The sequence below is a fragment of the Brassica napus genome, chromosome C9, assembly GCF_020379485.1.
Source record: "Brassica napus cultivar Da-Ae chromosome C9, Da-Ae, whole genome shotgun sequence".
In the NCBI taxonomy this organism is placed as follows: domain Eukaryota; kingdom Viridiplantae; phylum Streptophyta; class Magnoliopsida; order Brassicales; family Brassicaceae; genus Brassica; species Brassica napus.
The window spans coordinates 32,056,275-32,128,363 of NC_063452.1; the positions used below are offsets into that span (position 1 = coordinate 32,056,275).

At 35.8% G+C, this 72,089-nt stretch overlaps 5 protein-coding genes across 6 annotated transcripts; 2 read left to right on the top strand and 3 right to left on the bottom strand.

Moving 5' to 3' along the window:
• Positions 1 to 17,457: 17,457 nt before the first annotated feature.
• LOC106422101 lies at positions 17,458 to 18,954 on the top strand. Its single transcript, XM_013862930.1, has 6 exons — positions 17,458 to 17,742; positions 17,794 to 18,012; positions 18,090 to 18,260; positions 18,326 to 18,603; positions 18,688 to 18,769; positions 18,847 to 18,954. The coding sequence occupies exons 1-6, from the start codon at positions 17,458 to 17,460 to the stop codon at positions 18,952 to 18,954; spliced, it is 1,143 nt and encodes a 380-aa protein (XP_013718384.1).
• A 2,046-nt stretch (positions 18,955 to 21,000) lies between these two features.
• On the bottom strand, positions 21,001 to 21,407 carry LOC106422100. Its single transcript, XM_013862929.1, has 2 exons — positions 21,159 to 21,407; positions 21,001 to 21,081 (listed from the first exon to the last, which is right to left on the bottom strand). The coding sequence occupies exons 1-2, from the start codon at positions 21,405 to 21,407 to the stop codon at positions 21,001 to 21,003; spliced, it is 330 nt and encodes a 109-aa protein (XP_013718383.1).
• Positions 21,408 to 42,447: 21,040 nt separating this feature from the next.
• On the top strand, positions 42,448 to 45,694 carry LOC106422141 (deaminated glutathione amidase, chloroplastic/cytosolic). Of its 2 annotated transcripts, XR_007329136.1 has the most exons (10): positions 42,448 to 42,672; positions 43,115 to 43,251; positions 43,338 to 43,463; positions 43,563 to 43,621; positions 43,746 to 43,858; positions 44,053 to 44,145; positions 44,224 to 44,326; positions 44,407 to 44,489; positions 44,609 to 44,750; positions 45,456 to 45,694. XR_007329136.1 is itself a non-coding variant. In XM_013862969.3 (9 exons), the coding sequence occupies exons 1-9, from the start codon at positions 42,514 to 42,516 to the stop codon at positions 44,630 to 44,632; spliced, it is 897 nt and encodes a 298-aa protein (XP_013718423.1). In that variant the 5' UTR covers positions 42,448 to 42,513; the 3' UTR covers positions 44,633 to 44,871. The 2 variants fall into 2 exon arrangements, 1 of the variants encoding a protein (XP_013718423.1); XM_013862969.3 differs by lacking the exon at positions 45,456 to 45,694 and having other exon boundaries at positions 44,609 to 44,871.
• LOC125593190 (peroxidase 37) lies at positions 45,237 to 48,571 on the bottom strand. The gene is made up of 4 exons (XM_048769443.1): positions 48,279 to 48,571; positions 46,199 to 46,390; positions 45,906 to 46,074; positions 45,237 to 45,818 (listed from the first exon to the last, which is right to left on the bottom strand). The coding sequence occupies exons 1-4, from the start codon at positions 48,504 to 48,506 to the stop codon at positions 45,349 to 45,351; spliced, it is 1,059 nt and encodes a 352-aa protein (XP_048625400.1). The 5' UTR covers positions 48,507 to 48,571; the 3' UTR covers positions 45,237 to 45,348.
• A 13,611-nt stretch (positions 48,572 to 62,182) lies between these two features.
• LOC106422099 lies at positions 62,183 to 65,477 on the bottom strand. The gene is made up of 3 exons (XM_013862928.2): positions 64,073 to 65,477; positions 62,849 to 63,868; positions 62,183 to 62,280 (listed from the first exon to the last, which is right to left on the bottom strand). The coding sequence occupies exons 1-3, from the start codon at positions 65,475 to 65,477 to the stop codon at positions 62,183 to 62,185; spliced, it is 2,523 nt and encodes an 840-aa protein (XP_013718382.2).
• Between the last annotated feature and the right edge of the window lie 6,612 nt (positions 65,478 to 72,089).

Consider the following 72,089-nt stretch of genomic DNA (forward strand, 5'->3'; position numbering starts at 1 on the left):
TTTGCATTTCTAGGAGAGTCTAGAGCATATAGGTTGCATTCACTTGCATTGGGAGCAATGATTTTAAATGCCTTGTAAAGAACACTACTTTGCACCTGAGTAGCTTATGCACCTCTCGAAAAGACTTGTATGCTTCGAGCCTTGAAAACTCTTCCTGAAACTTGTTGATTGTTGAAACTCAGTCTTTGAAGCCAACTACAACCTTATTTGAACTGAACGAACTTAATGCATCTTGCTCATGGTCCCTTGTGTACTGAATCATGGATATACACACTTGAGTTGTCACATCCTTTATGCCAATCTTTTTGACAACCTCTAGTGGTAGACCTCTCCCTAAAATCCTTTCCTCCGTTTAAGCCTTCATTGATTGATGAGTGAGGCCTTTTTCGGAAAGTCTTACATGCACATAATGTTGAGAGTATCGGGAACGACAATGCTTGATCTTCATTCTTGCTAGATTAGGCACATTATTGTCTAGCCATAGGATGGGGGTGAGTGTTGTAAAGTTTGATTTTGGAGTATGAGAAAGTTGAAGGAAAAGAGTGAACTCTTGTGCTTAATTGACTAGTCTTTATGGGATAAGTAGAGAAACTTCTAGCTCAATTTGTGAAAAGTCTTGGCCCCCAAACAAAACAAAAAAAAAAAAAAAGGGCTAGCAAAGTTGTTTAGAGCTAAGATTTGTTTAGAAGTTGAGAAAATCCTTTACAGATTTCAAAGAAAAGGAGTTTTATGTGCAAAGTGTTCTTGGGATCTTTTGGTGAGAGATGGGAGTTGGGTTTGACATTGGGAAGTGATTGTGTAACTTGTATGTTTGGGAAAAGGGTAGAACAATGGAGATTGAGCATTGTATGCATGAGTTGGTCCATTTCTTAGATATATTATGTGCAATGTCAAGGCTACTTGTTTTGAGAGTAAACCACTTTAAAAGATCATGGATTTTGAACCTCTTGACCCACTTGAATAAAAGCTTTCCCTTACTCAACCAAATGATTTGGACCAATTGACCATTTGCAAGAATTCACCTAATGTTTTACGCTTAATGAATGTGAGAGTTGGTTGATTTGAATGTTTGGATGCTTGATGATGAGTGTAAGGGCAAAAGGAGTTGAGATAGGCCTAGAGAAGCTAGAGTGTGCTCACGTTGGATTAGATGTTGAATTTGTGTGCTAGTTGTGTTTATTTTGGCTATGAGCTCCCACCTTCAACCCTCTCTCCCTATGAGTTCTAGAAAGTTCACTTGTGGACAAGTAAAAGAACTAGTTTGGGGGAGTTGATATCTCGCATATTTCCACTGTTTTATCCATTCACCCATATGCATTTTGATCATATAGACTAGGATTTAGCCATGTTTAGGTTGCATTTTGCATACATGAGTCTTTATCAGGTATTGGAGTACCACATGGAGTTCTTGGAGACATTTGGGTGCATTTGGAGCTCAAAAGAGGTGATAAAGGTGATCATTGGACGAGCAGTGCATGGGAGCGACTTCACCGGAGCGACACCGTGAAGTCGCTGTGACACCCTTTCAGAGCGACTTGGCCAGAGCGACACCCCGATGTCGCTCGCGTCTCCATCGCTCGGAGGCACGAGAGCGACCTTACAGAGACTTTCCGGAGTGACACCATAAGGTCGCTCCAGCTGGGAGCGACGTGACCGGAGCGACACAGCGAGGTCGCTCGCGAAGAGCGACGTCTCGCAGCGACCCCTCCAGGTCACTCCCGAAGCCTGGAGCGACCTCTCGGAGCGACAACTGGAGGTCGCTGCGCGCCTTATGTTTGCTCGAATTCATTTCTACTCAAGGGCTTTTTGGTCATTTCATTATGCACGTTTTTACTTTTGAAAACCTATGTTTTAAGTACCTTTAGCAGCCACCAGACAGATTATCTTTTGTTCTTAAGAAAAACCTTTGGAAAGTTCATCTCTTGAATCATCTTTGTTCATCTAGTTATTGCAATTCTGTGTTTCTAATTCATTGTTGTATCCCTTTGTATGATTAATCTGAAATCCGAAATGGGTTTAAGAGGAATCGTGAAGAGTAGTGAGTAATCACCATTTGAATTCATGGGTTAGGAAGATTAAGGGTGATTAGGTTAGAGGTAGGATGTTTTAGTGTAGATCATTCCAAAACCTTGCTAGTAGAGTAATCATAATGCATCTTCTGAGTTAGCTTCTCAAAAGTTGATCTTTATGCATTTCCCACCCAAAAGGTGTTCGATGAAATGCCTGAAACAACTCTTCTAAGCTTTTAGCACATTTTGCCAAAGACATTTGTTGTTAGAAGTGCTAAGATAGCTTTAGACCTATTAGTAATGATTGCTTCCATATTATTCAGCCAAAGACATTTGTTGTTTGAAATGTGTTAGTAAATGAACATTCATCTAGACATAGAGTTTGTTTAGGATCGTGTCTAAGCTTAAGGTTGATAGTTTGATTGTTCGTCTGCCATCCTTAGTTCGAAACTTGATCACCCAAGGTCTAATTCCTATGCCCATGAGTTCTCATTTTCCTTAGTTAAGAAAGTCAACTCATTTACCGCTTTTATTATTCTGAAACTGCATTAGTATTAATCATTAGTTTAGAAAACCCTTTAAATCATCGGTTGCACTTAGATTAAGTAAGTACTTGCATTCTCAGTGCTTGAAATCACTTAGAATTGGTTCGACAATCATTTATACTACAACATTTGTCTTATGAGCCTTGAAAACTCCTAACATCAAGTATTACATGCAGCAGAACTGATTCGCATCAGGCCATCTAGTGAGAATAGATATTCACCATCCCAATTACTTACGGGTCATGAGCCAGACGTGTCCCACATCAAAACATTTGGATGTGCCGTTTACGTTCCAATTGCTCCACCACAGAGAACTAAAATGGGACCACAGAGAAGGATGAGAATATATGTTGGATATGACTCCCCAACCATTATAAATTATCTTGAGCCAACCACGGGTGATTTGCTTAAGGCCAGATACGCAGACTCACACTTTGATGAGTCTGCATATCCGACCTTAGGGGGAGAGAACAGCCGGTTGATAAAAGAAATAGAATGGTCTCGACCATCAATATCTTGGCAAGATCCTCGGATTAAAGAATGTGATATGGAAGTCCAAAAGATTATACATCTACAAAAGCTAGCTAATCAGTTGCCAGATTCATTTGCTGACCCGAATAGAGTGACTAAGTCATACATACCGGCTTGTAATGCACCTATAAGAATATAAGTCCAGAAGGGACAAGGACAAGTTGCTACAGAGTCTAAACAACGTTTAAAACATGGTAGACCTATTGGTTCCAAAGATAAACAGCCTCGGAAGTCCAAGAGAGGTGCTGGACCTGAGAGCATTAAAGAAACCGTCCATGACATTGATGGACCGGCCGTGCCGACCAAACTGGTCGAGCCAAGTGGGCCGGCCATACCGAATGAACCGGTTCGACCAATGGTACCATACAATGAGGTTCGGGACGCTGAACTTCAGGGTACACCAAGTTCGGATAATCAAGAGATCTCGATCAATTATATAATGTCTGGAACACAAAGGAAAAAAAAGATATCGACGTCGATGATATATTTGCATACAAGGTAGCACTTGAGATCATGGATATAGATGAGGATCTAGAACCCACGTCCATATATGAATGCATGCAAAGATCAAATTGGATCAAATGGAAAGAAGCTATAAACGTGGAGTTAGAATCATTAAAGAAAAGAGGCATTTTTGGCCTTATAATTGTGACACCAAGAGATGTCAAACCAGTGGGATACAAATGGGTCTTTGTGAGGAAAAGAAATGAGAAAGGAGAAGTAGTGAGATATAAAGCACTTCTTGTTGCACAAGGATTCTCACAGAGACCAGGAATAGACTATGAGGAGACGTACTCCCCTGTGGTGGATGCAACTACATTACGAATTCTAATCAGTCTGGCCATAAAAGAAAACTTAGATTTACGTCTAATGGATGTAGTGACTGCATACTTGTACGGACCACTGGATAATGAAATCTATATGAAAGTTCCAGAGGGTATTGAACTCAAAGATAAGAAAGGTTCTCGAGAACAACATTGTATTAAGCTGAATAAAGCCTTGTACGGTTTGAAACAATCAGGTCGAATGTGGTACAATAGATTATCAGAGTACCTAGTGAAAGAGGGTTATAAGAATGATTCAATAAGTCCATGTATTTTTATCAAGAAATTCGACAACAAGGGTTTTGTAATCATGTCGGTATATGTGGACGACCTGAATATAATAGGAAACCCTGGAGAGATTTTCCAAACAGTTGAATGTCTAAAGAAAGAATTCGAAATGAAAGACTTAGGAAAAACTAAGTTCTATTTGGGACTGCAACTTGAGTATGTGAACAATGGAATCCTTGTGCATCAGTTGGCATATACAAAAAAGATACTCAAGAAGTTTAATATGGACCATGCTCATCCGTTGTCGAGTCCTATGGTCGTGAGGTCTCTCGACCTAGAGACAGATCCGTTTGGACCAAAGAAACCGGACGAGAAAGTGCTCGGTCCAGAAATGCTTTACTTAAGTTCCATTGGAGCTTTAATGTACTTGGCTAGCCACACTAGACCAGACATTTGTTTTGCCGTGAATCTATTATCTAGATTTAGCTCTTGCCAAACTCAGAGGCACTGGAATGGAATAAAACATTTGTTCAGATACCTGCAAGGAACAAAAGATCTCGGTTTGTTCTATACCAACCGGCCAAGAGAGAGTTTGGTTGGATATGCTGATGCAGGATACTTATCTGATCCACATAATGCTAGATCTCAGACTGGATATGTTTTTATACATGGTGGAGCAGCAATATGCTGGCGTTCTACAAAACAATCCTTAGTGGCCACATCTTCTAATCATGTCGAGATCATAGCAATGTATGAAGCAAGCCGTGAGCTTGTGTGGTTGAGGAACATGACCGGCCACGTCCGTGTAGAGAGTGGTTTGGCCGTGGGAAAAGAAGAGCCAACAATCATCTATGAGGACAATGCAGCTTGCATATCTCAGCTCAAAGATGGATACATCAAAGGAGATAGGACAAAGCATATCTTACCCAAATTCTTCTTCACCCACGACCTGCAGAAGGCTAAAGAAGTTCAAGTGGTTCAAGTTCGGTCCAGTGACAATTGAGCCGATCTTTTCACCAAGTCTTTGTCAACCTCAACGTTCAAGAAGCTCATTTATCAGATAGGAATGCGCCAACTGAAGGATCTTCAGTGATGCATTCATAAGGGGGGAGTTTCATGCGTTGTACTCTTTTTCCTATATATGGTTTCCATTTTTTCCCACATTGGGTTTTTGGTTATCCTAGAAATGTTTTAACGAGGCAACATTAAGCATGTTACAAACTCATATGGTTATGGCATCCAAGGGGGAGTGTTATAAATCATTAAGAGGATGGCCCATAACCAAGACCAGAAGAGAAAGCCCATCGGCCATGGCAAGGCCCAACCGCAGGATGAGAGGCGGCCACGACTTTCCTTTTCTATGTTTTAGTAGTTTTCCTATTTCCAGTTGAATTAGGTTTTAGATACGTTTCTTTTATCTATTCTTTGTAATCCCTATATAAAGAACCTTATGATTCATTAATAATACACAGAAGAATTCCCCATTCTTTTACAACAGAAGACTTATTTATACTACTTATTCTTGGCTCTAACAACTGTTGTGGGACTTTCCCCATTTTCTTCATTAAAACCAAAATATTTTTTATTAATTCGTAGGCTCATTTCTCTTCAACTCTTGTCTTATATTATTTTACCCACTTGGGTTAATTTTGGCCCAACATGACCTTGCTGCCTACCCGGTTAATCTCATAAGATCTTTTACTCTATTTTATGTTGACAAAACTTGGATTGATGATAAGAGAATCACATCAAAGTTGGGACATATTCCGTTTTGGAATTTTTCATCTCCTCCGGGATTAAAATGTTACCGTGCTTTTTTATAGAAAGATTGCATATTTCGGTAGTGATAAAGATTTAAATGTTACTGTGCTTTTTTATAGAAAGATTCCCCCATTTGTTACACTCATTTATAATAACTTTCTCCAATGTAATGTACAGATTTTGTCTTTAACATTATACTAGACTTTGACTCGCACGCTTCTGCGGATGTCATTTTTAAAAACAAAAATAAATAATTTATAAATATTTTAATACTATAAATATATAATATTTACTATATTGCATTTCTGTTTTAAATGACATGTCTAAACATGACATTCTTATTGTTTACACATTGTAATTTTTTGTTTAATAAATTGAATTCCTTTAATTATTTAATACATTTAGGGCATGAGTGGTTTTCCCACTATCATCCGCAAACTCAGCTTTTGCGGTTAGTATCGGTTGTTGGCATTTTGTAACAATCACTTAAACCGTTTTAAACCGCTTCAAACTGCTCTAAACCTTTTAAATTTAAAAGCTAGTTTCAGCTAGCATTTGCGGTTGAAGGAAAGTAAATTTTTTTCTTCTTTTTTTAAAAACAATATAAATACAAAAATAAAAATAAAAAATTTAAATTGAAATAATAGAAATACTAAAATATATGTATTATATTTTAATTTATATTATAAATTTTTAAAATAAAAAATAGTTTCTATAATTTTAAATATTTCAAAATATAATTTTTTTAATGTAATTTTTATATTTATTATAATATTATGATGTTCAATGTTTTATAATTATATAAAATGTAAATATTGTTAATTTATTATTTAACTGCTGTTGTATTTAGTGGCTAACCAGTCATAAGTATTCCGCAAATGCACCAATTTCTAACGCAATATCAGTCATACAAATCCCTTAAAACCGCAACCACCCGCATCCGTAAACTCCCGCAACCGCAACCGCAACCGCTACGGTTATACCAATCAGACCCTTAATTCCTTTAGTTAAAAATTCATTTAGTTGTGTGTTTATATGAATGTACTTTTACATTGTAAAAATTGGAATATAAATTAAATCAATATATATAAACATATATATAGAATATATTATAGACAATAGATATATAGAATATATTATATATTATTTTTAGAATGGTGAAGCTCTTATTTTATTTTTCATATAGTTTCATTATATAAATCCATTTTGGTATATATATTAATCTAATGCACCGAAAGTCAATTTACATACTAATAGATCATATTAGTAAGATAATTTATAAGTAAATAAATGGACCAATGTATACATTAGAATAGGCCTATTAACATAAGCTTCCATATTAAATGGTTAAGATATAGATAGTATATTGCAGCGAGAGTTGGATAATTAATATTTGAATTTGAGTTTTAGAACTGAACTTAATAAACCTTTAGCAACTATTTATCCAATTTTTGATTGCATGTTTGATATCCTGGATCTAGCAGCCTTTTTACAAACTGATTTATTGTTTTATCTTGATTTATTGCTTTCTATTATTGATTTAGCTCTTTTGAGATTTGATTCCCAAGTTCTATATCGATCTCTTATTTGAGAGAGTGCTCTTGGGATTAATTGAGCATATCAAAGGTCGAACAGGAAGCCGTAAACTTTGATTTCCAAGGGTTGAAGTCCAGCCTTAAAGAGAAACCTAATTCAAAGAGAAAAAAAAAGACAGAAGCATCAGAACTCTTATACACACATGCCATGGAACTTTTTTCTGTACTGAAAAAGGACTCATACCCATGGAATTCATACCGGTTTATAACGATTTATAATTTATTTATGAATTCAGCTTGTCTAGATTTCATGGAAATACCAAACAAATCTAGATCTTACGGTTTCGAATATACCTAGTTGTTCTGCAGCGAAAAGATGAATAAACCAAGTCGAGATTTCTAGCACTCCAAACATCGTGCCTCTACCGATATCCACACGCACACAAACTGGATCAGTACGAAATGATAGTGCCGTCGAGATCAAATCTCAAAACCTTGACAAACTCATTTGTCTTTGTTTATTAATATTAGGGTTTCGTTTCACGCCGTAAAGTTATTATTATTTTTTAGCTTGCAAAACCCTTAGTCACGTCTTCATTTATAATCAATATTATAAACCTAATTAGGTTATCGTGGGCCAAGCCCAAAACCTTATTAATAAAAAGAGTGCTCAAAGGAACGTGATGTTACGTACGTTATCGTATATTTATATTTTATACATTATATAATATTAAATATAAAACCCCAATGTATTTGTAATTATGATCCAGATTGCTTAGGTGTGTGACCATGATCATATAATATTAGTAATTAATTCTCAATTCAAAAACTATAAGCAGTTTCTAGCAAAACATTCTAATCACTAAATATTATATGACGGTTGAATCTACTAGAGTAAGTACAACAGATATCAGGACATTCCCAACAATCTCCCACTTATACTGGAATCATCTATTCCCATAATCATTTTGTCTCTATATCTCGATCCAGGGCCGGCCCTGAGATTTAGGGGGCCGTAGGCGGTTTTTAAAAAATTCCAGCTAAAACGTTTTTTTGTAAATTTGGGGGCCTAAAAAAAAATTTTGGAAGTTTTTTTCTATGTAATTTTTTCCAAAATTTTTGGGGGCCCAAAGCCAATGTTTCGTTAGGTTTTTCCCAAGACCGGCCCTATCTCGATCTTAGCATAAGGCAAGAACTAGTGTCATCCTTACTAAGCTAAATCATTTTTATCGAACTCTGATTTATACTGATAAAACAAATGACTGACATTCACCTCGTTTGAGCACGGCCATGCATTTCTCAGTATCAAATCTTCGATAGGCCCAAAGATATTTATCTCCCGTTATATGGGAGAGACAAATCTCATCTTGTTCCATCCATGTTCCTTACAAACTTCACCTAATCAATGTCTTTATAATCACCAGTTACGGCTGACGTTTGACAAGGTCAAAGTGAACTAATCCACATGTAAAGAATCATGATGAATTCAGGTCTAAGGACCATACTCTATAGTCGTAATGAGAAACTCTTATGACACTCATATAACAATCTTGTAGAGTTCTCTTAGCGGGTCAGTCCGATCATGTGTTCTCTAACACATATCCATGTGATTGACTTCAATACCACATATTGAATGATTCCATGAAACTCTTTCTCGGTTAATTATTAATGTCCAACGTTAACAACCTTGACTAGGGACCTCAATAATCTATAGCATCTTTCACTTATAGAGTTTCATGATCAAATCACATACTTGATGACCTATCAGAATGATATAAATTATTTTGAGACATTTATTTAATTATCCAATAATCAAATAAATCTGAAACAATTTCATTTGTTTGAATACATAATCAAATGTATGTCAATATGAACATCATATCATAAACATAAAGCCTCCCACTAAAATCAGGATCACATCTTAAGTTAATACCCATGGCTGCAGTATGACTCTCATACTTAGGCCATGGAAGAGGCTTGGTCAATGGATCAACAACATTTGCATCCATTGAGACTAAACTATGGTGCTTTGCTTGGAACTCTTCCAACCCACCACTCTCCATTAAGACAAAAGATGAAACCGACTCGTGATCGAAAATCACCTTTGTTATTTTTGAAAAATTGGCATCGCTGTAACCACTTACAACAAGCTCATAAATTTCTCCATGGACCAATAATTTATCCTTAGTATTTCTCAAATACTTGAGGATATTCTTGACAGTTGTCCAGTGACTTTCACCTGGATCAGATTGGTATCGACTCGTCATGCTCAAAGCACATGCAACATCTGGACGAGTACAGATCATGGCATACATGATAGATCCTTTAGCAGAAGCATATGGGATTTTACTCATGCGCTCTCGCTCATCCTGTGTCGAAGGATACTGAGTCCTGCTAAGAGTAATGCCGTGAGACATTGGCAAAAAGCCTTTCTCGGAATCATGCATCTTGAATCTATGTAAGACCTTATCGATATAAGTATCTTGACATAATCCAATAGTCTTATTTAATCTATCTCTATAGATTCTTATTTCAAGGATATATGTAGCTTTTTCTATGTCTTTCATTAAGAAACAACCTCAAAGTATGTCATCTACATACAACACCAAGGAAAACTGCGCTCCCACTAGTCTTCTTTATTTCTAATGAAATCAAAACTCTTTGATTGCCTCATTAAAACGAAGATTCCAACTCCGAGTCAGGGCCCATCATAGCTTCCTCAAAGGAAGTTGGTTCACCACTCTCTATTATCAATAGATCATGATGATCCGTCACTTAAACCTCATATCTATCAGGTTCGTGACGTGTCCTTTCGGACCTACACACTTCAGGTTCCACAGGTGTAGATTCTACGACTCTTCGAAAATCTAATTGATCATCTTCCTAAGATGATGAAACCATCTCCTATGTTTCTCGAACTTCTTCGAGTTGTACTTTACTCCCACTGTTCTTCTCAGAAAGAAAATTTCTCTCAAGAAAAACACCACTATGAGCAACAAACACTTTGTTCTCGGTGGGGTAGTAAAAGTAATAACCTTTGGTTTCTTTAGGACAACCAATGAAGTAGCATTCATCAGATTTAGGCCCAAGCTTATCAGTAAACATACGTTTGACATAAGCATTAAAACCTCAAATTTCAGAAAAGATAGATTTGGAACATTTCCATTCCACATCTCATATGATGTCTTCTCAACTGATTTTTATGGACATCTATTTAGCGTAAACGCAGACGTTTCTAGTGCGTATCTCCAAAAAGATGGTGGAAGATCTGTATGACTCATCATAGACCGAACCATATCTAATAAAGTTTGATTTCTCCTTTGGGACACACCATTCCATTGTGATGTTCCTGGAGGAGTGAGTTGTGAAACAATTCCACATTCCCTTAGATGATCATTAATCGCTTGACTCAAATATTCTCCACCTCGATCAAATCAAAGAGCTTTTATTTTCTTGTCAAGCTGATTTTGTACTTCATTCTGAAATTTTTTGAACTTTTCAAATGATTCAGACTTATGTTTCATTAGATAAACATAACCATATCAACTGAAGTCGTCAGTAAATGTAATGAAGTACTGATAGTTTCCTCTAGCATTTATACTCATTGGTCTGCATACATCAGTATGTATAAGTTCCAACAAGTCTTTGGCTCATTCACCTTGTCCAGTAAAAGGAGCCTTAGTCATTTTACCCAACAAACAAGATTCACATTTTTCATATGATTCATAATCAAATGAGCTCAAAAGTCCATCACTATGAAGTTTTTTTTAAATGTGTTTCTCACTTATGTATCCCAAACGACAATGTCAAAGAAAAGTCTGATTCGTGTCGTTAGACTTGAATCTTTTGATACTGATATTATAGACATGCACGCTTTGGTCTAGAATATAAAGTTCATTCTCTGATGGACCACTACCATAAAAGATATAATTACGATCAAAAGAACAACACTTGTTTTTGACTGAAAGCTGAAATCCTTCCAAATCCAAAAAAGGAATGGAAATAATATTTCTACTTATAGCAGGTACATAGTAGCAATTCTTAAGTTCTAAAACCAAGTCTGAAGGTAAAGACAAGTGAAATGTTCCCACAGCTAATGCAGCAACCCTTGCTCCATTTCCCAAGCGTAGGTCCACTTTGTCCTTTCTCCAAAATTCTACTGTTGCTTTGGCCATTCATATTCGTACAAATATGAGCACCACAGCTGGTATCCAATACCCCAGAAGTAAACCAGAAGTAGTAACATTTACTTATATAACATAAATACCCCTAGACGATGTTTCAAAAGTCTTTTTATTTTTCAGATCTTCCAAGTAGGGTTTAAACTTAGGAAAAAGATCAAGCTGGCTAGGATTCGCAATCCAGCTTGGTTTATCCTTTCCTTTAAAGTTTTACACTCTTGTTTGAGAACAATTCTCGGGTTTCGATACCGTTGGAGAAAATTTTTATCCATTCAATGTGTCATTCTCAAGGGCATATCGCAATGAAAGTGGATTGTGAGGAGTTAACTTTTCAAGAGTAGAAGAATAGCAAATATTAATATGATGTTCATGAATTAGAGGAATCTCAACAATTAAAAGAACTCATATTATATTCAAAACATTTTTTTCAAATGAATATAATAATCCAAGATCCATATTTCGCTAAAATTCGAGTGAGCTTTGGCTCATCGCCCGAACGTCTAGCTATTTAGGTAAGCAACACTTTGCTAATCATATCCAATATAATTATTGGTTGTCAGATGACATCTTATGTCTTATCCAACCTATGTCTCTAAGCCCGAAACCGTTTTGATAACTTAGTCAAGTGAACCAATCTTATATTCATATGGTAACCGTTACCATCTACTTCACTCATGTAATTGCAGACACCTTGCTTTGGCAAGCCCATCTTACAACAAAACGAGCCTTGATAGTTGATAAGATTGGGTGGACATCAAAATATTTGAAATTTTATTGAGGAATAAATTTTAATCCAATTTAATTTTATATTTAAGTTTCATATCTTATATAAAATATAAATATAACTAATACATATCTTATATAAAATATAAATATAACTAATACATATCTTATATGTATTCTAATTGGATTATAAATAATTAAATTAATTTTAATCTAATTAAAACTATTAATTAATATACATTTAATTTCAGAATCTAATCTTATTAGTTCTAAACAAAAGATTAATACTATTGAACCTGGTTAATCATATTAACCAATCAAACCAAAATTGGTTTAGCCGGTTTAATAGCTCGCACTGTCGCACATGCAAATTAATTATAGAATCACTTTATGTATTACAATAACACACGATTACCTTATTAATTAATTAGTAGATTTTTCACCCGCACATCCGTGCGGTTAGATTTTCATTTTATAAATATATAATGGATACCATCGCAAAACTTTAAAAGATATTTCCATTTTAGTGTTATATATTGTGTAAATCTATAATGTTATTGGTTATGTTTCTTATTCGATATTATTAATGTATAATTATTTGTTTTATATATTTTACTTTATTATTAATTGCTATTGTATATTAATATATTTTCGAGTTTGGTAAAATAAATTCATAGTATGAAATAAAAAAAATTGAGAATCTCCTTCATTTTTTCTAATTTTTACAGATTGAATACAATACATTTTAAAATTTTATTTAGTTATGCTATAAAACTGATATTTTCTTAGCATAACTTATATTTCTATGTTATTTATTTTAGAATATTGTGGGATTTTATAAGTAAATATATTATAATAATAATATATTATTAATTATGAAATCAATCGCTGCATTAATTTAAAAATATTTTAAAATTTTGTTAGGCTTTTTTAACATATTTTGTTATAAGTAAAAATAAAATTTAAATTTACAGTTAAAATTTATTTATTAATATTTATATAATTTATAAAAAAAATTTAGAAATGTTATATATCCCATGTTCTATAACTCAGCCAGATTGACAGATTCCACGGCGAGAAATCGCTCCGCAGGAAGGCTCCGTTTCGATTTTACTATAATCGGACAAGAACTCTGGAAAGATAAAACTCTACCTTTTTAAAGATCAAAATCGATATTTTTTTATCATAGATCTATCATATATCTTTAACAAAATAGAAGAAAGAAAGCACAAACGAAGGAAATCACCACAAAAAAAAGAACTTTGTTGAAAAAAAATAGAGAGGCGGCTATAGATTAGAGTTTTAGGTCGAGGAAGACAAAGAGTATATTACACTTTTGCCCTTTTTAACGAAAATTATAAAACACACACAAAATGTGCAAGCAGGAGCTTCAAACCCGGGTCTTTTATGCGAAAGGAGTACAACAAAACCCACTGGACCAATTCATCTTGTTTGCTACCTTATCAAAATATATTATATATGACCTGAAATTTAATGATAGCCCTAAAATAAATCCCCGAGTACTCCCCGATTTATTTCCGATTTTCCGATAACTCGTTAGGCCAGGATCGCCGAACGGATAGCGCGTAGCGAGTTTCCGAACATGGCATATATCATATAGATTAACTTAAATAGTCAAATAGATGTAATTGGTGAAATAGACATATTATGATTTTTATGGTATTTCTTTTAATAAAGAAGATATAAAATATAATTATAAAATTTGAAAAATAGCGTACACTTTTATTTTATAATAAAATTTTATTTAAATTAATGTATAATAGTATATATTATTAATTACGAAATTAATCAATGGTATTAATTTAAATAAAATATTTTAAATTTTTAGTAAGATTTTGTTAGATTTTTCTCAACATTTTGTTATAACTAAAAATAAAATTTAAATTTACTGTTAAAATTAGTTTATTATTAATATCTTTTTATATTGAATAGATTAATATAAATAATTAAATAAATGTAATTAATGAAATGAACCTTATAAGGTTAGCATGACTTTTTTATGGTAGATAAAAATGGTAGAGAAGACAAGACGCATTCAATAATGGAGTGTTTTGATATGCATATGGTATGCAAGAAAAGAGAGTTTCAAATTTCTTTTCGTGACCGATAGGCCCAAATCAAAAGTCATACATATCTTTATATTTGATTCCATTATACGAATATTTAACAGATTAAATATATGTAATAGGTTTAGACAGTAGTTACGAGATATTTGCGATCAAATCATAAATCGACTATGAACACAAACGCATTGACGTTTCAAAGTTACAAGAACTGAAACCATATATTCATATGTTAACACGATTGCTAGAAATCCTTTAAATACTAATTTGACATCAACGTATGTATCTAATACATACACAAATTATATTTATCCAAATTTAGTTTCAATATTATACACGTAGGCTATGATACCACTATTGGAATTCATACTGGTTTATAACGATTTATGAATTTAGTTTGCCTAGATCTCATGGAAATACTGAAACAAATTTAGATCTTAGTTTCGAATATATCTGGTTATTCTGCAGCAGAAAGATGAATAAACCAAGTCGAGATTTCTAGCACTACAAACGTCATGCATCTACCGGTATCCACACACACAAACTGGATTAGTACGGGATGCTATTGCCGTCGAGATCAAATCTTAAAACCTTGACAAACTCCTTTGTCTTTGTTTATTAGTCTTAGGGTTTCGTTTCACGCCGTAAAGTTTTTTGTTTTTTTTAGCTTGCAAAACCCTTAGTCACGTCTTCATTTATAATTAATACTAGAGTTTGATCCGCACTTTTAAAGCGCATAATTTTTTCTTTTAAGTTTCTATTAATTTTTCTAACTAATAGAATTATATCTTTATAAATAAGACTATATAAGAGAAATTATCTACGATAGCAATTTTTAAGTTTTTTTCACAAAAATAGTTCTCAATGAAAAAAATGACCAAAAAAAGTTTTATTAAAAAATAAAAATATATTTATACCCTAGGATTTGGAGTTAAATGATGGAATTTTGAAAATAGTGTTTCAATTTAAAAAAATAAAAAATAAAAAATATTAAAACTGTCAAAATAAAAATGGGCTATTTCGATTATTTTCTTTATTGAATGTTATTTTTGTGAAAAAAATCTTAAAAAGTGATATTCGAGAGAATTGCACATTATATAATCTAGTTATAATTGTGTTGATTGTTAAGACATTTTATATGAAGTTGTATATTTATACAAAAAATACATTAATTTTTATTAGTATTTAAAATTTATATATAAATTTAATTTCTTAATAATTTTATATAATATAGAGTGTGCATATAAATTGAAGAGAAATTGGCACTCCTATACAAACATAACTGCCTATTTTGTACGGATGGAAAATGGTCTTTAGCGATGATGTGTTTTTTTTAATGACAATCCTGCCCCTACTCCGAACTAAATCACTCGCGTCTTTACGCATATACAAACACTCTATGTACCTATATCACGCGTGAGAAAGCTTGTCAGAATAAATACGATAACCGATTACATGCATTCAATAGAAACTGTAACTTCTCTTTCTTTCTGTCTCTCTCAAAATCCATGTTCACTCATCTTTCATTTTCATCTCGTTTTCTCTAGAAACCTCATCGATCTCCATGTTCAAGTTCTCCCGAAGATAGTTTTCAATCACAACTGAAACTGTCACATTTCGCTATCATGCTCAACAAATCTCCTTCTTGACTCCGCCTTTAATTTTCTCTCGGTTCCTCGTGGAACATCACCGGTCTCTCTGTTCCTTATTTCATCGCGAAACCACCGTAAGTCAAAAACCATCTGTCTTTTTTTTGTTTAGTTCGCAGTCAATTATTAGTCCGTTCTCAATCAATTACCTTTTATACATTTTTTAGGGATTCGACTCTCGTTATAGACAGTCATGGCGGAGACCAATTATCTACCCAGAAGAATGTTTGCTCTAGGCCATGAACCCGTCGGCTTGAGAGTGTCACCATACCACAAACCCGGTGCACTTGGCCACATAATAGATTCGTTAGAAGAAGGCGAAATCGAGGTTTTAAAAAGATCTCCTTTTGGGAGATTCCTAGAGCTAGCCGACAAGACGCCATACTCTGGCCATCTAGGTCGATACAAGCTTTCGAGACAGCTGAAAGTTTGCAAGAAATACGAAGCTTGGTTTCTGTTTTCTGAAAACCCAATAAGGTTCTCATCGTCCCCGGTCTTCCGTGTGGGAAATACCCGAAAAAGCCGCAGAAAGAGGCAAAGAAAAAGATCTCTGAACAGCCGTACTATACAACACTTTTCGGCATGTTGAAGGAAGTAACTGCAACATCTGTTATCAGGATGCTCAAGCGCAAGACTATCACCGACCCAGATGCACGGATAAAGTATGCCTGCCTGGCTGTACTCGCATACGTGATACTGCCTACAACACACGTTCCCAAAATATTACTTGAACAAGCCAAAAAAAATCAGAGATTTTGATGAGTTCTTCGCGTACCCGTGGGGTCGGGTATCCTTTGAAATGCTCATGAGTAGCATAAAAGAGAGAGACGAGGTAGCTCTGACTCAAAGCACAATTACCCTGCAAGGCTACGTGCAGTCCCTTCACATGGTCATGACAAAAGCAGTTCCAGCTTTAACAGAGTTAGTTCGTCAAGATTCACCAACGGATGCTGCGGGTGACGATGATGGTGACTTCACTTTCCCCCCCCCCCCCCCCCCCCCCCCCCCCCAAGAATGGTATAAAACTCATGCCAGGACTCTGGATACTGCAGACAATGTAAACGGCTCCAACTCATCAACATTTTCTTGTCTTTTCTTTGCTAGCTGCAATGATATTTCGTGTAACCGGATAACAAAGTTCATGGTCACATATCCAAAAAACTAGCCGGCCACAAATGTGTCTAGTTTCTATAGGGGTCATACCCCCAAGCAATTAGCCGCCCCCAATAGTGTAGTCTATTTATAACCTCATACCTCAAGACTCTCATTTGATGATTTATTTTTTTGTAGGTTCGTGTGACTTCGATTATCCAGCCAGACACTGACTTCGAGATCAACGAAGACTGCTTTTTTTTCCGATGATGAAGACGATGACAGCGTAGACAAAATGGTGAGCCTCATCAGAGACGGTGCCCACTTTACAAAGAAGTTGTTCATAGGGGGAGCTACCTCTGCTGACGTAGAGCGCATGAGAGAGGAGGCTGAGGCTGAAGCACTAGCAAAAAAGAAAAAGAAGAGGAAAACCCCCTGCCAAACGATACCAACACCAACACAAGCGCCCGTTGATGCAGAGCTCATTGCCTCACTTGTACAAGCTAAGATCAAAAGGCAAATTGATAGGGTCGAAGGCAAGGTCGATGACCTACGGGAATCATTTGATCAGTTGCAAGAGGTCGTGAAAAAACGCATTTCCGAAAACTAAGCCCAACTGCTTGTTCTTCAGAACGGCTTTAAGACGATACTAGACTCCATTGCATCTTTATCCTCTCAGTCTCATTCGCGCTCAGTGGAAGACAACCCAATGGCTGACGCACCCGTAGCCGACTCCAATGGTCAGCCACAAACGAGACAGCCTAATCCTAATGGTCTAGCAGAGGCGACAGAGTACATAAACTTTGTTGTAGCGAGTGTCCAGAATACTCACGGAGACACAACCGCAGGGGTATAAGCGTTGTTACCAATATATTTTAAGCAAATTTTACCTCAAATTTTAACCCACTCTTCTGTCTGTCATCGCAGGGATCACGTACTCAGACCACCATCCCCGAGCCGCAACGCGCCACATCCCGTGGTTATGCTGATATGGTCAATGAGGACACAAATATCAACCAAAAGACATCGGGAGAAGACGATGCCAATGGCCAGGGGCATGTTGAAGAGCAAAACGTTGCGAGGCTGAATCTTCTGCGAGTAAATACTTTTCTGCCAGATTTTTTTATACTTCTCAGCCATCCTTTTCTCTTGGATTGACGCAGGATTTTCAGCTATCAGAAGCTGAATCAGGAGACGAACGCGTGTCTGCAGAAGACGACGAGCCCAACGTGGACAACGAAGCTCCACCGATTGTTACAGAAGACCATCAGCCTGACGCCGCCATACCAATTCGGAAAAGCACCCGTCTGAAGGCAGTCACGAAGTCATTGGTTGGTGTGTACGAATGTGACAATCTTATTCAAAATAGGTTCCGGGAAGCACAACTTGGTGCCATCAGCTGGCTACATGTAGTAATATCCGTTCACCGTCAAACCTATTTGTACAAGTCAACAATCGCGTGCTACCGTTTTAAGTAGCCGGCCAACTTCCGAACCAAAACTAAACCATTTTCTCCTGTCTTCAGGTCTATTACTATAGGTGGCATTTCAGTCAGCAACAAAGGCATCATAGATATCGCTGACAGGAGCCGAGCACCCTCGTTCAAGGTATATACCTACACAACGCAATGAGCTTGATACACACCATGTTTTTCTAATTCTCACGTACATAATGTGTTTCGCAGATGATCGATGTACTGATGCATCACTCTCATGTTGTCACCTCACACCAGCCAAATCCTCGTGACAGTTGCTGCTTTCCGGACTCCAAGTTTGTCTCCATCCTCTCCTAGAACTACTCGAGATTTATCAAATCTCCCCAGAAAGAGGACTTTGTATTCACCCCCAACGTTTTAGAAACTCTTCGTGACCCCGAGTCTCAAACTTTCGAGTCATTGCATTTCTATCTACCATTCAACTTCGACAAGAATTATTGGGTTGGTATTTGCGTTGACTCCACTACATGGACCTTGATTGTCCTCGACAGCAACGCATCGCTGAGAAGTGATTCGGTCATGGCAAAAGAACTGGCGCCAATTTGTCAGATGTTCCCTTACCTCCTGAAGCAAGCCGGCTGAAACATGTGTTCAAAGGACCTCAAGGCACTGGCGGTGGAGAGGCCAAGAAACATCCCTCAAAACATCAAGACAACGGACTCTGGCGTCACAACCACACTGCTTATGCAAGCTCACGCTGCTGCTGGCATAGAGGTATGCAAATCTCTGACTTCAGATGTGTTGGACCATGAGGCAAAAACGCTGGCTGTTATGCTCTACGAAGAAAACGTAGGGCCAATCTGAGTATCCAGCCTATTGTCAAATTATCTCTGTGCTATGGATGTATAATAAACGTTTTTGTTGTTTTCTATGTATTGCGTTATGTAAGTCCGTCTGTACGTATGTTCTCATGTATCTTATATCCCAACTTCATTATGATCTATGCAATTTTTTTTACGGATTCTTACTGTCTTACACTTACTTTCATACACAATACAAATACTCCAACATGTAACCAGCTAAATATAGTGTTATCATCTTATCCACTCACTCCATAACATCTTTTAACATATGGATGACGCGTATCACATGCACACCTTGTTGATATCGACACTTCTATATTAACCACACGTTTTAGATCTTGCTCATTCAAGCCATGGAAGTCTTTTCTCCTTATACGCTCAGCTCAAACCGTGTTCATTCCAAAAAATGTTGTCTTTGCGGCTACCCATCGTTGATCAAGAAGTCGTGGACCGACAAGAATCCATGCCGATTGTTCTTGGGCTGCGCGCGATACCAGGTTCGCTCCCATTTACTCTTTTTCTTGCAAACTTCTCGATCGTATACTTTGTTTGATTGTTTGCCGTTACTTAGCAGGAGGTAGATGGCTGTAATTTCTTTGAATGGTATGATTTAGAAGAAGTTAGAGGGTGGCCTAAGAGGTCTTTGATAGAAGCTCGTGACGAAATTAGGGCGAAAGATTTAGAGATTAGACGGCTAACCAACATTATAGCTAAGCTGCGTAGGGAGCTTGATAACCACCGCCTCGCCGAAGCTAGAACAAATCAGCTGGACGTCGTCCATAGCCGTCACAACAGCCAGAACGATGACGATCATGAACCCAACATCAGTGTGAGTGAAAGACTTATTTGTCGCCTCTCCTTGAACTAGTAGCTAACTATGTTTTTTTCCACAAGACCTAATTATGTGATATATGTGTAATCGCATGATTCCTCCTTTGTTACGTAAACATTAGATCAATTATCACCTTGCTTGAACGTCTTTTGTCTTAGTATGTAATCAAACCAATTATGTGCTCTAAACATGAATCTTATCAATTATCCGTTTATTTATTCATTTAACCATCTACTTATAAAAATATCCTGCTAATCCAAGCATAATGATGATGAACATTATCATAGTGTTCGATGATTGTGTATACCAGTTATCCGTCCATTTTTTCACGTAACATTTTCCATGTTAAAATAGCCGGCTAATTGTAAACGCTATGAAGATGAAAATTTTTATCAAAGTGATCTTGACCATTTCTACAATAACAAATTATACGGCTACATATAGATGTGGCCTAATGTTATTATTAGCTTAGCCGTATAACCTCAATCCAAACTAAATAACCAACAATATTTAAAGGGGAAATGCTTTATTTATGATAACAATATGAATTCATATAACATTCACAACCATGGACTTACACACTTATTTATACTGTCTACTCCTAACAGCAATCTAAACCAAATGTGTATCGTAAACCCAAGGCAACCACCAGACGATGCATACAACCCCCCTCGTACAGCAACCCCCTTCTTCTTACTTAGTACTTTTTTATATTGCTTGCTTGCATGTTGCACGATTATGCTCTAGCCCCTTGCAACGGCTGCAATACCTTCTGGGTATCTTCTTCATCTGCATCCAATAGCATATATTTTAGTAAAAGCAATAACATTTCTACTATTCAAATTCATAGCAGCTGCTGCTTTTACCTTAACTTCTCCACGCGAGAAGAATCTCTTCTTTCTTGGTCTCCCTGGTGGTCGTCTCGTAGCTGGTGGGTTGAGAGTAATTGAAGCAACATCATCAGCCAACCTATGACCGCTGCCCAACTCAACAGGCGGTAAAACATGTTCTGCATACGCTGCCTTCAGATAATTGATAGTGTACAGATCACCAACTAATCCCTCCACCTTAACGTTAGCTTTCAACGCCGTCGCAATTGCATGGGAACATGGCATGCTGAGCTTTTGGAATTCAAAGCACGTGCACGACTTTTCTGTTAAACTGACGACAAACAACCCTCCTTTCTAGTCCTGGACTTCATACTCATCATTATCCACCTTCCTTACGTCATATCCACCACATGTCTCAAAGTTCGCAGCAAGCAAACTGCTAACCTTTGGTGTCAAACCAGCTTCCACATCTTTGATAGCATCACGTCGCGATGTGAACCAGCTCATTATCTTCTTTCGTATGAACTCCACCAACGGGATAACCGGATACTCCCTTGCGTCCCTAAGGACCGAATTCCAAGACTCAGCCAGATTGCTTGTCATGATGTTGTAGCGCTCGCCAAGGAAATGGGATCTGGTCCAATGTTCAACACCTATGTCAACGAGGTAGTCAGCACACTGTTTATTGATGGACCGAATCTCACTGTAGACCGTGTAAAACTCCCCCATTCTAAAAGCTCTCGCTACCTTCGAAACGAGATAACCGAGTTGCCTCTCCTTAAACAGAGTCTTGATGTTCCTCTTCAGATGGATGATGCATGCGCAATGACCAGCTAGCGGATACACCTACAAAGATTAATTTCACAGCAGTGGTAAGTGCAAATTTAACCGAATAACAATTTAGATATCCGCAGATTAAAATTTATGTACGTACAATAAACAACATAACCGTATAACACGATTACACCATACCTTGCTCAATCCTTGGTAAATTGAGGCATGTCTGTCTGATACAAACACAACACCATCTTGGTTAGGAACGAATGATGACAACTTATTGAAAAACCACTCCCACGACTTGTCATTCTCCCCATCCACTATAGCAAAGGCTAGTGGGAAGATTTGATAGTTCTCATCTTGCCCAGAAGCGGTTAAGAGACAGCCAGCATACTTCCCTCTCAGATGTGTACCATCTATAACCACAACCTTCCGCATATGCTGAAAACCCTTCACGCATGCACCCATAGCTAGGAAAATATATTTGAAGCGGTACCCAACATCCTCTACATATTCGGTATGTATATGGCCAAGGGTCCCTGGATTAGCCGCAACCAGCCTCTGTAGATAGTTGGGAAGACTTTGGTAAGAAGCACCACAAGATCCCTTTGCGATGTCCACAGCCACCTCACGCGAACGCCAAGCCTTCCAGTATGAGATGATGACAGCATGGTCTCCCCTCATAACCTGTCTGATCTCTCTTGGGCGCGGACCCACACCAGTTCCACTGAACTGCTGTCTCAACATCTCCCCAACGACGCTCGATGTTGCTTGTCTCTGGTACCCAGATCGCTCATCAACACTACAACTATGTTCACTGCCAATCTTACAGACCTCATACATACTTGAGCCCTTAACTAGCACCGCATAAACTCGCCAAGTACATGTCTGACCAATACACTCGAGCACCATAACAGAAGGTGCTGATTTTGAACTACGGTAGACGAATTTGTTCTTCATAGCGTACAAAGCCATGTGCTGCTTGAATGCATATCTAGTCTCAAAAGTCTTGCCAATGAAAAGGTCTTTATTACCAGATCCTACATATCCTGCACATTGGTGTCATGTTAATTAATTTTTGCATTACTATGGATAGAAATTGCACAGCTTATCATGAACTCCATCAAATATGCTTATACTTATACATAAACAACTAGCCGGAAATACAGATTAAATAGCCGGTTAAATAACACAATCCAATATCATTTAGCAACATTCTTCATTTCATAACTTACGAATGGAACATAACATTCTACATCCATCAGCCGTACATAACCGTAAAACAAACTGACATAACCGGATACATATTACATGACCAAAATCAAACAACACCACGATTTTTCTCTGAAAAATCAAACAGTCTAACCGTTCTTCATAACACTTAGCCGCACACATTTGGGGTTTTTAGACGGCTAATATATCACACGTAAAATGCTAACAAACCCATTCCGTTGGAAAACACTACCTTAAAAGGAAACACACTTAGCCGATTAATACTACAAATAACCCATATTGCATTAGCAGTCGATAGCGATTAAATAACTTTAGTTAAACCCACCATCAGCTCCACTTTCATCAGACGAGGAGTTTGGGTTCTTAGGTGTCACATCTTGGGGTCCGGGGGCTCCCATACCACCGCAGTCAATGGTGAGTCCGAGCTTAGCTGTAACGACCACAGTGGTCTGGTCCTGACATTTTTCACTAACTGACATTCCACTCCCAGACGCTACAACGGGTTGAGGGGGTTGAGGCACTTGGCTACCTTCGCCCCTTGATGTTGCATACCAAAACCGGGGTGATATTATTCATTTTGTCACATGTGCAGTAGTTAAATCAAAAAGGAGATAACGTATTGTCTCATTACCCAAGAATTTATCAAACGCTGCGAGCAACTCATTACCAGGCTCTGGTGCAGCGTTAGCACCTCTGTGAGTCTCATCCGGCACAGAAACAGGCGGAGGGACCTCCATCTCCAAATCTGGACACGATCCAGTAGAGGAAGCATCATTTTCTTCGTGAGCTGCTGCAACCCCTCCATCACCTACAAGGCATATTGTCTCGGTTGTGCGTCTTTCACCCTCCACTACAGCCCGATTTGGTTCCACGCCATCAGGGAGAACAAGGTCATCACCCATCAGACCCTCCCAAAAATCCATCGGCGTCTCCATTGTCCATCGCCGGACGATTTGGCCCTCATTTTGATTCAGGGTTGCCGCTTCAGGAAGAGCCGGAGCTTGTTGTGTAAGTGGCAACGCCCCTACCAAATCATTATATATTAACCGGTTAAGTTAAAACGTGGACTCCAGATTTAATCATAGCCGGATAATATGTAAAACCTAACATGCCGCTAAAAAGTGCAAATGGACTTCATCTTCTGTTAATGCCTCCGTCTCAGACGGGGCTGTAGGTGGCTGGATCAGGGGCAATTGCGATGGATCTTGATTAGGTGCATGATCATTGCCCCCACCTATGTAATGTAAACAACACACATATTAACCGGTTAATAAGAAATGTAGCCGATAAGCGAGACAGAATAGCCGGATATAGCCAAGCTTTTACAGAACCAGTACAACTGCAAACTACCAAATCAATCCTGTACCTGTTTGTGCATCAGTCATGTTTTCATCGTCGTCTTCCACCAATATCACCTCGCGAGCAACAGATTCGTAGCGCCGGTCAGCTTGTTCCTGGAGTGTGTCGGCCAAGTCCATCTCAAGATCAACCCTATGCAGGACCATCATCTCCTGCTCATTAAAAATTTCCTCCAAGATAGATATGTTGCATGTCATCCTTCTCCCAACCACGAGCCCTGCAAAAAAAACACGCCACATGTCTCTTAGAAAAATGAACAAAAACAATCATGCAAAACAAAAGGCCAACAATATAAATGTATGTACACTTACTTTGATACTCTCTTCTCGCACACTCGTCTTGACTACCGTCAACAACAAACCGCTTTCGGCCAATAACGAAGTTGTCCCTTCGGTTGAAATGGAATCTAGCGATCTCTCAGCTCCGATTGTCACAACAAGCACGAGCTCGGTGAATCACTCCCTTACACTGAGCATGACTGGTATGTCAGCAGTTGTGGTGACGCTAATCGGCAGAGATCGCCTCCCTAGTGGCCCGAGAATCCATGCCGGAAACTGGTAAGACAGTAGGACAGGAGTCCCTTGCCCCACCACGTATCTCATCCTCTCTACGTTAAGCAAAGATTTGTACGTTTCATTGTGTCTTATCATCGCCCCAAACCCAAAGTCAGTAGGATCAGCATTAAAATTCCAAGCGCCGTCGCCTTCCTTGAGCCACTCTCCACGCTAAAGCCTTACAAGCTTCCCCATCTGAAAAGATATTTTTCTCTTAAATAAAGTGTAATGACAAAGCAAACGACCGCATGCAAAAAGAATGTTCAGATAAATAATGTTTCTAAGATATACATGTTAAGACTGACATGCATCCATCATAAATGCAAACATTATCGGCGGAAACAACAGAAGATACGACATAAATACTAATAATTGACCTGATTATTACTTCCCAAACTGGAGTGATGAAGAGAACCTTAAAATGCCATTAAAGACGATTTTTTTCTAAGAAATTGATAGTTATGATTTGTGTTTCACCCACGGACCAACACTTGTTATATAGAGCAAAACAAATACACACGTCGGTACAGTTTACTCAGCATGCATACCGTTTTGTTACCCGTGTTAAACAGGCGAAAAGTTTTATATTTTCTATGTGCAGTGAGTGGTCAATTTTTTATGCTAATTTTTGATAGAAACCTAGACAATTATAAACGGTCCGATATATATATAGATTTTGTAATCATTACTTGCATGTCTTCATTGCAAAACTCCTCCGCTTCTCTACGTAAAAGAAAGAGATGAGCAATATGGGCACCATCATCTTTTCGCCCCTTCAGAAGCTGGGCCTTGAGTTTGGACAGTCTAATCTTCCATCCCCGCAAATTTCCCATTTTTTGTGTATTTATGGTGCAAATCGCTCTAGATTGAATATAAGTTTCTTCATTATAAATTGGGCTTTATTAGTCTATTTTGAATTGGGTTATCTATAATATTTTTCATTATCTAGTGGGTTTTATACTCAAAGTTTTATTAAGTAACTTTTGATCACTTTTTACCAATCAATTTTATAGGGTCCAGCCCACGTTCACATTAATGTTTATTCCAGAAACTGCATTGATAAAAAAAGACAACAAAATGCTCTCAACAGAACCAAAAAGACGATTGAGTGATAGATCCACTAACGACACAACTTCTCCGATCTATAGACAGTAATATCCTCTCACTTTTCGTTTAGATTATATAGATTTTGTAGTTCTATCTTTTACAAATATCAAACATCAATACATATAAATTTGTTTCAGTTTAGCAATGTTTGAATGTCGAATCTAAATCTTCTGTGATAAAAACGATGAGGTCGAGATGCTTGTCGACTTTACATGTTCCGATTTGTTCAACGGAGTCATAAGAGGCACATGAAGACAACAAAAGGTTAAATCTAATTTCATGTCTTTTTGTTTGATAAATAATTAACCGTTAATCTGATTTCTCAAGAACTAACTATCAATCTTTTTTTTGTTCTAATTTGTTTTGCATGTGACATAAGATTATGACTTCAGTTTAATCGATGAGATTGAAATGATTTGAAGTGTCCGAATAAGATCTTGTTGAAATTGATTGAGAAAGCACTGGAAAAAAAAGCTAAATGACGTTCCACCATCGAAAGATTTAAACATACCAAAACTTAAAAGGTTTGTATTCTAGAATCAATATTGTATTGACAATTTTTAATTTACTTAAACATACCATAACAATGTTTTAGAGTTAGTGAGTTGACTTAATTATACATACAATTCATGTGCAGGTTATGCAGTTAATGGTTTAGAGACAGAGCTTTATTCATCTGAAGGACATGGGACAGAGACATAACGGCAAAGCAATACGAACTCAAGTACGTGCATTTTAGTAATTGTAGTAATTAGGTTTGGACCTAAAACTGGTAGTTAGGAAAAGAAAAAACGGAGGTTGTTTGATGAATGTTGATTGAACTATACGTTTTTCTATTTTAGAGATTCGAAAATTAGTTATTGACAAATTTTATTAGAGATAAAGCTGGCATCTGACTTCTCAAACATTTTATTAGAGATTTGCAGTTCTCCTGTCATTTTAATCATTTAGTACTCTAGATGTTAGGTAGGCTTATATATAAAAATATTTTGTTTACACTGAAATTAGTATAAGTTTATATATGTACCTCTAATCCTCTCAAATTTAGCAAACCTCAACAGCACACGAACCATTCCATCTTCTTGGTTGCAGGCAGAATGGAGATTGTCGGCTAAGTTGCCCCAGATGCAACATGGTAAACGCAAATCACTATGGCCCGAGCCAAGAACAGGTTAGTTGTAATTTCATTCAAGTGTAAGGAATTATCTTTGTTTTAAAATGACAGCAAACTTACTTGATGTCGCTTAGGATGGACTAGTTTTTTACGTTGCTTCCCCTAGTACACTGAATGGTTTTGACCTCACCACAATCCAAAACCTCCCATCACATCTGACAGAAAAAAACTTTGTAAAGGTTAGTATCGATAGCATGTCGTTAATGCCGGTCACTTTTTCATTCGAAGCACTCGAGGTTTTGATTTGCATTTTAAAAGCCATTTGTTTGTTTGACGGTGTGAGTTTGATTAGGAAGAGACGTTGTTATTTATAATAGGAAGAGGCGATAGGGAGAGGCGTTTATGTTTTTGGAAAAACTTGTGGCATACTGGTGACCATTCTGAAAACATGAGGAATGAATATAAAAGGAACATAAATGAATAAACATAAATGAATAAAATTGCAGGAATGAAAAGGAACGATTGTTCCTTCTCAAATTTAACAAGGAATACTTTTGTTCTTTATTTCTCTACAAAGAAAGAAATGGTAGGGAATGAGAAGAAAAATTTATTCATTGTAAATGGTGATATTTTTTAGGAACGTTAGGGAATACATTATTACTCGTCGTTCCCTAGTCACCATTCATACCCTAATTCTCACGAGATTTTCTAGTTAATATTAGTAAATTCAGTTACCAAGCAATATCTATATTGATTGAATTATTTGAACCTTGATTGTAGCGAAATCGTATCATCTTCTTTATCTATAGTTTGTTTTACATTTATTATAGGAATCAAATAGCGAATATTATGTTGTTAAAATTATGAATACTCGCCATAATATAGGAGTACATCAATTTATTTAAAATTGAACACATAAATTAGAGAATGAGTTCAAGAATATACTTCTCGAATAGATTTGGTATCCAAGCTATATAAATTAGTGGTTGTTTAAAAGATAAATAGAATTTTTAATAAATATTTTAGATAACTTTATTTATATAATTACACTAATTGTAAAATTGTGAATATATTGTAGTACCTTTTGTTCAAATTCAATTTTCATATGTTTGGCTTGATTAAAGTGTCACCATTATGTCAATACTGTCCATAAGTATACATTGCATTTTGATAAACGAATATTTGAAAGAATATATAGGTAGGTGGAATGAATTATCTTAATAAGCATTCAAACATTGATTTTTGTGAGTTATACGTTATTTTTATAGTTTTAGAGTTATTGTGTTATGGAATAGGGTTTGTTTAGAGTTTTAACACCAAAACTTTTTTTATTCCAGGGTATAGGGTTTGATTATGAAGATGATTTCGATGGGCTATACATTTCTTTTCTGATTGGCTTTAAAAATGCTAGAGCTTACTCGGAACTGGGCCTAGATTGCTTAGCTGGAAATTGATGTCGTAATGGATGATAGGTCATAAAGACAGAAAATTATGATTGGTTGAAAAATATTGACGATATTTATTTTTTTTAAAGGAAAAAATTGCAATGGCAAATGCTTGTAAATAAACTGAAAAATCAAGAGCATAATCCTATTAGGGATTTTGCTTTAATAGTATAGATTATATACTTAAGTTATCGTGGGCCAAACCCAAAACCTTATTAATAAGAAGAGTGCACACATGAACATGATGTTACGTACGTTATCATATATTTATATCATATATATTATATAATATTAAATATAAAACCCCAATGTATTTGTAATTATGATCCAGATTGCTTAGGTGTGTGACCATGTATGATCATAAAATATTAGTAATAAATTTTCAATCATAAACTATAAAAGGTTTCTAGCAAAGCATTATAATTACCTAATATTATATGACGGTCGAATCTCGACGTTACGACTTTAACTAGAGTAAATACAACAGATTTTAGGACATTCCCAACAACTGATACCCATGAAATTTGAAAACCATCGACACTAAGATATGACTAACCACGTGTGATGTGCCCCAGTCCATGGATCAGTACATGGAACCAGCTCCGCATAGAGATCAGGACGTTCTGAACAATTCAACCGAGGTTCATCCATCCAATTGTACCGATCAGACTGACCGAGCCGTGTACCGGATCGACCCGCGTACGTCCGGAATGGAGCTAAGGCTGGAACCACGTCCAGACAACCGAGCTGACCATTCCAGAGCTCGTCTTTCCCGACCTTCTCGACATTCTAAGGATAATAGTCAAGCCAGACTTAGCTTGGGTCGTGAAGAACCTGAAGACAGACATGGATTCTCACCCGGCAGACCATCCAGACAGTCTCGCAGGAGTCCCTATCGTTACCGCCGTGCATCTATCAGGTTCAGATGAACCTGGACAGTAGCCGAAGGGTTTCTTTGACCAGAACGTGAACCGAAGGGTCATCTTTGACCAATCTCCATGGAAGACTGAGTATTTGACTCATTAATAATATTCTAGTCAATGTTTCTATTTTCTATGCCTTTTTTCCTACAATTCTCTTTAATTCTCTTTGAGTACAAGTAGTATAAATATGTAATCTCTTTCATGAATAAAATCAGTTTAAGTTTGAGTTTATTTTCGTTTTCTTCTTTTCTCTGAGTGAGAGAGAGAGTTCTTTAGCTAGTTCATTGGTGTGAACCGGCTTGTTGATTTGGTGATCAGCCAATTCATCTTTGTGTGTTGTTTGGTGGTTAGCCAACGCATTACATTCTTTCTTAGGTGGTTAACCTTAGATCGTGGGTATATCAAGAGCCATTCTGCATCTCTTGACGATCTTTTCATTCCATCTCAGTTCCAGAAGTGCTATTTTCCTTCTCGGATTATATCCAACACCCAGCTAAAGTGATCATTTATATCTTAGGGTTCTTCAAGTGGTATCAGAGCCACTCAACCGGTACTTGTCTGTTCATTTTCTCATCTTTCCATTTTCTTCTTCCATCTTCTACCTTTCATCTTCTTTTCTTTATATAAAAAAAAGAGAGCTCTACGAAAAGCCAAGAGATCATCCCACCTGAAGCTAAAGAAAGACAGATTTGAGGGCAAATATTTTTAAAGGAGGAGGGAATGATGCGCCCCGAATTAGCAGCATAAACAAATCAAGAAGACTTGGCTTATGCGTTTGAGATCAAACGAGATGGGCTTGAAGTATACTGAAAATGTGTTTATGAATATGTTTCAGCCAAAAGAAAGAAGGGCCCAACAAGAAAATACAAGTCATGGTCGAATAATATATCAATCGGACAGTAATTCAGAGACCGTCGACCGTGTGGAAGCACGAGACCAGCCGAAGAGTTTTACGACTACAATCCTTCAATTTTGGTCAAGTCAAGACATTTATGATTTTGGTCGAATCAAAGTCTTTGGTCAAGTCTTCCTTGTTTTTATAAGTTGTTAATTTCTATGTTTGACTAGTCTTTTGTATTCCAACCTTTTGTATGCTTTGTCTATTATATAAAAGCCATTTGATCAATGAAATAAAATAAAGTTTGAGTGATTATTTTTGGAACCTTGAGAGTGATTTTCACTTTTCTTTCAATGATGTGTAATATCCATTGATCAAATCGATTTGTCCTGGTGCGTCATATCCAGGGAATCATCCTCTTTGTCGTCTAGGGGCGTCATATCCTAGGACATTGAGTTGGGAATATCAACAGCCTTCCGCAACTGTTGTGCGACCCTTCGATCCACCATTTCTCCTTATTGCTGGACTTGTGCGTCATATCAAGCAGCATCTGGAGTTGGGAATATCAACAGCCTTCCGCAACTATTGTGCGACCCTTCGATCCACCATTTCTCCTTATTGATGGACTTGTGCGTCATATCAAGCAGCATCTGGAGTTGGGAATATCAACAGCCTTCCGCAATTGTTGTGCGACCCTTCAATCCACCATTTCTCATTTGATCCGTTTGAGATCATATTTCAAAGTCCGGCTGAGTGATATTTCCCTATTTAGGGCGTATCAATTTGGTATCAGAGCCACTTTTGATGGTTTGTTTTCATTTCATCTTTTCATCTTCTCATCTCTCCACAAATTTCTTTTATTATTTCTTGTTGGATCCAGGTTGTTCCTTTACTCCCATGTGATCGCCAGTTTATAAAAAAAACAATAAAAAAAAGAGTAAAATTTTTGGCTTGAATCACTTCTGAAGAGAAATCCAGGGAGAGTGGTGGAAGAGAAACCCAGTCTTAGGACAGTTAAGGCGGATCCGTATAAAAATCTCTTCATCTTCGTTCTCTTTTCTTTTACCCATAAAAAGTTATTTTGGTTTTTGATTGTTGATTTTTGACTGCCTATCATTCCTTTGAACAAGTGAAAAGAACTCTGAGTGATCACCTAAAAATCGTGAGCAAAACACTTTGAGAGTGTGAAGATTTTTAATTGCTAACACTTTGGTTAAGTGTTTTTCAGGATGTTTGGACTTCACAAGAAATCAAATCAGGCTTCAAAACCACAACAAGACGTTTTTTATCCTTTTTAAACCGTGTTTGAAAAAGAGAAATTGATTTTTGGAGATAAGAAACAGTTTGTTTCTAATGGGTTTGATTTTGTGCAGAAACAAAGAAACCAAAGGAAAAGACAAAACATGTTAGATGATGATGAGAAGAGGGTCAGAAATGGTGATCGTCCCTTCACCAAAGCCAAGAGAAGCAACTATGATATGCTTGATCGGAACGAGCTTCAGACTTATGCAAGTTTGGAGAAGATGTTGCATAAGGCAATTTTTGCTATTCAGCAACTCAAAAAGAAGGGAAACACAAACACTTCTTCTGCACCAAAACAACATAATCTCAGACGAGGTAATCTTTCTTCTCTTTCAAATTCCACTTTGAAAACTAATGAGATCTCTTTTGATAAAAGCAAAGCTGTGAAAACCACAAGCAAAGCTCATTCTACCATGTGCTTCAAATGCCATATGATCGGTCATTATGCTAACAAGTACCAAAACCATAAACCGTTGGTGACTTTGGAGAATGACAAAGTTGAAACCGAGCCAGAAAAGGAAGAACTTTCAGTCTCATTGCCGATTTTCGATGACTTCTCAAATGAGCCAATGGAGGGGCTAGATGAAGAACAAATCCGTGGTCATCAAGCAAACCAAGAAGGATCTTCTTCCACTCAAAAACCGGACCGAACTCAAGGTGAGCATTGTGCTGATTATAATTCTTTTGTTTATATCCTTTTTCCTTTTAATGTTACATATTTGAGGACAAATATTTTTGAAGAAGGAGGAAATGATGTGCCCCAGTCCATGAATCAGTACATGGAACCAGCTCCGCATGGAGATCAGGATGTTCTGAACAATTCAACCGAGGTTCATCCATCCAACCGTACCGATCAGACTGACCGAGCCGTGTACCGGATCGACCCGCGTACGTCCGGAATGGAGCTAAGGCTGGAACCACGTCCAGAAAACCGAACTGAGCGTACCAGAGCTCGTCTTTCCCGACCATCTCGTCAATCTAAGGACAATAGTCGAGCCAGATTTTGCTTGGGTCGTGAAGAACCTGAATACATACATGGATTCTCATCCGGCGGACCATCCGGACAGTCATGCAGGAGTCCTTATCGTTACCGCCGTGCATCTATCAGGTTAGGATGAACCTAGACATTAGCCGAAGGGTTTCCTTGACCAGAACATGAACCGAAGGGTCATCTTTGACCAATCTGCATGGAAGACTGAGTCTTTGACTCATTAATAAATTCTAGTCAATGTTTCTATTTTCTATGCCTTGTTTTTCCATAATTCTTTTTAATTCTCTTTGAGTACAAGTAGTATAAATATCTAATCTCTTCCATGAATAAAATCAGTCTAAGTTTGAGTTTATTTTCATTTTTTTTCTTTTCTCTGAGTGAGAGAGAGAGTTCTTTAGCTAGTTCATTGGTGTCAACCGGCATGTTGATTTGGTGGTCAGCCAATTTATCTTTGTGTGTTGTTTGGTAGTTAACCAACGCAGTACATTCTTTCTTAGGTGGTTAGCCTTAGATCGTGGGTATATCAAGAGCCATTCCACATCTCTTGACAATCCTTTCATTCCATCTCAGTTCCAGAAGTGCCATTTTCCTTCTCGGATCATATCCTACATCCAGCTAAAGTGATCCCGCATATCGTAGGGTTCTTCAACATGGGATGGAAAGTAGATGGAAAGTAGTATACGTCTGTATGGTTGGTTTTTCATCAGTTGTTTCTCAATTTCCATGTAAATAAAAACAACGGAAACATATTGAACACGAAAGCAGATGAAAAGAGCAAAAGCATCAGAAGCTAGAGGCTATACAACCTAGACAAATAACATAAAGCTAAATCTCTTAGGTACATTTACATATGTGTATAGGCTGCAGCAATGTGTAAATTTAGTTTAGAACAACTAAAAAGACATAAACATCTCAGGTGGCAATAAACATCGAAGTAGGAACAAAGTTATAGTGGTGAATAACACGTGGAGCCGTACGATAATAAGTCATTCTCCACAGGGTTATGTTCCACCAGAAAGTTATAGCTCGTCGGCGATTGGTCGAACAGCCAAGGCGTGCGATCTGTCCATAAATATGTAATAGATACCTGAGACAAGCACTCTTAATGTATAGACTATAGATATAAAAACATAACCGACAAACGTTCCATCAAGCTATGCAATAAAGTCACAACTTTTTGCTGATTCTTTCTTTCTGAAGCGAAACAATGTAGTTAAACTACTAATACGATTCCATTCTTCCACGGCCAAACATCTAATATTTTTTGTCACTTGAGCAACAAAAATGTTCCATTTAGAAGTTTTATTTTCATATGATTCAAGAACTCTAGAATAGATAATATATAGTTTTCTCAAACAATCTAGTATACCAATCAGAAAAAAAAAACACATTTTCTTTCATCAAGAGAGTTATAATGTCTAATCCATCATAAGTGTTCCTTCAAGCTAGGGGCGAAACTCTACATAATTTATAGCTTCTCCCAGGAGTCTAGTCTCTCATAATTTTTATTCAAGCTAGGAATGGAAACCAAACTGATATTCTATCTTCAAATTCCAAGTATAATGCAGCTTTTGTGAGATGTCAATCTAAGTCCCACATTGGAAATTAGACAAAGAAAAGTCTAATATATAAAGACATGTTCAACTCTAATTAGTACGAGGCCTTTTGGGAAGGAGCCCAAAAGTAAATTCTTGCGGGCCAGCCAATTAGGCCCACTCCCAAAGTGGACAATATCGAACTAACCGGATAATATAGAGTTGGACATGGGGCTCACACAATTCAAACAATTGGTATCAGAGCGGTTTGACGAGATTCTGCCAGAAGACCAAAATTCCCTTAAAGTAAGAATGAGACTTCAAGGTGGAAGAGAAGGTCTATGGCAGAAACGTCAAAAGATCATGGAACCTATGATGTTGTGGGAGAACATTCTCAAAGGAACGAGATGTTACGAAAGACACATTCTCAAAGGAAAGCCCTACGACTACTGGTACAAGGTGGTGCCAAGATAATCCGCTTAAGGAAGAATACACGAGATGGGTGTGGTCCTTAGCTTGAGGGGGAGAATGTGAGATGTCAATCTAAGTCTCACATTGGAAATTGGACAATAAGTGTCTAATACTCTCTTTGCTTCTCTCTGTTCTGAAATGTAAGATGTTTTGGGTAGTACACACTTATTAAGAAAATTACTCTTTACCTAGAAAGTATCTTTAAAATTATAAACTAAAAAATACTCAACCAATTATAAAATAGAACTATTAAATTTGATTGGCTATACAGTTTTTGATAAACTTAAAGTTACCTAAAAAGATGAGAACATCTTATATATTGGAACATAAAAATTATTCTAAACATCTTACATTTCAGAACAGAGGGAGTATATAAAGAGATGTCCAAATCTATTAGTACGAGGCCTTTTGAGAAGAAAACCAAAAGTAAATCCATGCGGGCTTGCCAATTAGGTCCAAAGTGGACAATATCGTACTAATCGAATAATAGAGAGTTGGACATGAGGTTTAACAATCCCAACAATTGGTATCAGAGCGGTTTGACGAGATTCTACAAGAAGACCAAAATTTCACTCGCCGAAGATTATACCAATTAAATTTGCACAAACACAAGGATTATAAGAACACAATTGTTATCAGATTCTGCAATGTGAAATACCAATTGTATCAATCTGATACCAATTGTGTCAGAGCATATTATCTAATATCTAAGACAAAGAAGTGCAAGTTCTTATAATCTTTGTGTTTGTGCAGCTCTGATACCAATTGTTGGAATTATGTGAGCCCATGTCCAACTCTATATTATCCGATTAGTATGATATTGTCCACTTTGGGCCTAATTGGTTGGCCCGCATGTATTTACTTTTGAGCTCTTTCCTGAAAGGCCTCGTACTAATTAGAGTTGAACATCTCTTTATATATTAGACTTTTCTTTGTCTAATTTCCAATGTGGGACTTAGATTGACATCTCACATTCTCCCCCTCAAGCTAAGGACCACACTCATCTCGTGTATTCTTCCTTCAGCGGATTATCTTGGCACCACCTTGTACCAGTTTTCGTAGGGCTTTCCTTTGAGAATGTGTCTTTCATAACATCTCGTTCCTTTGATAATGTTCTCCCACAACATCATAAGTTCCATGATCTTTTGACGTTTCTGCCATAGACCTTCTCTTCCACCTTGAAGAGTCCCATTCTTACTTTAAGGGAATTTTGGTCTTCTTGCAGAATCTCGTCAAACCGCTCTGATACCAATTGTTGGGATTGTTAAACCTCATGTCCAACTCTTTATTATCCGATTAGTACGATATTGTCCATTTTGGGCGTAATTTTCAAGCCCGCATGGATTTACTTTTGGTTTCCTTCCTAAAAGGCCTCGTATTAATAGAGTTGGACATCTCTTTATATATTTGACACTCTTTATCTAATTCTCCAATGTGAGACTTAATTTTTTATCTCACATTCTCCCCCTCAAACTAAATATCACATTCATCTCGTGTCCCACAACTGACTTCGAGGATCTTCTGACTTTAATCTCTGCCACACACACCTCCCAATCCTTAACTCGATGGGTCACATTCCTACTCGAATGGTATTTTGGTCTTCTTGCAGATTTCTCGTCAACCAGCTCTGATACCAATTGTTAGGGTTGTGAATTCCCATTTCCAATTCTATCTTATCTTATTAGTACGATATTGTCCACTTTGGACTTAAGAGACCAACCTGCATGGATTTACTTTTGGTTTCCTTCCCAAAATGTCTCGTATTATTAGAGTTGAACATCTCTTTATATATTAGACTTTCATTTGTCTAATATCCAATGTGGGACTTTGTTTGATATTTCACATTGCAGAATCTGATACCAATTGTGTTTGTGCAGCTTATAAGAACTTGTGTTTGTGTTCCACATGAAGCTCTGTGACCACATGAAGCTTTGTGACCACCACCAGTATTATCATAAAAATCAACGCTTTTTTGGCCGATCAGGTTCAACAACATCCAACGCAAGCCATTATCACCCAAAACCTCAACAGAGCTGTCTCCGCTAAACCCATTACCTCAGAAGATTCCCTTCACTAAGTGATTGAGGAAACAGAAACTCTCTCACGAACCAATCCACCAACCCTATATCTCACTTTTATTCTTTGTTTCTCGTGTATCCAATCTTCCTCCCATTAACCAGAGAAACCCCTCAGTTGTGTAATGTCGTTCTTTATATCTTTCACTAAATGATTGTATACGAATGAAGACACATGTTCTAAAGTTTAGGATAAGGCGGGTCAAATTAAATTATATGGTTTAGTGATGTTATAAAATGATTGCGTTTAAGGCCAATGGCATATATTATAACTATTAGGAAAAAGTTAGGGTTAAGTACTAATTGTACTTCACTTTTAATAGATTAGATTGAATGTAGAATGAATCATTGTTAATTGGATTTATTACAGGTTACATAAAAATATAGATGCATTGTTCAAGTCGTAGCTGCATTTCCTTCGCAGGTAGAGGATTTTCTTCAGACGAGAATCGTCATTACCGAGTTTTGCTGACCCTGGAGGATCCATCAGCAATTTTAGAGGCGTTCTTATGCGACAAAGACGCGGTTAAATAATTAAAAACATTTTGGTTTATGCCTCTAATACAGTAAACAGATAAATCATCTCTTATATGACCTCTAAACTAGAGTTTCTTTTACTGGCAGGAGTACTTTTGGGGCTTTGGGTTTCAGAACACAGAGATGTTTAGGAAGAAGTGGAATCAGTTGCTTGGGATAAGAAGGGGAAGCTCAAATCTTTGGCTACAAGAAATCCACCATGGATCGAGTGATGTATCTTCTTCTATTATAACCATAAAGCTGACCCTTGGAAAACAAAATTATACAGAACAATAGAAAATCTATAAATTAATATTCAATAAATTAATAAACACAGGTAAATTAATAAATTATTTTGGTCCTAAGTTGGGCCAATGTAAAATATGAGATAATTCAATAAAATAATAAGATAACTAAATTTTGATCCATATTTGGAAATCACAGGTTTATTTTTGAAATTAAATAAATTCTTTTGAATGAATTTCAATATAAGATAATGCATATGTTTGGCTAGATTTACCCTGTGAACCAAACAATACCAAATTGAAAAAACCAAAACCAAAATTAAACTGAATTTAATAAATAACCGAACATATCCTATATCTTTATAATAAAAAAACAGAAACCGAACCAAGGACCAAAAGAGTACTTGAATTTTTAAAATACAAATTATATACCAACTTGTGTTAATTATATTTAATTTCTAATTAACCAAATATCCTAAAATACTATTTATAAACCAAATTATGCAAAAAAAATTACCCGAAGATTTTATTCAAAATATTTAAAATTATTCTAATTATCCGATATTTTTATCCAAAAACATAAATTACCCGATTTTTAAAGCGCAAGATATTTCACATTTGTGAAAATTCATTAAAAACCTATCATATTCATTGTTAGAAATTGTACAATAAATAAGTATGTCCTATTTAAACCTGTCTTTTTGACTAATTCCATTAAAATCTTTAACCCCTTTAAACCCATTTACTTTTTTTTTATAATAATATTTATATATTATTAAAAGAAAAGTACCAATAAATTATTCTCCTTAGTTTTCCAACTTATTTACAAATTTATGCCATTGATGTAATTAAATGAACCTATCTTTAAGTAACCATTATTTTTTCCTATTTTATTAAATCATTTCATAAATCAAGTTTAGTTAAATTTTCGTGTTTAACATATTTCCTAAAACTATTTAGCTAATTTTTAGGAATATTCAGTTTAAAATAAATTTGAACAATATTAAACCTGGATATTGTTACGATTAATTCTTTTGAAAAAAATTCAAGTTTCATTTCGATATTAAAAAATATTATGAATACCCTTAAAATATATGTTTAACCATTACTGTACCATTATTTATTTTGAAAAATAAAATCTATATATGCTAAGGTTCGAATATCTTTAAATTACTTGTAGAAAAAGATGACGTGTTTGTAACTGAATATTCTTTTTAATATGACTAACTCATGCATAAGATTATATATATTTCAAAAATTTCTAAAATATATGTTTAACCATTTCGGTTACTAATAATTATGTTCAAAAATAAAATCTAATACTAAGATTTAAATATATTTAAATTACTTGTAGAACAATATTAATGTTCTAACAGAATATTATTTTCATATGTATCTAAATCTCGCCATATGGCCAATATATGATCAAAATATTTAAATTATTAGACATCTGGAAAACAATTTCATGTCAAAAGAAATATTATTCAAACATATCAATAGGTCAATATTTATAAGGTTTAGTCGGGCGCACCGGTCACTATTTTTTACAGCACGTAAACTATTTGATTATTGCCCAAAAAGAAAAACTATTTGATTATTGGGTTTATTGAATAATATACGTATACTATAACTTCCCCCCTCTAAATTTTTCCTCAAATTCATCTATGGAAAGAGATGAACTTTGCCAAAAAAAAGAGAGACCAACTTAGGATACGATAAATCCTCACCCTTTAGCTTGATTTTACCTGCACCATACAAACGCAAGGTTATTATATATTAACTTAAGAGTTATTTTTGGTTTCACTCTCTAGGTGAACCTCTAGGTGAACCAACCAATATGATTTCATTATTTCAAATTCGATATATTTTAGAAAAGAAAACAAAATATTGTCAAGTTATATTATATTATTAAAATAAAAAGATTAAAAAAAAATAGTAGTCACAGAAAAAAAAAATTTAAAAATATTTTTTTACGCCGTGAGCACTAAACCCTAAATCATGATCCCTAAACCCTAAATCCTAAACGACGCTAAACCCGTAAACCCTTGGATAAATCATAAACTATATATGGGTGTGACCGGTGACCAAGAGAATGAGGAGAAATACTATGTTCCTTAATATTCCTTAAACTTTTTACCATGAGGAATATGTTTTCCTTTCCATTCTTCTTCATTTCTTGTTTGTAGAGAATTATAGAACAAATCAATTACTCATTAATTTTGATAAAGATCCTTCATTCCTCATCATTCTTAAAATTTTATTCCTACTCGTTCATTTCTTATATGTTCTGTTACAAGGCACACTTAAATAATGCTCTTAGCAAATATCTATATATATAAAAAAATGTTGGTCTCTCTCCTGTGAAGACACCTCAGCGCCACGTCATTAAGTCGAGTGTTCTGGTCTCGACACGTGTCCGTCAACTCCAAAGTGCTGCGTTTCAATTAATAAGATAAGTTTAATTTGGGCTTGCTAAAAAACCAAGAAGTTTGACTTAGGATGAGCCATACAGCAAGACTATTATTTTTAAAGTTGGTGTGTACGAAAAACATTATTTGACTTAGGTTATGACATGTTTCTTCTTCCTCCCGCTGAGAAAAAACTGCAACGTTACTGTTCTCTGTTAGATTTATTAAATACAATTAATGTTTTCATTAATATCACCGACCCACTCATCCAAGACGTCTCATTTCATACATCTCCTATCTCAAATTGTTGTGGATTTACACCTATAAATAAGTGAATTTAATTCAGTGAAGATCATCACTTTTTCCTTCTAAATCATTCTGCAGATTTCTACAGTCTTTTTTCGATTGTCGACAACAGATTATTCTGTGTTGATAGCTGCTTGATTATGAAACAAATGTTGCTGTAGATTTGCTTGATAATCAGCTAGAATCTGTTTTCCAGTGATTTATTCCCACCAGATAACCAGTCTCCGATCTAATCGAGGAATATTTCGAGACTTTGTTCTTAATTCTCTCATGTCTTGCGATTGATAGACTCTACTATCAGGAATAAAATCTCAGGTCTTCGGGATTCTAATCCTAATCTATCCTCTTAGTTGATGCGAGTTGGGTACTTTACCTCCTGATGCTTCCTGGTTTGCCAATTTAGCAGATGATTTCTTTCGTGCACTCCATCTCTTGGATCTTCGTCAATCTTCGACAAAACCAAAGTCTGCATGTATTTTCCAGAATTGACTTTTCCTCTACTTGATTGGGTTTTGATGGGCCTCTTCGTGATTCTATCCAATGAGATACTAACATGGGCAACTGGTTTCGTTGATATAAAACTCTAGGCTATTATAATACTAGGATTTTTATTTGAAGTCTCAATCGAATCTGCCCTATTGGGGATGTAATATTTTACACTTCTTTGTTATAATTGAATATCAGCTCTCAAATAAATAAATAAACTGAAGAGATAAAGACGCATTTGATTTTTCTCAAGGCCTTTATTTTAAGATGATGGTGACGAAAATATGTATTAAAAAATAGAGTAAATAGCTTCTTTACGACTGTCAAATCATATATTTTTGTTAACTTTATTGAATATAGTTATTTAGTAATGTTAAATCAAAGCCCGATTCAAAGAAATACAAATACAAAGTAGTAAATGCCAGTTTTGTAATTTGCAATTTCTTTTATTAATAAACATTATTTCTTCTGAACAATAGTGTTTTTTTTACTGAAGCGAACAATAGTTTCCTATTAAGTTCTATATTTATTACGGAAAACAAATTAAATAATGCATTTTCATTTAATCTATACAATGTATACTGTCTGTAAATGTTTTGAAAATCTTCGTGACAAAAAAAATAAAAAAAATCAGTATTCATTTAACTTTTAATAAATCCTTAAAACCCTAAAAATAAGAGAAAATAACAAAAACATGCCATTTAGGTTTCAATTCAAATAGCACCAGACTTTGACGTGCAAGTGAGATAGTTTCAGTCTCTTACTTTTTTCTTACCTCTTCCAATAAAACACAAACATTTTTTTTTTAACAAACTTTAGTAAGTAAACTATTTTTTTTGTGTTCCAAACAAAAAAAAAACTATTAGCGCCAAACTTATGAGTTTATATGGTGCTAAACATGTTGTTGCCCTTTAAGAATAAGAGAACAAACGGTCTCCGGCAATCTTTATGTGAGTTTCCAAGTAGGGCTGTTAAATATTTCTTATAAATCACTGGAAGAATATGAAACTTAGGGCTGAGACTTAAATTGCATGTTAATTTTGAACTCAAGTGGTTTTTCAAATAAAGTTAAAAATTTCATGTTAATTTAACCTCCGAGCTAATACTTACAGTACTAAAAACATTTCAAAAAAATTTTAAAATCGTCTACCTATCATACCACCACTAAAAACTCACTATTAATTTTACAGGGCCACATACGAAAACCAAAAAGAATTGTCATATTAACCCAAACAACATTTAAAAGACAAAATATAAGGATCAGTTCACGGATTCAAGCTTCCTACTTTAAAAGGGCCAAACACTGAAATTGAAATATAACAAATAAATTATTTAGATGTTAATATATAATAAATCACTGACATTAACTAAATGTGATTTTTTTAAATACTTTAATAAAAAAAATTCAACTGAAAATGATATAATAACTCAATCATAGTAATATCATAGAAGCAAAAAGTCAAACAAAAATTATTTACAAATTAACTAACCAATAATTTAAATTAATAAAATAGTATATCTCATACGCATCTTTTGCAAATGTGAACCTAAAACACAAATTACAAAATTATATAAAAAATAATAACATAGATCACAAGTAAAGTATATCCCGTCCGTAGGGCGGGCCAACCCTAGTATATTATATACACGTTTATAATGTTTTATTTTATCAAATCGTCTTTCATCAAACATCAAAGTAGGTGCGGATGAACACTTGCTTTGCTTCTGTCGACTTGACCAAAGCTTCTCTGTCTACCCAAATTCCAATGGCTACCGTCAAGAAGACGGTTCGCGTCGCCGCTGCTCAGATGACATCCGTCAATGATATGATGGCGAATTTCAACACCTGCTCTCGTCTCGTTCAAGTAAATCAATCCTCCCTATATCTGTAAATTCATTTCCTGATTAACATAAACGCCTTCTCCAGTTGATTCGTTGCTTACATAAATATTTTATGATAATCATTTGATTGATTATGTTACCAGTCCTGAAGGAGTATAACCAACCTTTTGTAACAAAAAAAAAAAAATTGGACTCTTGTTATAATAGGAAAATACTAGATTGATCTTATTGCATACACACTAAATTGAACAGAGTTCTTGATGAGTAATCATTAAGCACTAAAAGAAGTAGCTTAGCTGTGACATTTCATATACTTTAAATAGTGTACCGATGTTTCGAATGCGTGAAGAAGTGATATACCAGTTAATCACCAATATATCAGAACCTAACTTGTACTGCAGGATAAAATTTGCAATTCTAAGTTAATATCTAACTCTAGGATTGACTTTATGTCTCTGACAAAAGGAAGCAGCATCGGCTGGTGCTAAGCTGATTTGCTTCCCTGAGAACTTCTCCTATATGGGCGAGAAATCAGGAGACAGTGTGAAAATCGCTGAATCATTAGACGGGCCAGTCATGCAACGGTATTGCTCTCTCGCCAGGTATGTAATGATGTTCTTAGCGTAAATTCGCTTAAGATAAATTAAGACAGTTCCTTGTTTATAACCTCTCTAACATGTTTTTGCAGGGACACAAATATGTGGTTGTCTCTTGGAGGCTTCCAAGAAAGATTTGATGATACCCATTTGTATAATACACATGTCGTGATCGATGATACTGGGATGATACAAAGCACTTATCAGAAAATGCATTTGTAACTATTTTTGACCATCCTTGGATTTTTAAAACAAGATTTTAATTTCTCTAACTGAATCAGTTGTATTGGGTCAGTAACAAATTACGTTTTATGAAGGTTTGATGTTGATGTTCCTGGTGGAAGCTCATACGAAGAAAGCAGCTTTACGGTTCCAGGTAAACTCTCTATCTTTTGTTATCTTCTTTTATCATATTTTTCGTGGAGCACTCCTGCTAGACTTTTATAAGTACAAACCAACTGATGTATTCCAGATGAATAATTAATCTTGTATTTTCTCAGGGAAGAATATTGTTTCCGTAGACAGTCCTGTTGGGCGCTTAGGCCTTACTGTGTGCTACGATTTGAGGTTTCCTAAGATTTATCAGCAACTGAGATTCGACCAGAAAGCTCAGGTAACCTTCTATGTAATTTGGTTTTGACAAACTTCTGCTATTGTCTTATATTTTATTGGTTTTGTGTAGGTAGAATCACACTAGTTAAAACAATGAAACAACAATGTGATGAAAACAGAGTTTATACGGCAAACAGATTTACAGAGGTTGAGTATATGAATAACTGTCTTGGTGAACTTAAAAATCCTTTGTAGGTTATACTGGTACCATCAGCTTTCACCACGGTCACTGGGGATGCACACTGGGAGATTCTTCTCCGATCCCGAGCTATTGAAACACAATGTTATGTATGTGGATTACACACTTTCTCTCTTTCTTTGACCACTTGTTCATTTGATCTTATTGATCTTTGCTCAATTGCCTAGGTAATAGCTGCTTCTCAAGCTGGAAAACATAATGAGAAAAGAGAAAGTTATGGGGACACACTGATCATTGATCCGTGGGGATCTGTGGTTGGAAGATTACCTGGTGAGGATCTTGTTCTGATTTGTTACAACTCTTTCTGATATCTCCTGGATGCAATTTGATACATTTGTTGCTGCCTGCAGATCGTTTTTCCACTGGCATTACCGTGGCAGATATCGATTTTTCGCTGCTTGAGTCAGTGAGAACTAAAATGCCAATTGATAAGGTAAAAAACACACGCACTTGACAAAACCCGAATGAATGAGATAGAAGAAGAACTCTGTTTTTGTGGATCAGATGGGAACAAAAAAAGTCTTACATGTCCATGTTCTTTGGTTTTTGCAGCAACGTGTCTCCATAGATCTCTAAATAACCCTGTGTGCCTACATGACGAGACATTCTGGAAGGAAGATCAAGAAGATCTCAGAGTGGTGAGGTTATGAATGTTGTCTAGTCGCAAAAGGAAGATCAAGAAGATCTCAGAGTGGTGAGGTTTTCGCTGCTTAGCGTTTAGGAGTTTCATGTTTGGGAATGCAACTTATAATATTTATATCACATAAAGTAAAAAAATTCAAATTAGTTACAGATATGCATTAGCTTTTTGACTATTGGGTTAAATTATCATCAAATTATCTAATCCAATAATTTAAAAATATAAATTATAAATATAATATAAATAATCTCGCGCAGCCGCACGGGTCATAATCTAGTTAATTTTATAATAAAGTAATGTATAAAGATTTATAAATTAGTTTAAAAGGCTCATAAATCAGTTTTAAAATATTTAATGACTTTTAGTGATAAAGTTCCTCAACTATTTTTGAATCGTAAGAATACTTTTCAACTAAGTTTTCAATATTGTAAACTTTCAAACCATTAATGCATATTACCTTCGCCATGGTTTTTTAGATGGAAGGTAATAAACGTTAACGGAATTAAAGTTGAAGATTTATTTTGTAAGATTTTTAGTTGATGAGTTTTTTTTACGATTCATTTCTATCTCAAGGGCTCAATTACTAAAACCCGTAACATTACATCTTGACAACAGCTTAAGATTATTGTTATTAGAAGAATCACTTAGATTCTCACATATAGCTGACAAATTCATTATCATCTACCATATCCATGATCTTAGATTTCGAATTCACCACCCTACAGTTCAATCTAATTTCTCCTTGTTTCCCTGTTAAAGGTGATAGGCTTCCCATCCTTTTCATTGCCTCCACGAACGCATTGAAAAATTTATCTTGACCATCAGCGTAGGCTCGGACTAAGGGGATAGTGTCTGAAGCATCACGGCTTGAGAACAACTCTTGGTCGCTCTGGATAAGACCTTTGTTCTCTTTCAGATTCACATAATACTTGTTATCAAAAACTGTTGGCGTACGTAAATCAAAATCTACCAAGATACTTTGGTTTCCATTGCGGGGACATTGCTTTCTAAGCGTACTGAGGTAAGATTTATCAAGGGTTGGATCGGGTGAACCAGACTCGCTGAAGTTGTAAAGTCTGTCCATTATGAATCGGCATTGGTTTTTACCAAAAGTGTGACCACCTAACCCAAAGAAAAATATATATAACCATAGAGTTATTAATGAATACAACTATTGCTTATAAAAAAAAAGTTATAATGATTACGTACCAGAAAGCGCAACAAGATCAGAAGGACGGTCAAGTCCAACATTTTTGAAGCTATCCTTGAGTTGTTTAAGGGTAAAATTTGGAGCTGGAAGATTCTTATTTGCAAGATCCATAAAGCCTTTTAAACTGTCTCTTCTTCCACCTGCAACCTTCCATGAAGGACCTCCAGCCTATATTATACGTCAAGTCAGAGTACCGAAGTATTTTTGATCTAGTATTTTCGAATAGAAACCGTCTTTAAATAGCAAAACGAATTGAAATGTTATTTTGCATTGCATTGTTAGAAATGTATACCAAAACGACAGACTTTTGAGCTGCGATGGCGAGCAAATCAGCACAAGAAACGGTTTTAGGACATGCTTTCTCTACGGCAGCCTTCATCCTATCGATCACATCGAAGCCACGAGCTGAATTTGCGTTCCCAAACGCGTCTTTCTCCGTCCTAAACGATGTTGTGTTGTCTAACAATATCGATGCATCACATCCCTGCACAAAACAGTTATTTCTGTCACATTTAGTCAATTGGACCAGATATCGCTATCACTATAAACGTATTCAACAGCTGTTAAAAAAAAACCCTGTTACAGTTCCTTTTATATTGATTTAGTATCATTATTACTAATGTTTTCATTTATCGTACCTGAAACAAGAAATCTATCATAAAGAGCTATATAGCATCAGTCAACTGATGTGTCCGAAAATTGTATAAAAAGATGTTTCTCAAAGTCTATGGTTTCGAATTTTGATGTTGGAGAGAAAACTGATAGTTGATTCGATCTTCGACAAGAAAAATATGGTATACAAATACATTTTGCCAAGTTGGATTATGGGTTTACCCATTATTGAGAAATCATCTTTGACTATGCTTTGACAATAGAATCTTAAACTTAAGAAAGAACTTTATTCGATGTAGAGTTATACTAATTAAATCAAATATTTGGTTATCCAAATAATAATTTCAGTATTGATATTTTATATATATATATATATATATATATATAATATTATTTGAGAAATCAATTTTACCTGTTGCATTCATATTAATTTTCACAATGGTTAATTATATAAATATCCTTAATAAATTATAGTTATTATACTAATAGCATTTATTACTGTATTCAGTTTGCTTCTTAATTAATATTTTACTATAAATTATTAATTTCAAAATAACAGAAATAAAAAATAATCATAAAATAGAAAATGTCTCAAAATCTTTATATCACTATTTAAAAAATATGTTTTATGTTTATATTTACATTACTTTCACGATTTTAGTTTTATAAGTATTATTGGTGAATTAAATTAAGATATAATTTGAGAACTAATTTCTTTTTTTTTAATTTTTTGGTTTTAAGAAAACTTAGAAAAGTCATATTTAATGTATTACTTAGTTGTTGACATAAATGTATTATTTACAAATATATATTTTTTTGTCAACTATTTACAAATATATTTTTAATATTATAATATTTTATGTTTTCTCGGGGTTTCAGATTTTTGGTACTATGAATGTGTTGGTTTAGTTTTTTTTTTGAATTTTCAGATATACTTTCAGGTTTTCATGTATATTTTGAACTTTTGGGTACTATATACTCAGAACTAACCACACCCAAAAAATTCAGGTATTTATCAGATTTCAATAGTAAAAACCAAACTGACTCGGAACATAAAGGAACCAAATCGAAACCAAACTTAGATTCTATTGGTTCTTAATTTGATGCAAAATTTATCTACTGGAAAGATCCATAGTAGTTAAGTTTCCGTTTTTAGTTTATATGAATTCACAAATGCTCATACCTATCTAAGATGAAGAACATAACTAAATGCAACTAGTAAATTACCACAATTTTACTTCCGTTACATATTTTAGTTATATAGTGAAAATAACTATAATTTAACACACAGAAATAAATGAAAGCTAATACAATCAAAAATGAATAATCTATCTGATTTTTTTCTATTTGACATCACATGTTTAATTAATACAAGAACATAACATTATTTAAATAGATCATATATTTTCTTTTATATATATATATATGTATAAATTACAAACAATACAAATTTTGTAAACAAATGAAAAGTGATATCTTTACCAAGTATTATATTTCAGTTATTTATAAATATTGATACGGTGCATGAGTATATGGTTATAATTAAAGAGGTGTACAGGGAATTAGAACACCAACAACATGAGAATAGATGCACTGAATAGCTATTGTATTTGAATCATTATGAAAAGTATAGAAGAAACTAAATCCATTAATTGAACAGAAGTATAGCCAATATACTTTTCTTGCATATTTTACTTGAGTTGAAAATAGTTATTTAATCTTATTGTATATGTGAGTATGTTGAATATAATGTATCTTACATTAACAAAGCAGTCGTGGAAGTGAAGACGAAGTATGCTCGCTGCAATACGAGGGTCTGTTCTCAACGCATTGACGATGGTATTAGTTGCAATGTCAAAGACTTGAGGACATGTTTTATCGTAAAAGGAAGGGCTTAGTTGAGCATGAGACAATGATACGTGAATAAGAAGAAATCCCAATTTTATTAGGGTTGTCGAGTCGAATGAAGAAGATGAAGAGGAACGCATTTTCTTTGGTCTCTAAACTAAATTACTTGGCTAGGCTTGCGTTGTGTGAATAAAGGTTCGTGCTAGCGAATCCTTTTATAGACAAAATGGTCTAGTTTGGAGGCAAATGGTAAAACGAATCTTTTTTACTTTTCTATAAAGGGTCTAACTTGGAGGCTTTTCGTTTTGTGAATTATTGTCATCATATACATAGTCTATTACATATATAGTCATAGAAGAGAATAAATTGTGTTTTGTTTAATAATTCTACACATATTTGTCTAAATTACAGTTTATGTTTTCTTTCCGAAAAGTGATTTAAAGTCAAGAAAAATCATTTTATGGCGTGTTTTTCTAGTAGAATCTTTCTTTCCGGCACATTTAATTTATGAACGTTAACTCGAGTTCTCTCTATTCATATAGAATTATCATAGCATTGTTGTTGAAGTAGGACATTTTGATTTGATCAGTCAGCTAGGTATATATAAGATATATGTATTCACAAAGTTGATGTACTTATTGTACGTCTATAATTTTAAGATTTTAAAAAGTGTTTTAGAAAGGAAAATACTGAGTAAGAAGATAAAATAAGAAAACAATAATGAATAAAGGCTGAACGAAATAATAATCTTGTATTAAGATGTAAAACGACATATGTTTTCAACCAAAGTTAGGTTATCTCAATTGCAAGATATTTGTTTTGTTATTCAAGGATATAAAGAGAAATGTGTCGAACACATTCAGATACAAAAAACAAGAAGCAAAAACAAAAAGATGTGCCACTGCGTCCTTTACTTTTTTCTAATTTTCTTCTTCTGCAATTTCCACGTTGGAGAGTTGGTGAAGTTCTTAGTCTTTATCTTAATAATTATTTTAGATAATGCACTAGGGGCGGCTTGATCAAAGTAAGAATCCATGTGCTGATTTTTACAAAAAAAAAAAGAATCCATGTGCTGATCAAAGTAAGAAGCCATGTGATAAGAGTAATATAGTGGTCTTTTATTAATCTTAAAGAATTGATATAAAATTCAGAGAATTTTCACTTTGTATACAAATAACACTACATACGATCCGGATTCTTAGTAGTACAAGAAATATGTACAATATTATCTCACGCAAACACTATAATAGGTTTTTCCTAGTGTTTTCTCTTATGCTATGTCATCGGTAGCCATCATACCCTCTACGATAGCTCTTTTTTTATGACACTACGTATACGATAAAAACAAATGAATGTCGTTATTAACGTTACTATAACACGACTATTTTTTGACCCAATTTTTTTTACGATTCATGATTCGAACTATGATATGTCCTCTATAGAAACTGTTATCATAAAGTATACATTTCCATTATACATAATTTTCTTACGACATTCATCTCAGGCAACCCCAGTCACTAACGAGACTAAAGCAATTTGGTTCATTCATATATACATTTATCAGACTAAAACAATTCATTAGTATTCTTGAACAAAAATAATATACTATGGATTTTATCTATTTTTAATCATAGTATATATGTGTTTTATGAATTATTTATTATGTTTTAAAGTTTTTTAGCACATTTACAGGGTCATGAACGTTTTAGAGAAAAATGATGATTTAGGTGCATTTTAGAAATAAAATGAGAGAAAACTCGTAGCTGGCCATCGAACCTGTCTGAAGATCAACGATCAGAGACAAACATCGATCGACACACATCCTGCGCCGTCGATCGACAGTGAAGCGCGCAAACCCCAGCTAGGTTTCCAACAAGCTTAAATTCCAAGTCACGACATATTTACAGAAATACCCCCTGCCGACTTTAAACCTAATATTTATATGCTCTGTCATTGTTCTAGGCAACACATGCTTTCTTATTGTCTACTTCTCACAGCAAACAAAACTTAGGATTTTTAGTAGATTTGGAGAGAAGATCCAAGACTCATTCGGAGATTTGTATTGGAACTCGACTATTTCTAACTCTATTTATTTATGCATTTTATTCAGTTTATGCTTATGAATTGCTTTGCCATGTCTGAGTAATTCACCTGTTAGATTTAGGGTTTAAATAAGTTATGAAAGATTAGCCCAAAATATAGAATTGCTAAGGTGATAAATATCCGTCAAAGAATTGTGGTTAATGCATGTGTTCTAGAGTAACTAACTAGAACCCTGAACTTAGGATTGTAGACAACTACGACGGTAGGTTCTGCACCAGAATTAATTCCTTTGAGCTACGATTGTTTAGAAACAAGCGAAAGCTGATTTAAACAATACTAGTGAACCTATCGATCAAATCGCTAACGCCTATCTAGATAACATGGATCAATGTTCTTACCATCACATCGATCGATCGACGTTCGATCCGTATCAACAAGGGACAACAAAGATATTGGACTTAGTCAAAACATAAGGCTCAAATGCGAAAGCTGGATATCTTTGCATAAGAAGCCGAGTTCTAAGATTGAAAACCTATGTATTCTATACCTCTATAATCCTGATTACCTGAATAGAAAACCCTAGATATAGCGCTTTCTAATAACTGTTTACAAACCTCAAACCAATCAACTGAACAACCGCCTTGTTCGACTACTTGCAATTTACTGTTTTCATTATTTACCAAGCTTAATCACAAACTGCTTAGATATGTTGTGTGTCCTAGCTCCTTGTGGATTCGATCTCTAAGTATTACAATTGAACCTCTTATTTGAGAGAATAAATCACTCCTTAGGGTAATTTGTGTGATATCAAATTTGGCACCGTTGCCGGAGGCTTTGATCGCCATTAGAGCTTATCTAGTTAGATTTAGTCTAGGTTTTCTACTGTTCAAGAAAACTGATAAAAAAATTTCTTAATTTGTTTCAGGTGCATGTCCTGCAGTACAAGAAGCAACAAGGAAAAATCACTGTTATTCTCAGACCTTGCCCTCTTGGAACGCACGATCCGCAAAGACTAGAGATCCACATCGATCGACAACAACATCAATTTGTCGACCGAAACTTCTCAGCAAACGTCAACCGATACTCCAAATCCGTTGACCAACAGTTGTGAGCTACCACCGATCGACACTTCAATCAGAACATCGATCAACGTTCGTTGGCAATACATGGATGCGACCCTTATCCTAGAGTGAGATGAGAATGGAGACCTGCATTACTAGGAGGGTCATCTGCGTAATGAAGCAGGTCAGAGGTTAGATGATCAGAGGGCTGTAATTCCTGATCAAGATGTTGAAGTCCCTGCAGATGCTCAAACTGTAGACGAGGCTGCTCGACCTAGAACGTTGGCTGACTACAATCGTCCAGATTAGTACTACGCCAACAGATCTGCTATTCGTCCTCCAACTATCCAGAGGACCGACTTCGAGCTGAAACCCCAATACTTTACACTCGTGGCGCAGACTCCATACTGTGGTCTATCACACGAGCATCCTATGGACCATCTAGAGCGGTTTGAAGATCTGGTATTGGCCATTAAAGGAAATGGATTCCCTGAGGAATATCATTTTTGCAAGTTCTTCAAGTATTCATTGTTTAGAGATGCTTCGCGTTGGCTTAAGCAGTTACCACAAGGATATCTTACATCCTAGCTTGACATCAAGAATACGTTTTTGCGCAATTTTTTAAGAGTCACGAGCTGAGGACTTAAAGAGCAAGTTTGCTACATTTACACATGAGCCTACAGAGTCATTCAGAAGCTCCTAGATCAGATTCAAGTCCTATCAGAGAGACTGTCCACACCATGGATTCGACGAAGTGCAGCTGCTTAGCACTTTCTTCAAAGGCATCGCGCTGACATATCAGATGGAACTTGACATTGCTAGTGAAGGAAACTTTAACACTAGGAATCCAGAAGAGGCTGTGAGACTGATTGAGAACTTGGCATCTAGCAATAACACCAAGAACACTGATTATGAAAGGAGAAAATCGGCCACCCTAGGAAAAGAGGAGTTGGACGATGTTAAAGCTAAGCTGGACAGTGTTCACAAGATTCTCAAGAAACAGGTTAGCTTTGCAGAGGATGTAGAAGTTGTGACGTAAACAATGATAGAGATTTTGAGGAGGATGTGAACTTCATCAGTGGAACTGGTTTTCAAAATCAGAAGCCTGGAAATCAGAGTGGATACAAAAACTCTAATGGCAATGGACAGAGGAGTAATTTCAACCAAAGTTCGCAGTTCCGGAAATCCTACAGTAACAACTTCAACAACAACATCAACAAAAACTATAGAAATTTTTCCAATCAGAACGTACCACCACATACTCGAGAGAGCAAGATAGAAGCAATGATTGATCAAGTTTTTGAGGGTCAGCAGAAGCTGATGGTGAATGTCAATGGGAAGATAGATGATGTCTACATAGAGCTAAATGCAAAGTTTGAAACCTTGAATACACATGTGAAGAAGTTGGAGACACAAGTGGTTCAGACAAAAGACGCTGTTAAGAGACTAGAAACCTTCATCAAGGATAAAGGAGATGAAGCACTAAAGTACCACGTTAATGCCATCATAGATGATGATTTTTGGCAAGTGGTTAAGGAGGAAAAGCTTTAGTAGGGAGAATTCGAATTTGAAAGCTCTATGAGCTTCGACAGTTCACATTGGTGTCGACCGACGCCAAGAGAGGAACATCGATCGATGGAGCCAAATGAACACCGATCAATACTTGCTGTTCAAAATTGATTGACGGAATCAGTTGCATCATGCGAGACGGTGAGAACCATGACCCATGAAGAGTTTGCAGCTAAGCATCCTCATCCACCCAAACCCTTACGTTTAAACATTGATTGGCAGAATGAGCCAGTCGCCGATCGACAGAGAGAATCAACCGGCGATCGACCGTCACCTTCTGGCATCGATCGACGAGCACCTCTCTGATAACGAGTGCAACTACCCAAAATAGATGTAGCACGATTGAATGCACTCAGAAACCCATCTCAACCTTCAAAGACATTAACAAACAATATAGTGAGCAATCTGAAGATGCACCAGAGCCTATGCAAGTTGATCAAGCTATTGCGGGAAGAACCTTGAGGAAGAGGAAGGAAAAGGTTCCTAAGCATCTGAAGAGAGGAGCCAATGATAAGGAGATGAATAGTTTCACAAAGAGGATTCTAAGGATCTCAAAGGATAAGCCATTTGAGGAAGCTTACTTTACCCATATGTTGTGGATGTTCTTCAGAGAGACCAAGGAAACTGAAGAAGACATTAAGAGAATGTTTCCACCAGGTTAGAGAGAAGATGAGACAGAGGATTACATTGAAGAAGAAGAGTGATCCTGGAAAGTTTGTAGTACCATGCTTGATAGGAGACATTGATTACCCTAGTGCGCTCTGTGACACATGATCTTCAGTCAGCATTCTACCAAAGGTGATGGCAGACCATCTAGGTATGAAGATAGAGCCTTCAGAGGATTCATTCACTTTTGTGGATTATTCTCAGAGGAACTCAGGAGGAATCATCAGAAACCTTGAGGTGCAGATTGGTAATGTCTATGTTCCAGTAGATTTTCATTTCCTGGACATCAAGCTCAACTGGAATTCTTCCTACTACTTGGGAGAGCCTTCATGGCTACTGTAGGAGCAGTATGTGACATGCAGACCAACAAGTTGTGCCTGACACTGATAGACCCTACTGTCTACTATGATCCAGTGAGAGTTGTCAATCAACAGACGGGCTACATGGAGATTGGAAATGATCCATGATTCATTGCAGTTTTCTACTGCGACCATGAAGCTAAAGTGGAATCAGAGACTAAATCATCGATCGCCACTCAACCTAAAGCATCGATCGACAAGATATCTGGAGCACCGATCGACAGAACCTTGGAAGCATCAATCGATAATGACCATGTGAATGAGAAATATGATTTCCCAGAATGATATATCAACGGTTGGGAGAATGATTACTACCAACCTAGCTTCGCTGTTCACACTGCTATACCTTCAAAGAGGAAGATGAGTGCAATGGAGACTGATGAGTATGATGAGGACTACAAAGAAAAAGCAACTATTGAGTATCGTGGCCTTGCCATGGAAGAATCATGAGTTCTCAAGAGTTTACATGAGACCAGAGGGGAAACATCGATCAACAGAATAACAAAACATCGATGGACATTCATCACGGAACATGGTCAGACGCAAGAGCAGAAACTGGTGCAGATTTTGGTTATCTCAGAGCAGATGAGTTTGCTATTTTCAGAGAATCACAAAGACAATCACGTGCCTTGGATGGATGAGCTATAAAATTCTCTAGAGACGTCGCAGACACTACTGCAAAAGCTAGAGGAAATCTTTTCAATCCGCAAGCAGATACAGAGGAACAAGTATCAATCGACGTCAACAACCGATCGACGGTCTCTTCGAGTTTGGAAAGAGAGCTTATGATTTCAGCGGCAACAGAATATTCAAGTGGGAAAGAAGAGATGAATACGGCGTATACAAAGACGAGCATGGATATGCACGAGCGCCAGATGGCAGAATCATTCATGTTTCTAAGAAAGACATCAGAGAAATTCTGGAAAGAGCTACAATGCATGAACAAGCTAATATCTCTCTACCAGAACATGCAGCAAAGTTCACCAGAACCTTGCCAAAGCTAGGCAGTTACAAGAGAGCAGATATTGATGATATGGTACATGGGATCTACAGAGCCCAGGAGATGTCACTAGAAGAATCCTACAGGAGGCTCGATGATGTCTACTACCCACTCAATGACAGCGTTGAAAGGCTGACTACACGCATGGATGAGCTGAAAGAGGAGATGGACATGATTCGGAGACAGGCCGCAGTCCGATCAGAAGCATCGATCGACGGTTCCACTCGACCATCGATCGACGGTTCCACTTCCACTCGACCATCGATCACTCGAGCATCGATCGACGGTTCCACTCGACCAATCGACAATAGGCACGCATCTTTGTGAGGAAGGCTGATAACAGTGAAGTTGTTAGAGGACAAGCTTGATGAGATTTTTTTTTTTTCAAGACTTGATGAGAGAGGATTTTTCCCAGAGATTGGAGGACATCGAGAAAATAATTCATGCCAGACTTAGAATGCAGCATGGCTGTATTGGAAATCTTCAGCAAAGGATGCATGTTAATGAGGTTGATAAGGAGATACTTAAAAACCAGTGGACCAGAGGAGATGAAGCCATAAGAAGCTTTGTTGGTACATGGTTTCAGATGGGCAAAGATGATGTAGACACTTGTTTCCCAACAAGTAGTCATCCACCTCCTTACTAGCCAATCTGTTTCCAAAGTCAAATTAAATGACTATAATAAAACGACGAGTGGGAGGCAACCCATTTTTAGGTAAATTTTACTTAGTTTTGAGGTTGATTGGTTAGTCCTTTGATTTCTGTGGACAGCCAAAAATATTTATACAGCCACAAATTTAACAATCAAGCTTTGCTTTACTTTTTAAGACCCACAGCTGAGTTTCCTTTTTTTCTTTTCGTTTGGATGTAGACACTGATTTTCCCACAGCATAAAAACAATGCTTTGAAAATTTATTGACAAATCTAAGAGTTTTATAACACAAAAAATCACAGCAAAAATCTTACAATCACAGCAATAAAATATACAGCATAAATGTACAGCAAAAAAATAAAATTACAGCTTTAACCAATCAGATCTTTTATTTCAAATTATTATTGATTTCCGCATTAAATTTATTGCAGAAAAAAACCCAAAAAGAGATCCGAGGAGACGACTGATCAACCTATCGACCGATGAGACCTAGTCGACATCGATCGACAGTACTACACTAGCACCGATCGATGGATACTTAATTGTGTCAATCGACATCAAACATCAGGGAGAAGGTATATCGTTCTACCTTGTTTATTATGTACTTATGATTTATGTTATCACTAAACTTCGACTAGATATACACTGGGGATAGTGTAATTTAAGTCTGGGAGAGAGGTTTACTGATATTATTTTATTTATGAGTCTTATAAAATGTTTTCAGAAGTTTTTATTAAGTCAAGAAGGGGATAATGAACTTTTACAGTTTCACTTATTATCTAACCACTCTCTATCACCACTCTTAGATTTATTGACTGTTGAGTGTATTAGAGATACAAAAGTGGATCACCCGCCAATTACCCACACTTGTTGAGATTGTTTGAAGGAACCAAAGCTGATCCCCAACCTAATTAAGCTTAAATTGCTTGTCTTGGAGCTTGATATACATTAGATCGTAATCCTTCTGCAAGTTTGGTAGATAAAAGTCTGTGTGTTTCTGATTCCTTCTCTCTCTCTCTCTCTCTCTCTCTCTCTCTCTCTCTCTCTCTCTCTCTCTCTCTCTCTCTCTCTCTCTCTCTCTCTCTCTCTCTCTCTCTCTCTCTCTCTCTCTCTCTCTCTCTCTCTCTCTCTCTTCGGCATCTATATGAATAAAAGATTGAAATGATTTTCTGCGGTTTAGAGGGGTAGGAGTGTCTTCTGTGACCCCATTATTCTATTCTAATGGAATAATCACACATCGTTAGAAGCGAAGGGTAGGAGTGTGTTCTGTGACCCCATTATCCTCCTACACTTTGTCAAGAAAAAAAAAAATATACATAGAAAAAGAAAGAGAGAAATTTGAAAAGAAGATGAATAAAGATGGACTGTATCATCATCAATTTTCGTTGGAATTGAGATTCAGAAAAGAGAGAAAGAGGGAAGAAATGGATTAGATAAGACTACATGTGTGTTCAAAAATTTTCTTGAGTAAGAGTCCATTTGTCTTTTGATCGATACTTCCAAGGTAAAGTATACACTTTTTATATATGTATTAAATGAGATCAGTAGAGGGGAGAATCAGACAGTATTAGCTAAGTTGCTGGTTAGATGCGTTTGGTTGCTAAGCTAGGATATGGTATATGAGATACCTCTAAAGTTAGAATTGATTTGACGTGGCTTGTAACATTGTAAAGGTGATAGTGAGTTCTTAAATTGTGTGAGTCTCTGCTCTTTTCAAACCTCTTTCAAAAAGACTACTCTTTATTTTACTTGAGGACAAACAAAAGGTTAAGTATGTGGGAGTTGATATACCATGGATTTTACACATTTTTAGCCATGGTATATAAGTGTTTTATGAACTATTTATTATGTTTTGGAGTCTTTTTAACACATTTACATGTTCAGGAGTGTTTTGGAGAAAAGTGATGATTTGGGTACATTTTAGAGATAAAATGAGAGGAACCTCGTAGCTGACCATCGAACATGTCTGAAGGTCGACGATCAGAGACAAACAGCGAAGCGCGCAAAACCCAGCTAGGTTTCCAGCCGGCTTAAATCCCAGTCACTAAATATTTACTGAAATACCCTTGGCCAACTTTTAACATATTATTTATGTGCTCTGCCATTGTTCTAGGCAACACACACTTTCTTATTTTCTACTTTTCACAGCAAACAATACTTAAGGTTTTTAGTAGATTTGGAGAGAAGATCCAAGACTCCTTCAGAGATTTATATTGGAACTCCAGTATTTCTAACTCTATCTATTTATGCGTTTTTTTAGTTTATGCTTATGAATTGCTTTGCCATGTCTTAGTAATTCACCTGTTAGATTTATGGTTCAAATAGGTTACGAGAGTTTTTTTTTTCGAATGAATGTAAAATTTATTCAATCGGGAAAACGTTTTTACATCAAGTGCAACTATGTTTTAACTCTGTGCAAAAATCCTAATAGATAAAGAATCTATCATCATGAATCTATAAGTTGTGGAGCTTGTCTTCCTGTCTCAAAATATAGCCCAAAATATAGAATTGTTAAGGTGATAAAGATCCTTCAAAGAATTATGGTTAATGCATGTATTCTAGAGTAGCGGTTTGAACCTAGGATTGTGGACAACTACGACGGTAGGTTCTGCACCAGAATTAATTCCTTTGAGCTAGTATTGTTTACAAACAAGCGAAAGCTGATTTAAACAATACTAATGAACCTATCGATCAAATCGCTAACGGCTGTCTAAGAAACATCGATCGACGTTCTTACTATAACATCGATCGACGTTCGATCCGTATCAACAAGCGACTGCTGAGATATTGGACTTAGTCATAACATAAGACTCGCATGCGAAAGCTAGATATATTTACATAAGAAGCCGAGTTCTAGGATTGACAAACTAAGTATTCTATACCTTTATAATCCTGATTAACTGAATATAAAACCCTATATCTAGCGTTTTCTAATAACTGTTTACAAACGTCAAACCAATCAACTGAACAACTACCTTGTTCGCCTTTTTGCAATTTACTGTTTTTATTATTTAACAAGCTTGATCACAAACTGCTTAGATCTATTGTGTGTCCTAGTTTCTTGTGGATTCGATCATTAAGTACTACAATTGAACTTTTTATCTGATAGAGTAAATTACTCATTAGGGTAATTTGAGTGATATAAAAAACTAAAGATGTTCTGTCGTTCGCCGAGAAAAATATTTCATAAACCTAAACTGATTAGCTCAAAAACCTCTTAACAGATCTGAGGAACCACCAATACAAATTTATGAATCGGATTTCTGAAACTCATTTCGAATAAAGAAGTCCAACACAAATATAATTTCTCCATTCCTCCTTTAATTTCCATCACACGATAATATATAAAGCTTCTTAAAGCGAACACCAGCTAATGATGATCACATATATGATGTATCTTATTCTATAACCACTACAAGAAAACAGCAGTATTCTGACGGACATTCCGACGGAAAATGAAATCCTCGGAATTTCCCAAAATTTGGGTTTCCTCGGAATTTCCTCGGAATATACCGACGGAATTCCGAGGAAACATCAATCCGACGGAATATTCCGAGGAAATTCCGAGGAAAAATGTGTTCCTCGGAAAAAACCGATGAATTCCGAGGAAATATTATAGGGATTTTACAAAATTCTGAGGAAATTCCGACGAACTAGTGATCGATCGATGCGTTTTTGGACATATACCCATCGATCGATCACATTGTTACGCTTTGGTCCATCTTCGTGATCGATCGATGCGTTTTTGGACATAAATCCATCGATCGATCCGTTTATAAAAAAACATTCGAGATTTTGAAACCCCAAACACTAGTTCCTCGGAATTTCCTCGGAATATTCCGAGGAAATTCCGAGGAACACTTGATATCCTCGATCGATCGATGGGATAATCTCATCGATCGATCACATTGTTACGCTTTGGTCCATCTTAGTGATCGATCGATGCGTTTTTGAACATATATCCATCGATCGATCCGTTTATAAAAAAACATTCGAGATTTTGAAACCCCAAACACTAGTTCCTCGGAATTTCCTCGGAATATTTCGACGGAATTCCGAGGAAGAAAAGGGTTTCCTCGGAATTCCCTCGGAATATTCCGAGGAAATAAGGGTTTTAAACCGAAAACAACATTTTGCGGTTTGAATAACACCTATATAACCCTTATTAAGTGTCTTACGTTCATTATGAAGTCAAAAATTTGTTCCTTACCCTATAATAAACACTTTTCCGATTGTATGAACGAAATCCCCACAACATAAGAGAAACACTTATACACTTTAATGAACGGTAAAGGGATTACTTACAATTCGTTTTGAAATTTGTTATTTCATGATTTATGCTCATCTATACAAAGAATCTTCAATGGTATGCATTGCAATTGTATAAGAAATGAAATACGGCAAAAAAAATTGATGTTTTGAAACCCCAAACACTAGTTCCTCGGTATTTCCTCGGAATATTCCGGGGAAATTCCGAGGAACAATATAAATTAATAGATATACATGCACAGGATATTCTTTTTCCTCGAATTAATGAAAATATTCCGAGGAAATTCCGACGGATATTTAAGTGGCCGTCGGAATTTCCTCGGAATATTTTCATTTAACCGGGCAAATAAGCCGCCAAATATTTCGCGAAAATTGAAATTGAAAATACTGAGGGAATTCTGACGGAAAATATCCGTCGGACCCAAGGTTTTATAAGCTCGAAACGCATCTTCTTCCCCATTTCTCTCTTCTTTCTCTCTGGCAATCTCTCTCTCCTTCCAGCGTTCTCCACCTTCTCTCGCGATGATCTCTCTGGCGAATCCTTTCCATTCCCTTACAAATCATGTAAGGACCCTATCCCACTCTCTTAGGTCCTATTTGTTAAGTTTTTAAGTAGATTTGATGATTTTAGAAGGTTTTTGATAGATTTTTGTTAGGGTGATTGGGTAGGATTGTGATTTGTTGTGTAATAGGTTTAGAATTGTGATTTGGTTGTGTTGAATTGATTTAGAAATTTTTTTATAAATTGTTCATTATTTTTGTATTTACAAAACGTTTTTTCTATATAAATTCGATTTTACAAAACATTTTTTGTATATAAATTCTATTTTTGGATTTATAAAAGATGATTTCATATTTATAAAAATATTTATATTTATTAAAACTAATTTTGTATTTATAAAACATTTTTTTGATTTATAAACACTATTTTTTTATTTTTGTATTTACAAAAACTATTTTTAAATATACAAACCGCTCTTTGTATATAAATTCGATTTTTGGATTTATAAAAGATGATTTCATATTTTAAAATTAATTTTGTATTTATAAAATATTTTTTTTGATTTATAAACAGTATTTTATTATTTTTGTATTTATAAAAACTATTTTGTATTTATAAAAAGATGATTTCATATCTATAAAAATATTTATATTTATAAAACTAATTTTGTATTTATAAAACATTTTTTGATTTATAAACACTATTTTATTATTTTTTGTATTTATAAAAACTATTTTGTATTTATAAAAAGATGATTTCATATTTATTAAAACTAATTTTGTATTTATAAAACATTTTTTTATTTAAAAAAACTATTTTATTATTTTTGTATTTTAAATATGTTTTCTATTTCAATTTTAATTTTATATTTTCGAATTTCAATTTAAAAAAATAAATTTATAATTTTTTTTTTAATTTTGGAAATATTCCGAGGAAGTTTATCCCTCGGAATATTCCGACGACATCTTCCTCGGAATATTCCGACGACATCTTCCTCGGAATATTCCGAGGAATTTCCGACGAACTTGTGGTCCTCGGAAATTCCGAGGAAATAGGGTTTCCTCGGAATTCCGTCGAAAATTTCCGAGGAATTTCCGAGGAAAGATGAATTTCCGAGGAGTTATTTCCGAGGAGTTATTTCCGAGGACTTTTTTCGTCGGTATGTCGTCGGAATAGCGTTATTCCGACGACATACCGACGATTTTTTTCCTCAGTATGCCGCTGTTTTCTTGTAGTGAACTATTCATTTGTGCATACTGTCAAATATTATGATGAATTTTTGATAAGATCCAACTTTTGATATTAGAGGTGTACGTATAACATATATTGTTTGATATGGTATCATATATGATTTTTTTTTTTTTTTTTTTGACGTCAAAAGACCATTCTATTACTCAAACTTGAGGTGTCTGGGTAACCAAACCGGAATAGAACAACCAACAAAATGTAACTCCCTATGAAAAGATCTAGCAGTCTTAGCCAAAAAATCAGCAGTCCGATTGTGCGTCCGTGGAACGTGAGAGATTTTGAATGCTGGGAAGCATATCTGTAGCGTTCCTATCCTTTCCAATTCTGTCGAAAAACTTGGCCACGCCTGAGAGTCCTTTACCATTGTAATTAGTTCCTTACAGTCTGTCCCAAAGCTTTGGCAGTTCGAATATTGTAGCATATTCTCCATCGCCCACCGCAGTGCTTCTACTTCCGAGTGTAAGGCTGATTCGCGTCGGGGAAGGTTCCTTGTTCCCATAAGTTGAGTGTTCCCTGAACTATCCATCCATGCCCATCCGCATCCACTAAAGTTAGCAGAAGATGTCCAAGATCCATCTAACAAGCAAATATTTCCCAAGCGTACGACTTGGGGTTCCTCATTTATATTATCGTGTGCCACAAGTTGTACCACTTCATTAGCATCAAACCAAGCGTGACATTCACTCTCTGCATGTCTAACTAGATCCGATGGATCTCTATCTATTCCCCTGAAGAGCTTTTCATTCCTAGCTTTCCAAATGTACCATATTATCCAGGGATATGGGTCCCTATCTTGCTCTGGCCCAATGATACTATTCTTCCTCCAGAATAGATAATCCATATTTGCGTAGACGCTCGAAAGCGGAAAAATATTTGGGCCTGTCGGAGTAGATGATAGAGACCACACTTGAAGAGCTGGTGGGCATTCAAAAATTGCATGTGTAACGGTCTCCTCCACTTCTCCACATCTTGGGCAATAATTATCGCACCTCATATTACGTCTAACTAAGTTCCTCGTTACTGCCACATGACCAGTTAACAACTGCCATATAAGATGACATATCTTCGTAGGAGCCTTCAATTTCCACGCAAAGGCTTGGAGCTTTGTAATACTTGGCTCTAAAACATCCCTTTCCTCCGCTACCTTTAATAAATTCTGAGCCACCCAATATCCAGATTTGACTGTGTATTGGCCATTTCTTGTAAAGTCCCAGCAGAAGGTATCACGACGATGAGCTGAACTTATTGCCAAGCTCCTTATGAATGGTATATCCTCAGGATGAACATAATTCTCCAATTGTCCCACATCCCATTCCTTTACTCCCTGATCAATAAGATCGCTTACTCTCATATTAGGATGCATCACAGGCGCTATGGGGACAGCTGGCCTCGCGGGGGTCGATGGGATCCATGGATCCTCCCATACCTTAACTTCATAGCCTGAATAAACCTTCTGTCTAATGCCCAGTAATAGCAATTTTCTTGCAGCATAAATGCTAGTCCACACATAGGATGGGCTGGTCACATCGTTTGCTCTCAAGGGAGAACTCAATCTATAATATCTTCCCCGTAAAACTCGAGCGACAAGAGAATCAGGGAACTGTACTAGTCTCCATAGTTGTTTAGCCAGAAACGCCAGATTGAACTCATGAATCATTCGGAAGCCAATTCCACCCTCCTCTCTTGGTAGACACACTTTTTCCCATTTTGCCCAGTGTATACCTCTCTTTGGTGGGTTTGAGCTCCACCAGAATTGGGCGATGGCATTGGCTAAATTTTCGCATATCTCCAATGGGAGCAGGAAAGTCGACATGACGTATGTCGGGAGAGCAAGCAGGATGGATTTAATCAACACTTCCTTTCCACCTTTTGAGAGCCATCTACCTGTCCATCCATTCACTCTATGCATCAGCTTATCTTTCAGGAATGCAAAAAGTTTGCATTTAGATCCGCTTATGTCTTCGGGGATGCCCAAGTATGTTCCCATTCCACCTTCATTTTGTATCCCAAGTGCATCTTTGATCTCTTGTCTAGTGGTTGCATTAATCCGCTTACCGAAGTGTAAGGACGATTTATCAAAGTTGATACATTGACCAGATGCTTTGCCATATCTTCTGACTACTTTCATTACTTCTTCACATTCACGGGGCTCCGCCTTACAGAAGAAAAGGCTATCATCAGCAAAGAGAATGTGTGATACCGACGGACACGTGCGTGTAACACGCATCCCTATTATCTTCCCTTGTATCTCTGCATGATTAAGAAGGCTAGCGAGCGCTTCCGTGCATAGAATAAAAATGAAAGGAGACAAAGGATCTCCTTGGCGTAATCCTCTACCTGGAGTAATATTCCCTCTTGGCTCTCCATTCATGAGAACTTTATATTTCACCGATGTAATGCATCGCATGACCCAGCTGATCCAAGTCCCTGAGAATCCCATCTTACGCAGGACAGCTTCAATAAAGGACCACTCCATCCTATCATATGCTTTGCTCATGTCTTTCTTGATGGCCATCCTTTTATTCCGCCCACTTGGCTTTGTTCGCAATGCATGGAACATTTCCTGAGCGATCATAACATTATCTAAAATCTGTCTCCCAACAACAAAGGCTGACTGGGTTTCCGATATCAAGCCTGGTAGTACCTTTTTTAACCTCTGGCATAAGACCTTAGAGATTATCTTGTAGCTGACATTGCACAGACTAATGGGCCTAAACTGAGCCATTGCATTTGGCTTTGTTACCTTCGGGATAAGACATATATTTGTATCATTCAGTCCACTCGCCATTACCCCCTCAAAAAGGAATTTATTAACCATAAGAGTTAAATCCTCTTTTACTATATCCCAGAATTTCTGGTAAAAAAACGCAGTCATCCCATCTGGTCCTGGGGCCTTCTCTGGATGCATGGCAAAAAGCGCTAATTTGACTTCCCATTCAGAGACCGGGGCTGTAAGGTTGGTATTCATATTACCAGTGATCGTTGTTGGAACTTGAGCTAACGCCTCCTCAATTTCCTCTGGATTCGACGATTCAAAAATTTGCCTAAAATAACTAGTAGCAATGGCTACTAGTCCTTCTTCATCCTCAACAATATTTCCATTCTCATCTAGGAGCTGTGTGATCTTATTCCTTGCTCTTCTTTGCTTCGTCAAGGCATGGAAAAATTTTGTATTTCTATCTCCTTCTCTCAACCAAAACACCCGACTCTTCTGCTTCCAGAACATCTCTTCTGCTTTAAGGGCATATGAGAGTTCTTTTAGGGCTGCTGCAATTTCCTCAGTTGTGGCATTATCATCTGCATACAATCCTTCTACCTTTTCTTTAAGCTCCTCCACTAATTTTGCCGAATTGACATTATTTTGCCTTCGCCATTCACACAAGGCTCTCCTGCAGCTGGAGATATGTTCTATGATAGACGCATTGGGAGGAAGATCAGGAGATTTCCATCCCTCAAGGATAACTTGCCTTAGCTCTTCATTATCCAACCATCTTTTGTCAAACTTAAAATTTTTGGATCTTCTCGTTGGCTTTATGAGTATATCTGCAAGAATCGGACGATGATCCGATCCCCATAGCCTCATGTACTTTACAGCCGAGTGGGGAAACTTCTCATGCCAGTCTACATTTCCTACAGCTCTGTCTAAAAGATATCGGACTGTTGATCCTCCTGCCCTCTTCCCCACCCAAGAAAGCATATCACATGTGAAAGGAAATTCTAGCATACCACAATCATTAAGCATCTGCTTAAAAGGCAGAAAAGAACTAGCAGGACGTTGTCTTCCTCCTGCTTTCTCATCATGACATGTTATTTCATTAAAATCTCCTATCATGAACCAAGGTCCATTTCTTGTTGTTGAGAAACGCGTAAGACGTTCCCAAACTTGATCTCTTCTTTCTAATACAGGGTCTCCATAAACAAACGTCATATAGACTTTTATTCCATCAATGACTGCCTCAATGTCAATCATACGATTATTTGAAAATAAAACATTAACTTGAAATTCATCCATAAAAAATAAAGCTAAACCTCCGCTGAGTCCAAGTGGCTCAACAGTAAACAAATGATCAAATCCTAAGTCGATCTGAATGTTTTGCAACAGCCGCCTTTTATTCTTCGTCTCAGAAAGGAACACAAGTCCTGGGCGATGCTTCTGACACATCTCCGTAAGGCGTCGAACTGTGAGGTCGTTCCCAATCCCTCGACAGTTCCAACTGAGTGTCTTCATGGATGATGCCTGGAGGTGTTTTTGGACCCCTTCATGGTATCATATATGATTTAATGTGGTATTATATATGAGTTTACATTTGGAATTATATATGAGTGTTAATATACTCAGGTAACCTTGAGTTATGTTTTTTGTAGGGGATATTAAAATATGAACTAGAGTTTGATCCGTGCATCTGCACGAGTATTTATTTCGATAAAATAAACATATAGAATTATTCATAGCACAAGAATGTAACGGTTACACAGATATGCATCCATATGGATGTTTGTTTTCGATTTGTAGTATCCAACACTTATGGATCGATAATTTTTAATTTTCTGTAATTTGTTGGTTATTCATACTGTGGTTGGATACTAAACTAATAAAAATGATATAACATATTTCTATTATATTTTAATTACATTAACCATTTTTGATGTATTTATTTATATATTAAAATATCTGTTATTATGTTTATGTATATTAATAAATATATCTTTCCAAAATAAAATATTTTAGGTCAAATAAGATTCACTTCTGTTTTAACAAAATAAATAGATGTCTTTAAGTTTTTGTTATCCAAATAAATTTTCTTGTATGTTTATTTTTTAGGTATTAAATTAAATTATTGTATTTTTATAATTCAGATATATATGTGTGAATGATATTAATCATCAAATTATTTACATATATTGGAAAAAAACTTTATATGTTTAAATGAAACAATTATAATTTATATTTTTATATGAAATGGAATAGTAATATAAATGAATATATAATATTTAAAATTTGTATGTTACATTTTAAATAAATATGTTTAATTTTATTGTAAACATTGATTAGAGAATAGTCTGGTTAGAGAATAATGGTAAGTTTGGTTTGAGAATAATTTAACAAAATAAATGATTAAGTTATTATTTGTTCACACGAACAAATGTCGTTGAATTATATGTTTGGATATGTAGCTTTTCACCAATTGAAACTAAGATAAAAAAATTTTTTTAGTAAAACATATTAACTCGAACTTTTAACCATATGCAAAACCATGTTCTTTTATATTTTTTATTTTTATAATTGATACAAAATTAATGTTGATTAACTAATAAATAAAAATATGAACTATTGTTATGGTAATATAATTAATGATGTGATGTATTGTTATGTTAATATAATTAATGAAATTGTTAAACTGAGTGAAAAAATAGAATGATAATTGATGTAATAACTTGTTAAAAGAAGACTAAATTTTATTTTGTACTTCAGTTTTAATAGCATAGATTTGAACTTATAATGTTATCCTTAAAAATGTTTGTCTATTTATCTATCCTTAATATAAGTGTAATGCATATAATTAATACAACTTTTATTTCCAACATATTTTTAAGAAAACACCTATGGTATATTAGTTGACATACTTTGTGTACACGGAAATCCTTTAAACTCGGCTAATATTAGTGCATAATTTGTTTATGTCAATATATTTTAGTTAGTGTAATTGACAATCTATATCTTCGTGTTAATTCCATAAATCTTTGTAATTAATTTTGGTGATGTAGCCTACATTTTATTTAGGAGTGGAATTACTGGCTTATTCATATATTCATTCCAAACAAAAAGAAAAATAATTTTGCACCAGCTTCCCCATCTTATCTTCACGGCGCTGCAGTGAAGGTGAGAACACTCTCTGGAGTGCCACTTTTTGACATATAAACAAGATGAATGATTAAACACACACGGTTTTGTTCTACCCCCCAAAATAAGAGGAAGGTCAATTTTTTGTTTTTTTTATTCTTAGTATCACCAAGAGATATCCACACTTTTGTAAAATATCTGGCTAGCCACGTTTGGATACATTGCGGTGAACGCCCCTGCTGCTTTGTTTTTTTTTGGGATGGTTTGGAAATGAAGCAACTTGTGAATTTGTTACATCAATACAACAAAACTATGCTCTATTCTTTTGGCCGCATCAATGGTTTTACTTTATAGTTTAAAATATGTGAATAATAAGCAAAAATATTTGTAAACCATGTTTACCCGGTGCAAGTGCGATATACCATGGATTTTACCACTTTTATGTCATGGTATATGATTATTTTAGAGTCTATTATATGGGGTTTGGAGTATGTTTTAGAGTATTTTCAGGTTCAGGTACGTTTTGAAGAACTTTGGTGATTTTGGAGTCTTTTGAGGTGTAAAACCGCACAGATGCGTCAGATGTTTAGCTATGGATAGAGATATTCCCACGGTGCCATTGATCCCATCTTTTGTCACAAGATAGAGCTTTTGATTAGTGTGTTTAAGAATACACCAATTAACCTAATGTGCCAACAATACCACAATCGAATGGTATGTCATTGTAGCATTTTAGAATCGAATCTACAAGGAACTAATGATCTTTAACACCAATAATACACAAACTTTCCTAATCTAAGCAAACAAGAAGATGGATCGTTTATAATAAGCTAATATCCTAGAAATATAAACAAGGTGATCTCAAATCCAATCAAGAAATAAGTGCAAGAATTCAATCAAATACTAAGGATGGATCCATAGGCAATGATAATTGATATAAGGTGATGAAGATTCAATCTAGGATGTTCAAGCAAAACAATCAACAAGTCTATAAGTCTAGATCTCATTCAATATAGATTAATCCACTGTTGTGGTAAAAATCCCTATGCTAATCATGAATTAAACATCAACTGTCGTTGGCTAACGCAATCAAGCATGCATGAATCACAAGTCTACTAACCACTAAACATCTCGGACATCAACTGTCGTTGGCCAAATATGTAAAGGACAATACTAAGTTCATTCAAGCATTTTAACAAACACCTTTCGGGCGTAAAATAGCTTAAGATCTAGATGAGAGTGATCAAGTCTAATCTAGCATTAAGAACACTTAGCAAGCATAGAACATTGTTAATCAAGCAATAACCATCCTAATTATCCACTTAATCACCCTAATCTATCTAACCCATGAATCACAAGGTCACTACTCACTAATCTCCATGAGAAACTTTAAACCCATGTAAGGATCAAGGGTAATCATGTTAATGAGCAAGAGAAACATAAATATAAGATGAAGTACTTCCTAAGATTATCAAAAGATTCAAACTTTTACAACTTTAGACAAAGTTTTCAACCAAAAGAGACACTTTCTAGCCTTCAACCTAACATCCTAAGATAAACATAGCAAATAGCATGAGCCACTCTCTTATTTCACTCTAGCTTCTCAAGGCATATCAACACTCTTATGCCTCTACACAAGTTGCAATGCTCATTAATCAACAAGTCTTTCAATCAACTCTCACATTCAGTTAATCAAGCATACAAGGTGAGTTCTTGCAAATGGGCACATGATCTCAATCATTTGGCTTGGTGAGTGAAAATGGTCAAATGTGAAGCAAGGGTTTCAAATGCATCTTTTATGGTGACTCACACTCAAGAATAGGAACAAGAACATTATGCAAAATTTATCTAAGAAAAGGAGCAATTCATGTATACAATGATTTGTTCTCATCATTCTACCATTTTCCTAAAGGATCACAAGTTCTACCCTTCTTTTTCATCATCCCAAAATCCAAAGATACACTACACCCACTTTCATCTCTCACCCAATGAACACTCTTTCAATTTTATTTTTTATTTTTGATTCAATCAACTAGGAATTTTTGTCTTATCTTTTTTTTTTTAACTAAGCTCTTCTTTCCTTTGATTTTTTCCCACTCTTTTCATATATATATTTTTTTGATTCTCAAGGGGTTTCTATTTCATAGACTCTAGAGCTTTTCACTTTCTATTTTTTTTAATCCCTAGTGATTCTCTTTCTTTTCTCACTCTTTTTGTTCATTTCTTTTCATTTTTCACTCACATCCCAAACCCAAAATCAAAAGAATTTAAGCTCACAAACCCAACAACTATCCTAGAGGCTAGCCTAATTAATGTCCTAATGCTAGCCAAAGATGAGAACAATCCATTGTCGCTCCTAATTCTTTCAAGATTTTGCACATGACATGCTATCAACAAAAGGCCGCACTCAAGCAAATTAATATGATGAGGGTTCATGGGTATGGAAGTGTCATTTGGGTTAACAAAGATTGGTACAAAGAGAGAAAGATAACCCAAATGTGTATAATATCCATGATCAAGTATGCAAATGCCCGTATGCAAGAGATATTAAGTTCATTAAGTTCATTAAGCCTTAGTTCATTTGGAGTTGGTTTCAAGAACAATGTCAATCATCAATCAAACAATAAGTTTCAAGAAGAGTTTTCAGGGCTCGAAGCTTACAAGCTTTTTCAAGAGATGCTTAAGCTACTTGATATGTTTAGCAAGGATGTCAAATTGAGTTCTAGACATGTGTTCTTTATAAGGTTTCTCCCAATGCATGAATGCAATCTAAATGCTTCTAGACTCAATCCTAAAGATGCAAATGATGCAACTAAATGCTTCTTTTGTGATTTTCAAATTTTTCAAATTTTTTTTTATATGCAAATAAGTATGCAGTGCAATGCACGAGACTCATGACAAGTAAACAAAACAGAAAATGATGTGAGATAGTAGACTCTCCCCCCAAACTTACTTCACACAAGGGACTGTGTGAGAGTAAGCTCAAAGAAGAGATCTAAGGGAAAGAGATAAACATGATAACTAAATATTTACAAGGTTTGAGCGACACTTACTTGGACTTATTGGCTGAATTGGGTGGTAGAGGACCGTTGGCCTCGGATTTGTTTCACCGGTAAACATGGGCTGAAGCGGAGAAATGAGGGCAGTGTCTAGAGTCACAATGCTTGGCTGCCTTTCTTCTCTTATCTAGCCTTAGACCCAACCTAAAAAACCTCAACTATACTTATTAAACAACTTAAACGTAAAGAAATATATACAATTGATAAACATGGGACTTCCTCCCAAGTGAGCTTATCTTAAGTCTCTAGCTTGACTTTGTGTGCTTGCTGATCATAAGTATCAAAAGGTTGAGCCAATGCACCTTTGGTCCTTCTCCTACAAGAACAAGAATCAAAGTGTGCAAAGGAGCACACTACTGTCTATAGAAAATAGACAGATTTTTCCTCAAAGAGCTTCACTAAATATGTGACATGAATTATGAAATGCTCCTTGAGGTTCAGATGATCACGAGAATCAAAAGCATATGGTGGAAACACAAATTCAACTACATGCTCAAACGAAGTTTTAACAAAGTAGTCAACTCTATCTCCCTCAATCAAATAAAACACAATGTTCTCATTCTCATGAAAGTTTTTGACAAGGGGGTTTTCTATCTCAAGAAATAGCTTATCCACATCAAGTTCATCCCCTAGATCAGCAAATTCAAGAAGAGGCCTAGGTTCATCAAGCATCAAAAACTCAGATTCGAGATCAATAGAAGCACAAACATAGTTCTTGGATCAAAACAAACTTCAATATGATCTCTAACAAGTTTTTCTACTCTCCACTCATCTAATTTCCTAGTTTCACATATCAGATCAAGACATTTATTGATGAGCACAAGAGAATCAAGATCAGAGGCAATATCTTCCACACAAGGCAAGCAAATATCCTCAAATTCAAGTTCTAAAGTGGAATTGTATATACCTTCCAGCTGGGTTGGTAGAACCCAATACATTACCTCTTTAAGGGCATAAGCAACATCAAACTCATACTGTGTAACATCCCTTCCTTCAATCTCTACCCGATCCCTAATAAGGTTCACCCGGATCGTTCGTGCCAGGGATCTCTTTATCGTCCATGGGTTCTTTCTCTTAAGCTCATATAACTCCACCCTCTGTTCTGGTGTGAGTATGCTTTCATCAAAGGGTGGTGGCTCCACATATGTCCAATCTTCAGTGTGATCTTCAAATGTGTGTTCCTCTTCTTGTGGTAACGCAGAGTAGCTCAAAGCCATCATTGCAAATAACAAAAGCTAGAATAAATGGTTAGTAGCTATACAAAGCAACACAAAGCACAAGAAAATAAAGCTTAATCTCAAGAAAGTTTGAAATCCTAGTGACAAATCTACTTAGTTCCCCGGCAACGGCGCCAAATTGATTAATGCGTTTAAGGACACACCAAATAACCTAATGTGCCAACAATACCACAATCGAATGATATGTCATTGTAGCATTTTAGAATCGAATCCAC

Bases quoted from the DNA above. Each gene is read 5' to 3' on its own strand.
- LOC106422101 (XM_013862930.1), top strand. From the start codon at position 17,458: ATGGTGAGCCTCATCAGAGACGGTGCCCACTTTACAAAGAAGTTGTTC. The intron at 17,743-17,793 runs GTCGTGAAAAAA...CTTGTTCTTCAG, and splicing joins CATTTGATCAGTTGCAAGAG to AACGGCTTTAAGACGATACT. The intron at 18,770-18,846 runs GTATATACCTAC...TGTGTTTCGCAG, and splicing joins GCCGAGCACCCTCGTTCAAG to ATGATCGATGTACTGATGCA.
- LOC106422100 (XM_013862929.1), bottom strand. From the start codon at position 21,407: ATGCCATGTTCCCATGCAATTGCGACGGCGTTGAAAGCTAACGTTAAG. The intron at 21,082-21,158 runs GTAAAAGCAGCA...TATTGGATGCAG, and splicing joins TCTCGCGTGGAGAAGTTAAG to ATGAAGAAGATACCCAGAAG.
- LOC106422141 (XM_013862969.3), top strand. From the start codon at position 42,514: ATGAACACTTGCTTTGCTTCTGTCGACTTGACCAAAGCTTCTCTGTCT. The intron at 43,859-44,052 runs GTAACCTTCTAT...AATCCTTTGTAG, and splicing joins GATTCGACCAGAAAGCTCAG to GTTATACTGGTACCATCAGC. The intron at 44,146-44,223 runs GTATGTGGATTA...TCAATTGCCTAG, and splicing joins CTATTGAAACACAATGTTAT to GTAATAGCTGCTTCTCAAGC.
- LOC125593190 (XM_048769443.1), bottom strand. From the start codon at position 48,506: ATGCGTTCCTCTTCATCTTCTTCATTCGACTCGACAACCCTAATAAAA. The intron at 46,075-46,198 runs GTATACATTTCT...CGTATAATATAG, and splicing joins CTCAAAAGTCTGTCGTTTTG to GCTGGAGGTCCTTCATGGAA. The intron at 45,819-45,905 runs GTACGTAATCAT...TCTTTGGGTTAG, and splicing joins TGATCTTGTTGCGCTTTCTG to GTGGTCACACTTTTGGTAAA.
- LOC106422099 (XM_013862928.2), bottom strand. From the start codon at position 65,477: ATGCTTAATGATTGTGGTATGCTAGAATTTCCTTTCACATGTGATATG. The intron at 63,869-64,072 runs GTAGAGGATTAC...GTGAATGTGAAG, and splicing joins AAGAGGGAATATTACTCCAG to AAGTAATGAAAGTAGTCAGA. The intron at 62,281-62,848 runs GTATTACAAAGC...TGCTAACTTTAG, and splicing joins AAGGGATGTTTTAGAGCCAA to TGGATGCGGATGGGCATGGA.